Consider the following 71,291-nt stretch of genomic DNA (forward strand, 5'->3'; position numbering starts at 1 on the left):
GCGAATGAAGCACAACAGGCAGGTTAAAACAAGCTCCCGTGTGTGTGTTACAGTGCTTGAAGTGGGCAGGAAGGCGTCAGTGGTCGTTCAGGATTTTGAAAGAGTTCGTGCAATATGAAAGACAAGATTAGTAGCGGCTACAAGAGGAGCATAGCGATGAATTACTGGTATGGGTTGACTTTCCCCGCAAGTAGCTCATGTCGCCGGGGTTAACTCTCCCACCGAGTAGTTCGCAGAATCTCACCAGGAATAACAGTCAACCAGGCCTGCTACCTTGGCCTAATTCATTTAAGTAATTGAAATTATTCATTTCCAGTCAGAATCGCGAACACAGGTTAATCAGCTAACGACGCTTCATAGTAGTTGGATTGGAATGGTGCGATTGTGAGCTCGGGGTCTTTATGTGTGAAAGGCACGTTATTGTGTCTGTGGAACAAAGACAGAGCAAGTGAAAACAGAGAGTTCGACTCATTTTCGACCCATCGGCGATTTTTAAATATTATGTCAGTATGGTCGTTGCTGCTTCGTTTATTTCAAATCCACAAAGAAAGCCAGCTTGGCATGTTCTTTTCAATCTGAGTAGCATGAGGATGGCTGGTGCTTTACTTTCTGGTACCCTAGGCACGCAGCAAACTTAATGCATTGAACGGAATGGCAGTAACTTCACCTCCTAACCAACCATCATCCCGAATGACACCTTTTTTCAACACGCCCCTGTTTTCAACAAGCCGGGGGAGAGAACGACACCACGCAAGATTGTGGGTGGTGAGGAGGTGAACTTACCGGCATTCCGTTTCATTAAGTTTGTAGTGTGGCTAGCGTACAAGGGGCTTATGTAAGTTCACACACGCACACGTTGGGAATTATGCTGCAGCGCTGTACACACGGATGCGTGCCAGAGCTGAGCTCAGGTAGTTTGCATTCGCAATGCATTACACATAACAGAACAGAAGAAGAAAAAGAAAGACGAAGAAGAGAAAATTCGAAAGACCGAAGGTCGCAGACGACGACATATGCATTGGTTGATCTGCGTATTAGCATTTATATATATGATGCCCACGGTTCACCTTCAGAAATGATCTATAACACAAACACATAGCGCTGCAAAAGAAAAAAAAACTGACAGCTCTCCTATGATGCTACATCTTACAATGAAGCACTGTTTGTAACACGAACGTCGTAGGAAAGAGAGTGTCAGTTTCTCTTTGACAGAGCTGTATCTCAGTGATCATTCCAGCAGCTAAGGTGGTCACCGTGGGCCATTTGAGCAGCAAGGTGGCTGATTAGTATATTATTATGAAACTGTAACTTCATGTATGCCGAACATGTAACTTCATGAATGCTACCCAAAACTGTCGTTGATGCCTAATTCTTATATATATTCATGTGGATGTCTTATACATTAGTAGCATGGGCGTTCCCATGATTTTTTCAAGGGGGGGGGGACAATGCGCTTCTACGGGGGCAAGAATGCAACCCCCCACCCCCTAGCACATCATTTTCTGGAAGCGGACGCTGTGCACTGTGTGGGTGTTCAGAGGTCCCTATTAAGACAACTGAGAATAATCATTACGACCTATGACTAAAGAGTGCACTATTTTCGCAGCGACCTCGGAGTTCCAGGGCTCCCTCCCCTCGTGCCCCCCTCTCAGTACGCCCATGATTAGTAGTCATAACAGTTTTCAGTTACCACCTTTGTCGTTGTTATTTGCGATTCTGAGCCCCGGGGTCTTCATGTAAAAGGCGCGTTATCCTATCATCACTGAGCGTCGCAGTGCTTCCATGTCGGTATATATTAGCATGTTCTTGGTATATATTGGTATGTTCTAGCCATATTGGTATGCTCTTTTCATTCTAACCCGCATGAGGATGCCTGGCCCTTTACTTTGTAAGGGGCTTCAGTAAGTTCACACACATACGTTTGGAATTATCCTGCAGCATCGTACACACGGGCGCATGCTTTAGCTGAGTTCAGGTAGTTCGCTTTTGCATAGCACTGCACAAAAGAAAACACAGAAGAAGACAAAACAAAAAGTAAAAGCAAACGAACAAGAGAAAATTTGAAAGACCGAAAGGGTACGGTTGCACAGCCAACGACATATCCGTCACTTGGTCCGCGTGTTCGCATTTATATACAGGATGCCTGCGATAACGGTATAGATGATCTCGAAGACATGGCGCTGTTTAAAGAAAAAAACTGACAGGTTTGTGTTACAAACGGACTGACATGACAATACTGCGCCTGTTTGTGACAAACTTCATAGGACAGTGTCAGTTACCTATTGACGGTGCAATGTGCCAGCGATCATTTCTGCTGCCAGGGTGGACGCCCGGTGTATAGCTGAGTCTGATTAGTATATTATAATATATGTCACTTATTGACTACTACCCAAAACTGTCATTGATCCCTAAGTCTTATACATATTCATGTGTATGTCGTAGACGTAGTCCTATAACAGTTTTCAGTTACTGTCTGTTGCTATTTCGTGACTCGAGAAAATCCAGATCATTGTTGCAGCGCACGACTTGTTCGGGGGGGGGGGGTTGATGTAGGGGGAAGGTGCGGTCAGCCTGCTCTGAAGTGGCGTATCGGTGCACCCAGGGGAGGGAAAAGAGGGGAGGGCGAAAGAGGGAGGGGGAGATGATGGTGGCACAGGAGAGGGATAGGGCGTGCTAACCCTCTTGCTCTAAGATTTGGGTAGTCCAAGGGGACTACCCACCACAGAAAACATGCGAGCATCCCTCAGTAGTCTTCATTGGGAAGCTCCCTGTACCACGGTAACCGCCAGGATTATTGGATTAAGTTACCCCATCCGACTTTTTCGGCAAGCAAGAGGAAGTCTACGAAGCTAGTAAATGAAGAAAAAATACAAAAAATAGTTTTTGTTCTTCATGCACAACATCCTAAGTTTCTTACTTAATTCCGTGTGAACCGTTATTTGAACCGCTAATCGGTATTTTTTTACCGGTTTAGTTCCGGTTCAGCTCCAAGATGGCGTCGACTCTTTCGGTTCGGTTCAGTTCCGGTTCGGCCGAAAATAATGGTTAATAACGGTTTTCGGTTCGGGTTCGGGTTCGGTTCGACTCTCTGGTACTGGCTATGACTTATTTCCAGGTCGTGAGACGTGAATGGTAGTCTTGCATGTTCGCCGGTATCTCTGTACCGTCACTTTGTTAAGTTTATCCGAACTACACAAAACAGGCCTTTTCAATTATCCGAAGATTTTCATCATCGCATATGTAGGAAACCAACCAAAGGTGACTTCATCGTTCTATTTATCCGTGATTTCTGCTTAACCGCGTTCCGTCTAGTGAGAGTTGTGGGAACCTTGGTTCCCACAACTCTCACTAGACGGATCCTAGCTCCTAGCAGCTCCTACACGCTCAGAGAGCGGACGACCTTTGTAAGCGGGTGTCTCAAATGGTTAGCTGAGCAGGCTCGGCAGGCACCGGAACAACTGACGGACGGCACGACTCCTATCTGCTGAGCGAGGATGGCATCCTGTTCAGACACATACCCGAGGCGGATGACGATGACGGCTGATCCCCATTCAGACGGACCTCAAACGGTCGGATCCTCGGAAGGGGCGAGCTTGGGCGGCCCACCGGCTGTGCGAAGCCCAGAGAACTGGTCGTCCGTTGTGGACGACCGTCCACGTTGCTGCCGATCGTTACTGCGGGGGGGGGGGGGAGACGTTCTCTCCGCGGGCGACCTGGCTCGGGAGCGTCCTCCATTCTCTTGGCGGCTCCGTCGGGGCTCGCCCGTCCTCTGTCGGCGTGGTCTCGGCATGGTATCTGCCGAGAGGAGAAAAAGGGAATACGGTGAGAGGTTATCTCCACATCGTGAGAGCTCGAAAGGGATCTTCCCCAAAATGGCTTTGTGGAAAACTGCTGAACAGAAATCACACTAATATCACATAAATCGTGAGCACTAGGTCCTAGTGACCGAGATAGTGGCTACTACGTGCGCCGCCTGCGGGGACGCAAGTTGTAGCGACTGGAAGCTGGTCCGGTAGCGGGATCCGGGTCCAGGTGTTGAGGAGGCGGAAAGTCAGAGTCTCCGCTCTCGGGGTCTTGGAGGTGGTAAGGTTTCAGGTCCGAGATATGCACTGGCCCAGTTTCTTCGCCAGTGTCATAGCGACGAAGCCTGTAAGTGAGGCCGGAGGAGCACGCACTTACCTCGAAGGGGCCATCCCACCTATCTGCAAGTGAAGCTGCAAAGCCGCGTGCCGCATCACTTAGCGGGTGAGTTCGTGGAAGGACGAGGTCACCGACGCTGTAGGTGAGGTTCCGTCGTCCTTGGTTGTACTGGCGAGCCTGGTCCAACCGTGCGACGTCCAGGTTCTCCCGAGCCGTCCGGGCTGCATCGTCCAGTTGACTCCGAAGGTTCTCAGCAAACCCTGAATAAGGAGGCCGAGTACTGCCATCCCGGAGGCCCAGAGCATTCTCCACTGGAAAAGGTGCCTCTCGCCCCAAGTTCAGGAACGCCGGGGTGAAGCCTGTAGATCTGTTTACAGTTCAGCCAGGCGAAGATCCCAATCACGGTGGTGCTGACTAGTAAAAGCAACCAACATCATTTTCAGGTTCCCATTAACACGTTCGGTAATGTTAGCCTGAGGGTGATATGGGGAAGTCTTCTTGTGCTGAATGCCTAAGACAGCGCAAGAATCTGAGAACACCTTTCTTGTAAAGTAGGTAGCGTTATCTGTGATGAGCTGAGCAGGAAACTCGAACCGGCAAAAGGTGTCGAGTAGTCTTTCCCACACTCTCTGGGAAGTCAGCGTCCTGAGAGGAAACAGCTCAACCCATTTCGTGAAGTGATCAGTAACCACAAACAAATACTGGTTACCTCTAGGACTACGTGGAAACGGTCCCATCACATCACAAGCGACTATCAGCCAGGGCTTATTGCTCTGAATAGGCTGTAAGCGCCCAGGGGGGTAAACCACCACGAGGTTTTGTTCTCCCGCATACGGGACAAGTGCGAACATATTTAGTTACATCCTGCCTCATTCCTGGCCATGTCGCAACACGACAACTTTTTTTTTTCAGAGTTCATTATGTTCCGATGATCCAGAGTTTCGTCTTTTATTTGGCATATCTCTATTAATGCCCGAAGTTTTAACTCTGTTCAGCATATCCGAGAATTCGGGGTAAGGGAGTTCGGCTCAGCGGGAGTCTACTGTACATCTATGAAAGTGTCCCAATCCATTTAGTATGCAAGTTGCTTTTGAAAGAGAATCTTGGCCAAGTAGGCTGGTGAAGTGGAGCCAGATATTACTGTATGTGTTTCATACGCATGTTTCTGTACGCATTAGTACTTACGTACTTATTAGTACTTCTGTACGCATTAGTACATTAGTAGGGGAGGAGCAGAAATTCAGTGACGATTTAGTTAACAGTAAATGCGAGAGAAATGCGTTATCATTGGGCATTTTTTTCAGTCCATACTTTACTTCCGGGTATCCACATTCGGTCTAAACCACGACCTACTTTATACAAACACGACCATGACACTCGCCGATTCCCCTATGGGTCCGCTGTCCGCGGCCCGAAGCGGGGAAAACCGGTTTTGCGTTCAACATGCTCGCTAGGGGCACCACGTGCACACCCCACAAGCGAAGGGGAGACGGCTGCTGTAATATCGGCAATGTTTATTAGGATTGTTTTGTGCGTGTGTCTACGCGTTGTTTTCGTGTATCCTGATGCGAAAAACGTGTAATGTGTGCTTAACGCAAGTTAGTTCTACTTTACGCAAAATACATGAATTTTCGCGTCTAGAGCCGCCTTGCTTGGGACAGTGCTTGTACAGGATGTGTGGTATACCATGGGCCCCCATTTGACGAATATACTTGGATCCTTGGTAAAACATTCATCGCTTCACACTGTGCTTCAACCGATGATAATACGAAGTTGAATTCCAGATGAGTGCTTGTGCGCTTTGTGGCGGGAAAGCGCCACAAAGCACAAAAGCGGCACAAAAAAGCGCCGCAAAAGCGGCCATAAAGCGCCACAAACGATGTAGCAATTGATGTACGTGGATATTGCCATGCGCGATCGTGCTCCAAAATTTATGCGTGGACCCGTAGTTACTTGACTCTGCGAATGAGTATGTTAGCTGTCATTTCATTGTCACTACTGGACAGCGTGCAGTTTTAGTTGGTTTTAATTCAAACTTTTAATAAGAACACAGCACACATAACTGAACAGACACTTCATTTTATTCCATTTAATTTTGTCTGCTGACTATTTGGCAGAAATATCACCACATCTACTTTGCTTTTTCATTACAATCACGTTGCACATACACTCGACACCTTCAGGGCCTTTCGCGGTACGAAATACTCGGGTCCGACACTCCTTGCTTCGACTTGCAGAGTGGGACGGTGCAGTACACCATCACAAACCACTCAATGGACGACGTGCGACTAACCAGAACTTCACACGGTAGAAAACGGCATCCAAGTCAGGAACGAAAACTACCGTATCAACACGTGGAGCGCATCTGCTGTGGGGGTTACTTGTGGCGCCACGGCCTTGCTGCGGCCACTAACAGAAACATTTTCTCCGGCGCTGGAGAGAGGCGCAAGTGTCATGGTCATGTTTTTATAGAGTAGGTCGTGGTCTAAACCCAACTTCCGGTTCACTTCGAAAAAAAACGTGACTTCTGGTTGTCCACTTACCGTCTATACATGACTTCTAGTATCCACTTGTCTAACCTGACTTCCGGTTGTCCACCTCCAGTGTACACTTGACTTCCGGTTCAACACTTTCAGTTACTATATCTAAGTCCATTTAATTAGCCTTTAATGAACCTCAGTTACTTTCAGTTACCCTGTAATTACTCTTTAATTACCAAAGGTAACCAGGCTACCTAAGGTAATCTTTAATTCCGTTTACTTGCTTTAATTACTCTCAATTACAATTTAATTACATTTACTAATTACTCTCAATTATCCATTAATTGATTTCATATATTATTATTATCCAATAATTAATTTCATTTAATCCTTCTCTTAATTACGTATATCTTACATTCATTACCTATTCTTGCTTTAATTACCGTTCGTTACCTTAAATTACTCTTCCCTCTTAATTACCTTCGATTACTTAAATTTCCAAAAACTTACCTCTATTTACATTTACCCTCTTATATGTCCTTTACATGTTCACTTATTCTTCTGCCTCAGTGAGGCGTCACCATCTCGCACGCGGGCACACACACACAGCTTTTACCATTTTGACGCTCCTAATGCTGACGCATTAATAAATCAAATTCATGAGAATCGGGGGCCTGCCTGTATTTGACTATATAGCATTATTCAAGTTGATTTGAGGTTTTGGTCAGTTGAAAGTTTTGCGTACACATTCAGCTTATCTCTCGTGTCTTACTTTAATTTCTATGTCGCTTCAGATCTTCGAAGAGTTTGCTCGAATCACCAGTGTCGACCCTCAACAAAAGCTCTATGAAATAGTGGACCAGTACTGTGATTCCGTTGTGCAACTCTCAGTCGGCAACAGGGCTCCACCGTTAGTTGGTCAGCATAGTTGTTCTGCATGCTGCAAATTTCTGCTCCGGTGATGCCAAGAGAGGTATGTACTCCGTCACCCATGTCACTGTGCGGTCTGTTTATTTTATCTTCATCGACCACTTAAGCAGTGTTGACTAAAGGGGCACTAAAATGCAAAAACAAGTTCACTTCAAATTACGTTACACGTTACGTTAATTTCGTACTTCCTGTCATCATTCGAAACTTGCGTTATGAACTTAGTCAAAAGTATACCGCATTCTTCCTTGCTTCGGCACTAAGCAGTAAGCGACGCTTCAGCTTGTGCAGCAGTGATTTTAGCTCATACTGCGCGTGCGACGCAATGGAGCAGTCCCGGTGACGGACTTTCATTTCAGAGCAGGATGTTTTTGCATTTTAGTGCCCCTTTAATAAATGAGGAAACCAGTGACTTTTTGTGGGAAGAATGACACGTTTGCATCTAGCATCTGGCAGCACTGTCCTTTCTGTTGAAGAAATGGGCTATTGCCAAGGCCATCATCTTTAGGACAAAAACAAACCTGGCAACATAGCTGCCACCCTGAAATTGGGACCCCTATCTGCTGGGATTCTTGTAATAATTAATAATTGGGTGTTTACGTCGCGATACAGCTGAGATCATAAGCGACGGGAGTCGGTCTGTGGATTGCTTTTGCCCACCTGAGGGTTCTTTAACGTGCGATGAGAGCTAATCACACGGCACCCCATATTGAACGACCCTCGCAGAAGACAGCGGTGGGATTCTTGGTGCCGATCGATAGTGTCTTGCACCTGCCACGTGATGCCACAGCCAACTGGAGTTACTGGCTCTCACACAAACCCTAAAGCACCGAAAGATTCCACATGAAACCCAGCTGAAACATGGAACAAAAAACAGTACAAGAAAGAAGACGTTTCCTCCTTGCACAGGACGATGAGGCAGGCTTGCCATTGGCTGTGCTGACGCAATGTGGGCCGTCCTTGGCCCGCGTCTCTTTCTCGTATACATTCACGACTTCCAAATGATCTCACATCATCGTAAGTATGTCTCTGTGCTGATGATTGTGTCATCTATCGTCTGATTACTAACGATTGTTGGAGCTGCATTAAGTAAACTAAAGGACACCCAGGTAAATTCAAAAAGACCGAATGGGGTAGTAATTGCTGTTTTAGGTACATCCTCGGGAGGCACGGGTGGGTATCTGGTAATTGGCTTTAGTAAGGTCAACCTTGCTGAAGTGGGCGGGGCCAGAGAAGGTTGGCAAAGGAGTCCTGAATATAGGTAATAGGTATAGGAATATAGGGATACCAATCTGGTATGGTGGCACTATCATCGTCACTGAGCAGGGTACGCTACAGTAGTATTAGAGTGCCTACAGTATACTGTCAGTATTTCTAGGCACTATAGTAGTACAGTTAAACTCCTCAATAACGAAAGCCCGCAAGAACGAAATTCTCCTAGCAACGAAGTAATCCGGCGCCCCCGGCAAATACCCATAGAGTCCAATGCATTTGCCCACTCTTAACAGCGAACAGTTTTTAAAATGCAGTCCCGCATTAACGAAAGTTTCAGGTAGTGCCCAGTAGAGCCCTGCGCATCGAAAAATGGCCCGGCCCGACCCGGGTCCAGACCTTCATATTTTTATGCGTCCCGACCCGTCCCGGCCCGGTGACCCAGTGACTAGAGCCTGGCCCGGTCTGGTAACCCAGCGAGTAGATCCCGGCATAGTATCTCCAGCCGCGCCGTACGCGTTTCTGCCGAATATCAAACAAATTTATCAGTAAATTTATAAGGAGAGAAGACAAACATACAAGTGATGGCGGTTTAACATCATAACCGCACCAGACCAAATTAAATCCAGAATGTACGCGGGCACGGCCGTTATCGTTACACTGTCAAGATTTTGCGGAGCTAGAGGATGCTGTTGACAAACTCCTTCTCCCAGCAAGCGGGTTGTAGCGGGGTAGTTGGTTGTAGAACATATCTGATACAAATGCAGCAAGAGACGCGGACAAGTAGGTTAAACAATGAAGACAGAAGACCTGCAGACTCGCAACTAGTAGAAGTTTAATGGAAGTAGAACATTATATACAGAAAAAAGGGTGCTGCATAAGTGTGCCTTCCATTGCCCTAACTCAACCGGAAAGAGATTACCTTGTCTGTTAATGTTGCACGTGTTATGCGGTGTGTTGGGTCACACGTGCAGATGCCTTTGTTATCAATCCATGTCCCCCTCTTTGTTGCAAGCCATTCAGGTTTCTTCTGCGTTGCGATTGGTTGTATCCCCCTTTTTTCTGTATATAATGTTCTACTTCCATTAAACTTCTACTAGTTGCGAGTCTGCAGGTCTTCTGTCTTCATTGTTTAACCTACTTGTCCGCGTCTCTTGCTGCATTTGTATCAGATATGTCCTTCTCCCAGTCCATACCCCTCTCACCAATCTTTGGCAAGTGATTGTGAAATACGTGAGGAGTGAGGAGCAATGTAAAGTGGCTTTCAGAATGTTCTAGAGGGTCGAATCACATGCCTAATGCTTGTCTTTGCAAAATATGCACAGGAATAACGCAAGCGCATGATGATATGAACTAATGCATCTCCATTGTGTGGAATTAGCTGCGTGGCCCGGTCGAGCCTGACTCCCGGAAACATATTTGTCGGCCCGGCCCGGCCCGCGGTGCTAGCGTATTTTGTCGGCCCGGGCTCGGCCCGGCCCGGAGCACACAGCCAACAACAAGCCCGGCTTGGCCCCCGGGCTGAGACAGGGGCCCGAGCCCGTGCACGGCTCTAGTGCCCAGCAAACAATATACATCCTGGGGAGATCTCGCCAATATCTTGTTGTGGAGATTTTGATGTCCCATGGACTTTCGTACATAGCCTGTTGACGTCTTTTTTTTACGTTGAGGGAACTACGCTTTCAGAAACTTTTGTTCGCCCAAGGTACGTCCTCGCAGTGTCACCTCTCAGACATCTGGATATTGATGGGACGTGTATATTTTCGTGCACATCCGCATTATATTGTATATTCCCTTGTATTTTTTTTGTCCTACTTCATGCAGAGGCATTAAATACACAGATTGCACGTTAAAGCTCTCATCAGTAGACAAGATACGTCCCATCTCCATACAGTGTATCCAAGTATGAAATCCCAGTCAAGAGGCCCCACTGATGTAGATACTGCAGTGATAATACTACGTTCCAGCCATAATTTGGCGCAATGTGTCACTGGCACCAGTCATGAGCTCGGCAACTCCGTGTAACGAGCGTCAGTACTGTACCGCACCTCTGTCAGTACTGGATGGAGCATATACTAAAATACAAGTATCCGGGACACGTTCATTAAAGGAGCGTGGAAATCATTTGGAACATATATTTTTCACCGCTTGATAATACTACCTTCATAAGCTGTCACGCAAAATATTTCCTTCGAAAACCGCGAATTTCCTGGGAAAATTAGTTTGCAGGAATGGGCTCCGTGGCGACAGTCTCCCCCAAGCCGAGTGTGGCGTGTGGTGATGTCACGTGGCCGAGCACTTCACGTTGTTGAACTGGATGACCTTTTGTGGACGGACGCAGACTTCATTGTGCACGAGGAGTGCAGCGACGACACCATTATCGATGGTGTGTGCGCAAAGGAAATGAGGAGAGTGGTGATGAGAATGGTGAAAACAAAGCACAAGAAAGGCAAGCAAGCTCGCGTGACGTGATCGACGCTTTCGACGTTATCCAGACTTTCCTTGACGTCCACGACAACAAAGCTACAGATAGCTTATCCGGCTGCCATGTCCGTATTGTGCAGGCGAAGTGGAGGAAAATAAGCGACTATTTTCATTAATTTTGTTCTGGAAAGTAATGGGCGTGCTTATTTTGTTCATTTTTGTCCACTTATTTTTGCTGCAATGCATGCTATTCTAACTGTTGGATATGTTTTTCCTTTTTTCTCTAACAGCTATGTAACTGATGCCATTATTTGTGTTTAAGGTTAGTTTATGTAGTATAAGCATTCATTAGTTTTATTTAGCGCATTAGTTTATTTAGCACATGTGCTCAATATGTGTTATTTGGATGCATTATTAATTCTAGAGATTTAGTTTATTTTTACGTTGTACCGATTGTATGCTGTACGGGGGCTGGGCCCTTGTCAAGCTGTACTTTACAGCTTTTTTGTCTATTACTCCACACCTGATTGGTGAGAATAAAATGAATTGCATGCAAATGAATTTTTGCAATAGCAAAGTTCTCACGAGAAGTAAAAAAACTTCCTTCCCCGGCAGTTTCGTTATTGTGGGGCTGTATATCATTCCCAGCACATCCCCCTTGCCAGGAATGCCTCGATGGTATGTCATTGTCGCCCCTGGGAGTGCACCGTACTGGAAGGAGTATGTTTCAGGAAGGTCGCTCACCACTAACAATGCTTTCAAGAAACCCTGAAGAAGCAACAAAATACTTCAGATTTTTCTTTTTGTGCGTGTATTGCCTTGGAGTTAATACACTCTAAGTCTTTTCACACCTTTAAAGGTGTAACAACGTGCATGGCGCACGCCTTTTTAGGTGTAATTTTGGTAACATCATAATGGAGCACGGTTTCGCACAAATTTTCTTTACTCGAGTGTTGTCTGTCCTCCAAAAATTCAGTCTTGCGACATCTCAACGTTGTTCAACAGTATTGTAGACACTTGCGCGTGCTCGATTATCGTTAGCGATGCATATATGCATTAGCTCGTACCTACGATATCCAAGACATAATGAAAGCAAGATTTGCACTGACACTTGATCTTTAGTAATGCTTTCCAAATTTTGTAAAATATCACCCTGGAGATGCAATGTTACGCAACCAGGTTGAATGTTCATAGCGCACACCTTTGAAGGTGTGAAAAAGTTAACAGTGTATGGGGGGAATAACGTTTTGATGAACGGCAAAAGGGGTGCACGGTGCAAAAAAGTTTGCTATTGACTATTAACTATTGCTCTAAACCAGAACAAATGCTTGCCACAAAGTTTCAGATGTAGTGTCGGATTGCATTGGATTTATCCCAGTGACCGATATATTGGAACCGAAAATCTGCCAGATTAAGCCAGTAGAAGCCGTAACTGCCAGATGTGCATGTCGTTACGGTGCGTGGTCGACGACTCAAGTATATTCGTCGTGTTTGACAAAATACTATTTGAATTTAGTGTCAAATATGTAATTGCTGTATTTTGCCCGAATATCAAATATTCGCTTAGCCTTAATAAATCTGTGGTCGCTTGGGTCGCCGGTTTGTGCTAGCAAGAGTCAACTGTAACTGTGGTACACTTGTTACCCTCCAGTCTGTTCAGCACTGTATAGTTGAAATGGATTTTCGATGTCACTCACTCTTAACTCTCTTTCAGATCTCACCTGTCTAGCTTTCTTCGTAGCTCTGCCGAGCCTTTTAAAGGAAACCCACACTTCATTCATAAAATCAAATGTAAGTGAGTATTGATTGGGGCATTGGCACTTATAACATTGCAGTTGCTGTCAGTGTCCGACAAGTTAATGAAAATTGTATTGTAAACCTCCTTCCCTGATACAATGCCCACATGCAGCGCCACCTAGGACTGCTTAAATGCTGCTCTGACTGACTGCTCTTAGCTGCTGCTGAAGTTACTGCTCTGACTGACTTAAATCCTGCTCTGACGCTGAGCCCCTAAATGGGCCACAGTTAACGCCTAGCAAAGCCTTCCTTTGTTTTTGAAACGCTGACTACGCCGTAACTGGATTCCACGTCAAGAGATCCACCGATGGGCCTCTCGACTCGGAGGATCTCTTAACCAATGTTGGATCTCTTGACTCGTCTGAAGGTACGCCAGGGTGCGTGGTTAAGAGGGCATACCAGCTCTCTGTCCCAATGTATTTCCTATGGAACAGTCTTTATGCTTTTTCTCGGTAACCACCGCGCAGATTTTGACGCGGGTGGTTTCACTATAAAGAGGAAGACGAGATGAAGATATTTGGCTACAGGATTTCTCATACATATCGTATGTATTTTACGGCGACGTCACGAATGCGAAAAAATACACAATTTTTCTCCTCCCTCTTTGAACAGGTTTTATTAAACTTCTATATAAATTTCGAAAAGCTTTCCATTTACTTTCTCTGTAAATATTTCAGGAATCGATAGACATCAAATTTATATGTCTACCACTTTCAGTTTTTATAAAAAAGCATGAAACGTGAGTACGGATAAATACCGTCTCAAAGCCCGTAAACCGCGTCATTCTGTGTCGCCCTCTAGCCGTAGCACAGGAAAAACCTCGCGGAACATTTTGACCGTATCCATCCGCCGACCATGCGGCGCGCACGCGCACTGTAGTGTTCCCTCTCTCCTCTTTACTTTCATGGACAGCGGACTTAAGGCATGGCCTTGGAGACCAGAACAAAAGCTTACTTAGCTGCTCGTAAAGGGATTATCGTCAGTCAGCATTGTCGGGGGGGGGGGACGTTGGGTAGACGAGCCAGCATTGTCGCGGCCCGTGTAAGAGACCGCCGAGACCAATAAACCTCTTCTTTTTTCGGTGCGCTTATAGAGAAGTGAGATGAGTTTATTAGCTTGACATGAAACGTCAATTTCCTCGATTTTGCCATTTCGGGTTTGTGCTACTCAGTCAACTGTCTCATATAGCTAACGAGAATCTCTCGTATTTACGTTAGTGCAAGGCCGACTTCACAAACATTCCAGTAACGTTCAACAGGACTGCCCTCTAATGTCCGTAATGTTGAAACAGCCAGCAAGCGGATTACAAGCAAATGTTTCTTAGGATAACGGTACTTAGAACTGCAGCTTTATTTGTTGTTTCTCTTTCTTTTGTTTTATTGATCGATTTATTTTTATTTTTATAGTTATTATTTTCTTTATTTTGTTTTTCATGAACGCTCCACGTGAACCAATAAGAAAAATCGATCAAGCGGCCGCTGCACAATTATTTCCGCCCGCGCAATGAGCAACAGTCTTTCCCGGAACCTAAATTCACGTTCGCGAAGCAAGGAAAACCAACGACAACCAACGACAGCATTGGGGGAGGGGGATATATTTATTAGACGAAAAAAAAAAGCAGGCTAAAGGTCAGCCAAACGGGACGTCGACTTGCCATCCTGGACGGTTCGGTTCGGCCGGTACGGTTTCCTTGGAAGTCGGCCTAGGACGCGCGCTGTTGCGTTGGTCGTGACGAGCGGCCCGCCCTCAGCGAGGCCAACGACGTACGACAAGCAGAACATGACACACACGACCAGCAGCTTTTTTACCTAATGCGCTTTTACCTTTTTTACCTAATACTATATTATTTCGTGAATGTTTTGAAATTTGAGGATTTCAACTTGTGGACCAACCTCGTAATTTAGAACCTGACCTAATTTATTCTCTCACGACAGCAACTCTGTCTGTAACTTGTGAACATATCAAATCATAAAACATCGTAATTTGACGGACTCTCACGAAAACAAAAATCATCATCTCTATTTTTCATCATCTCATCATGTGTTTGTGTAAGAGTACTGGGGTAGCCAGTTCGACGTCGTCGAAACTCGCATCCCCATTTTTTTTTCTTTGTCACATCACATGACATCATGAAAATAAACAAACAAAAACATTCCGAGGATACGCCGCGAAATATGTGTTATGCAGTGGCTGATTCCAAAACTATATCAATGCCATATTAGTTCACGACCGACATATCCTGAAGCCGCTTATCCATCGAGCATTTACATCCAAAAGACCGTGCGGTTGCATCCAACGTGTCGGTACATCGATACCGTGCCATTATAGCCAATGAGCCGTTGCATCCAATGCGCCGTTACGTCCACCGATGGATGTAACGTCTTGTTGGACGTAGCGTCCCCAGACCGGTTAGAACCGGGTCCTAGGTTAGTTTAGGCTTGTTTTTGACAGTTCACCGTTCACAGTCCATCTCATCTTCCTCATCACATTATAACTGGATATTCTGTTTGGAGAAGGACCGAAGACCGCTTGGTCGAAAGCCGTTCGATCGAAAGCCGGTTGATCGACGCCGTTTATTTGAAATACGTTTTTTCGAAGGGAGTTCGAAGGTCGCAGCGTGTCCTTAGCACCTCTTTTTCTGTAATTTTTTACTCGAGCATATGGAGCATGAGGCAATCAGTGTCCTCTCCTTTTTTGTTTGTTTGTTTGTACTTGCTTTTTTTCAGCTAAAGAGGGGAGACCACTGCTTATTTACAGACCTTTGTCATTCACGAACATCACAGCCATTTCGGGTTTGTGCTTACTCAGTCAACTGTCTCATAAGGCTAACGAGAATCTCTCGTATTTACGGTTAGTGGAAGGCCGACTTCACAAACATTCCAGTAACGTTCAACAGGACAGCCCTGTAATGTTCGTAATGTTGAAACAGCCAGCAAGCGGATTACACATATATAAATGTTTCTTAGGATAACGGCGCCTTAAACTGCAGCTTTCACTCACACTCTCTCTCACATCATCTTTCCCATAATCATCTCCGACACACTCACCATGGTTTTGGCGCTTATGGCCTTTGTTGCCTTTGTGCCATTAAACACATAATCAATCAATCAATCAATCAATCAATTTCTTTTATTGATCGATTTATTTTTATTTTCATCTTTATTATTTTATTTATTTGTGGCAATGAGCAACAGTAACCATGAGCAACAGTCTTTTCCGGAACCCAAATTCACGTTCGCGTAGCGAGGAAAACCAACGACAATCAACGACAGCGACGGGGGAGGGGGATATATTTATTAGACGAAAAGGAAAAAAAAACGGGCTAAAGGTCAGCCAAACGGGTCGTCGGCTTGCTACTCCAAAAATACATAAATAAATAAATAAATAAATAAGATTAAGAAATAGGAGATAAATGAAACGGACGCGACGGAACAGCACGTTAGTTAGTTGATTATTAGGTTAGTAAAAGTTCGGTGTTTGCATCTTCATGTTCAGGTTAGTCTAAGTGGGCTTTGGCAGTTTCCGTGCAGCCAGATAACATTTATTTACAGTAGTTTATTTTTCAACGCGGACTTCGATCACGTTATTTTGAGATACGGCCAATTTGTCGAGACCGGTTCTCTGGATTTTCCTTCTCTCGACAATCCTTGCTAGTTGCACGTTGGATGACCCAAAACCTGTACCCGTCTGTCTTTGCACGGCGAACAAAGGGAGGCCTTCTGAGGAAGATAAGGAAAAGCTCCGGTCACTGGGGATTCTCCGCTGAACTAGTGTCTACGCTGAACGAAAGGTCTGGTGTAATGTGAACTACCCTGTGAAAACCAAGGAGTGTCTAAAAATATAGTACTGAAGTTTCCGGGTAATAATCAGAGCGTTATGAGACGGAAATCGTGCTCCGAGACCTCGTCGCCCGTCAAGTTCCTTTCATTTTATCTTGTCCATTTATACAAAAAGATTGAGTTCAAGGAGTTATTCCAAATCCTAAGCTGTTTGGAGAAGGCGTTCGATCGAAGACCGCTTCGTCGCAAGCCGTTCGATCGAAAGCCGGTTGATCGACGCCGTTTGTTCGAAAGACGTTTTTTCGAAGGCAGTTCGAAGCTCCCAGCGTGTCCTTAGCACCTCTTTTTCTGTAACTTTTGATTCGAACATATGGAGCATGAGGCAATCAGTGTCCTGTCCTTTTTGTTTGTTTCTTGCTATTTTTTCAGTTTAAGAGGGAAGACCACTGGTCATTTGCAGAAAGGTTTTATTGGTCATTCACGAACAGCACAGCTTTCTGGCTTTACTCTGTCCCATCCGAAAGGAAATAAAATTGAATAAAACTGAATTGAATTGAATAGAACAATGCGGAAGCATCCCCCGTAGCTGTAGGATACATACCGAAGAAAATGTCTTCAAGTTGGGAGCAGCCAATACTCTGTGCTTCTTCTGGGCACCCTTTTCGTTGCTGGGATCCGAAATGGGATAGTGATATGTGCACGAAAGGCACTCGAAGTCTGAATGCTAAGAAGGAATAGCCATAGTATAAAATACAGATATTGTATTAACAGCCATATAAAACTTTAGTTCCATCCTGTTTATAGTATGCATCTGCTCCAAACGAAGCAATAAAAAACTCAATCAAACGACCGCTGCCGCGACCGCTGCCTCAATCAAAAATTTACGCTTAAGAAATTCTTCTAAAAAAAGAAAACAAGACACATATTATCCTGTCGCACATAATAAGGAGGCCGAACTGTACTTTTTTGCCACACTCAAACAAGAACTTCTTGTTGTCAGGTGACCACAGTTATTATTTTTCTACGATGTGTCCTTTCATTTTTTGTCGAATCGTTCCTCTTGGCGTTCAGGAAAAAAAATGCTGCTGCTGCGCGAATGCTGCGGCAACCTAATCATAGGTGGTGGTGCTGCTGCTGCTGCTGGCTGCTGGCTGGCTGCTGGCTGCTGCTGGCCGCTGCTTGCTGCTGACTGGCTGCTGCTGGCTGCTGCTGGCCGCTGCTGGCTGCTGCTGGCCGCTGCTGGCTGCTGCTGGCCGCTGCTTGCTGGCTGCGGCTTGCTGCTGGCTGCGGCTTGCTGGTGCTTGCTGCTGCTGGCTGCGGCTGGCTGCGGCTTGCTGGTGCTTGCTGCTGCTGGCTGCTGCTTGCTGCTGCTTGCTGCTTGCTGCTGCTTGCTGCTGCTTGCTGCTGCTGGCTGCTTGCTGCTGCTTGCTGCTGCTGCTGCTTGCTGCTGCTGCTGCTGCTGCTTGCTGCTGGCTGCTGCTGGCTGCTGCTTGCTGCTGGCTGCTGCTGCTTGCTGCTGCTGGCTGCTGGCTGCTTGCTGCTGCTTGCTGCTGCTGCTGCTGCTTGCTGCTGGCTGCTGGCTGCTTGCTGCTGCTGGCTGCTGGCTGCTGCTAGCTGCTGCTGGCTGCTGGCTGCTGCTGGCTGCTGGCTGCTTGCTGCTGCTGGAACCTGCTTGCTGCTGCTGGTATGCAGCTGCAAGCAGCTGCTTGCTGCTTGCTTGCTTGCTGCTGGCTGCTTGCTGGCTGCTGCTTGCTGCTGCTTGCTGCTGACTGCTGCTGACTGCTGCTGCGTGCTGCTGCGTGCTGCTGCGTGCTGGCTGCGTGCTGCTTGCTGCTGCTTGCTGCTGCTTGCTGCTTGCTGCTGCTGGCTGCTGCTTGTTGCTTGCTGCTTTCTGCTGGCTGCTGCTTGCTGCTGCTTGCTGCTGCTGAAATTGAGGGCAATTAGTCCACTGTTGTCACTGCGGAGGGAATCTCTGGGTTCCTGCTCCTCTCACCAGTAGGAAATTTAGGGCAATTAGTCCACTGTTGTCACTGCGGAGGGAATCTCTGGGTTCCTGCTCCTCTCAACAGTGGGAAATCTAGGGCAAATTAGTCCACTGTTGTCACTGCGGAGGGAATCTCTGGGTTCCTGCTCCTCTCAACAGTGGGAAATTTAGGGCAATTAGTCCACTATTGTCACTGCGGAGGGTATCTCTGGGTTCCTGCTCCTCTCAAAAGTGGGAAATTTAGGGCAATTAGTCCACTGTTGTCACTGCGGAGGGAATCTCTGGGTTCCTGCTCCTCTCAACAGTGGGAAATCTAGGGCAAATTAGTTATAGAGATGTTAGTGGCAGACTGGCATAGTAAGGACATAGAGGATTACAGTAAGGACATGAAGACTTACAATGAGGACGTGGGGACTTACAAATAAGGACATGACGACTTACAATGAGGACATGGAGACTTACTGCCTTAAAAAAGGTCTTACAGCTACATGCCTCACAGCGGCATGCCTTACTGCCACACGTCTCACAGCTACATGCCTTACTGTATATGCCTTACCAGCTGCATGCCATACCGCTATGCTACTGCGCTTGTAGCGGGCCGTGGACAACGACGAAGATGGCCACGCGCCTGGAGCACCTGCCTCAGTTCCACCGGCGCGGGCATGGAGATAGGCCACCGTCATCGCCTCTCCGTGGCATACCATCATCGCCGGTCGGGGCTCATGTAGAGGAACTCCACCTCCTCTACATTTGGTGACCCGGACGTGATTCTTCCATCTTTCTTATCGCCGCTCCGCGTCTGAGGGGGGAGCCCTGTAGCGGGCCGTGGACAACGACGAAGATGGCCACGCGCCTGGAGCACCTGCCTCAGTTCCACCGGCGCGGCCATGGAGATAGGCCACCGTCATCGCCTCTCCGTGGCATACCATCATCGCCGGTCGGGGCTCATGTGGAGGAACTCCACCTCCTCTACACGCTCTTGCGACTGCGGAGGGAATCTCTGGGTTCCTGCTCCTCTCAACAACGGGAAATTTAGGGCAATTAGTCCACTGTTGTCACTGCGGAGGGAATCTCTGGGTTCCTGCTCCTCTCAGCAGTGGAAAATCTAGGGCAAATTAGTCCACTGTTGTCACTGCGGAGGGAATCTCTGCGTTCCTGCTCCTCTCAACAGTGGGAAATTTAGGGCAATTAGTCCACTGTTGTCACTGCGGAGGGAATCTCTGGGTTCCTGCACCTCTCAACAGTGGGAAATCTGGGGCAAATTAGTTATGGAGATGTTAGTGGCAGACTGGCATAGTAAGGACATAGAGGATTACAGTAAGGACATGGAGACTTACAATGAGGACATGGGGACTTACTGCCTTAAGAAAGGTCTTACAGCTACATGCCTCACAGCGGCAGTATTTATGCCCATCTCTGCCAGAAATATACATATCAAAATGTCATTTTTGCATGAATAATAGAGTTATTATCAAGGTAACTTGCATATTGTAAAAACATTTTTGGGACCCCTCATATAGGGCCCCGGTTAGCGAATGCTGCGGCAACCTAATCATAGGTGGTTGTGGTGGTGGTGCTCCTGCTGGCTGCTGCTTGCTGCTGGCTGGTGGCTGCTGCTGGCTGGTGGCTGCTGCTGGCTGCTGCTTGCTGCTGGCTGCTGCTTGCTGGCTGCTGGCTGCTGCTGCTGCTGGCTGCTGGCTGCTTGCTGCTGACTGCTGGCTGCTTGCTGCTGCTGCTGGCTGCTTGCTGCTGCTGGCTGCTTGCTGCTTGCTGTCTGCTGGGGCTGCTGGCTGCTGCTTGCTGCTCCTTGCTGCTGCTTGCTGCTGCTGGCTGCTGCTTGATGCTGCTGGCTGCTGCTTGCTGCTGCTTGCTGGCTGCTGCTGGCTGCTGCTGCTGGCTGCTGCTGCTTGCTGCTTGCTGCTGCTTGCTGCTGCTGGCTGCTGCTTGCTTGCTGCTGGCTGCTGCTTGCTTGCTGCTGCTTGCTGCTGCTGGCTGCTGCTGGTTGCTGCTGCTTGCTGCTGGCTGCTGCTTGATGGTGCTGGCTGCTGCTGGCTGCTGCTTGCTGCTGCTTGCTGCTGCTGGCTGCTGCTTGCTGCTGCTTGCTGCTGCTGCATGCTGCTGCTTTCTGCTGCGTGCTGGCTGCTGCTGCTTGCTGCTTGCTGCTGCTGGCTGCTTTCTGCTGGCTGCTGCTTGCTGCTGCTGGCTGCTGCTTGCTGCTGCTGGCTGCTGCTTGCTGCTGCTGGCTGCTGCTTGCTTGCTGCTGCTTGCTGCTGCTGGCTGCTGCTGGCTGCTGCTGCTTGCTGCTGGCTGCTGCTGCTTGCTGCTGCTGGCTGCTGCTGGCTGCTGCGTGCTGGCTGCTGCTGCTGGCTGCTGCTGGCTGCTGTTGGCTGCTGCTTGCTGCTGCTTGCTGCTGGCTGCTGCTGGCTGCTGCTGAAATTGAGGGCAATTAGTCCACTGTTGTCACTGCGGAGGGAATCTCTGGGTTCCTGCTCCTCTCATTAGTGGGAAATTTAGGGCAATTAGTCCACTGTTGTCACTGCGGAGGGAATCTCTGGGTTCCTGCTCCTCTCAACAGTGGGAAATTTAGGGCAATTAGTCCACTGTTGTCACTGCAGAGGGAATCTCTGGGTTCCTGCTCCTCTCAACAGTGGGAAATCTGGGGCAAATTAGTCCACTGTTGTCACTGCGGAGGGAATCTCTGGGTTCCTGCTCCTCTCAACAGTGGGAAATTTAGGGCAATTAGTCCACTATTGTCACTGCGGAGGGAATCTCTGGGTTCCTGCTCCTCTCAAAGGTGGGAAATTTAGGGCAATTAGTCCACTGTTGTCACTGCGGGGGGAATCTCTGGGTTCCTGCTCCTCTCAACAGTGGGAAATTTAGGGCAATTAGTCCACTGTTGTCACTGCGGAGGGAATCTCTGGGTTCCTGCTTCTCTCAACAGTGGGAAATCTAGGGCAAATTAGTTATGGAGATGTTGGTGGCAGACTGGCATAGTAAGGACATAGAGGATTACAGTAAGGACATGGAGACTTACAATGAGGACATGGAGACTTACTGCCTTAAGAAAGGTCTTACAGCTACGTGCCTCACAGCGGCAGTATTTATGCCCATCTCTGCCAGAAATATACATATCAAAATGTCATTTTTGCATGAATAATAGAGTTATTATCAAGGTAACTTGCATATTGTAAAAATATTTTTGGGACCCCTCATATAGGGCCCCGGTTAGCGAATGCTGCGGCAACCTAATCATAGGTGGTTGTGGTGGTGGTGCTGCTGCTGGCTGCTGCTTGCTGCTGGCTGGTGGCTGCTGCTCGCTGCTGACTGGCTGCTGGCTGCTGGCTGCTGCTGCTTGCTGCTGCTGGCTGCTTCCTGCTGCTGGCTGGTGGCTGCTGCTCGCTGCTGACTGGCTGCTGGCTGCTGGCTGCTGCTGCTTGCTGCTGCTGGCTGCTTCCTGCTGCTGGCTGCTTGCTACTGCTTGCTGCTGCTGCTGCTGGCTGCTGCTGGCTGCTTGCTGCTTGCTGGCTGCTTGCTGGCTGTTGGGGCTGCTGGCTGCTGCTTGCTGCTCCTTGCTGCTGCTGGCTGCTGCTGGCTGCTTGCTGCTGTTGGCTGCTGCTTGATGCTGGTGGCTGCTGCTTGCTGCTGCTTGCTGCTGCCGGCCACTGCTGGCTGGTGCTGGCTGCTGCTTGCTGGCTGCTGGCTGCTGCTGCTTGCTGCTGCTTGCTGCTGGCTGCTGCTTGCTGGCTGCTGCTTGCTGCTGCTTGCTGCTGCTGGCTGCTGCTTGCTGCTGGCTGCTGCTTGCTGCTTGCTGCTGGCTGCTGCTGGCTGCTGGCTGCTGCTGGCTGCTGGCTGCTGCTGAAATTGAGGGCAATTAGTCCACTGTTGTCACTGCGGAGGGAATCTCTGGGTTCCTGCTCCTCTCAACAGTGGGAAATTTAGGGCAATTAGTCCACTGTTGTCACTGCGGAGGGAATCTCTGGGTTCCTGCTCCTCTCAACAGTGGGAAATCTGGGGCAAATTAGTCCACTGTTGTCACTGCGGAGGGAATCTCTGGGTTCCTGCTCCTCTCAACAGTGGGAAATTTAGGGCAATTAGTCCACTATTGTCACTGCGGAGGGAATCTCTGGGTTCCTGCTCCTCTCAAAAGTGGGAAATTTAGTGCAATTAGTCCACTGTTGTCACTGCGGAGGGAATCTCTGGGTTCCTGCTCCTCTCAACAGTGGGAAATCTAGGGCAATTAGTCCACTGTTGTCACTGCGGAGGGAATCTCTGGGTTCCTGCTCCTCTCAACAGTGGGAAATCTAGGGCAAATTAGTTATGGAGATGTTAGTGGCAGACTGGCATAGTAAGGACATAGAGGTTAACAGTAAGGACATGGAGACTTACAATGAGGACGTGGGGACTTACGATAAGGACATGACGACTTACAATGAGGACATGGAGACTTACTGCCTTAAGAAAGGTCTTACAGCTACATGCCTCACAGCGGCATGCCTTACTGCCACACGTCTCACAGCTACATGCCTTACTGTATATGCCTTACCAGCTGCATGCCATACCGCTATGCTACTGCGCTCTTGCGACTGCGGAGGGAATCTCTGGGTTCCTGCTCCTCTCAACAGTGGAAAATCTAGGGCAAATTAGTCCACTGTTGTCACTGCGGAGGGAATCTCTGGGTTCCTGCTCCTCTCAACAGTGGGAAATTTAGGGCAATTAGTCCACTGTTGTCACTGCGGAGGGAATCTCTGGGTTCCTGCTCCTCTCAACAGTGGGAAATTTAGGGCAATTAGTCCACTGTTGTCACTGCGGAGGGAATCTCTGGGTTCCTGCTCCTCTCAACAGTGGGAAATCTAGGGCAAATTAGTCCACTGTTGTCACTGCGGAGGGAATCTCTGGGTTCCTGCTCCTCTCAAAAGTGGGAAATTTAGGGCAGTTAGTCCACTATTGTCACTGCGGAGGGAATCTCTGGGTTCCCGCTCCTCTCAAAAGTGGGAAATTTAGGGCAATTAGTCCACTATTGTCACTGCGGAGGGAATCTCTGGGTTCCTGCTCCTCTCAAAAGTGGGAAATTTAGGGCAATTAGTCCACTGTTGTCACTGCGGAGGGAATCTCTGGGTTCCTGCTCCTCTCAACAGTGGGAAATCTAGGGCAAATTAGTTATGGAGATGTTAGTCGCACACTGGCATAGTAAGGACATAGAGGATTACAGTAAGGACATGGAGACTTACAATGAGGACGTGGGGACTTACGATAAGGACATGACGACTTACAATGAGGACATGGAGACTTACTGCCTTAAGAAAGGTCTTACAGCTACATGCCTCACAGCGGCATGCCTTACTGCCACACGTCTCACAGCTACATGCCTAACTGTAAATGCCTTACCAGCTGCATGCCATACCGCTATGCTACTGCGCTCTTGCGACTGCGGAGGGAATCTCTGGGTTCCTGCTCCTCTCAACAACGGGAAATTTAGGGCAATTAGTCCACTGTTGTCACTGCGGAGGGAATCTCTGGGTTCCTGCTCCTCTCAACAGTGGGAAATCTAGGGCAAATTAGTTATGCAGATGTTAGTGACAGACTGGCATAGTAAGGACATAGAGGATTACAGTAAGGACATGGAGACTTACAATGAGGACGTGGGGACTTACGATAAGGACATGACGACCTACAATGAGGACGTGGGGACTTACGATAAGGACATGACGACTTACAATGAGGACATGGAGACTTACTGCCTTAAGAAAGGTCTTACAGCTACATGCCTCACAGCGGCAGTATTTATGCCCACCTCTGCCAGAAATATACATATCAAAATGTCATTTTTGCATGAATAATAGAGTTATTATCAAGGTAACTTGCATATTGTAAAAACTTTTTTGGGACCCCTCATATAGGGTTAGCGAATGCTGCGGCAACCTAATCATAGGTGGTTGTGGTGGTGGTGCTGCTGCTGGCTGCTGCTTTCTGGCTGCTGCTGCCTGCTGACTGGCTGCTGGCTGCTGCTGCTGCTTGCTGCTGCTGGCTGCTGCTGGCTGCTTCCTGCTGCTGGCTGCTGGCTGCTTGCTACTGCTTGCTGCTGGCTGCTTTCTGCTGCTTGCTGCTGCTTGCTGCTGCTTGCTGCTGCTGGCTGCTGCTGCTTGCTGCTGGCTGCTGCTGGCTGCTGCTGCTTGCTGCTGGCTGCTGCTTGCTGGCTGCTGCTGGCTGCTGCTTGCTGCTGCTGGCTGCTGCTTGCTGCTGCTGGCTGCTGCTTGCTGCTGTTTGCTGGTGCTGCCTGGTGCTGGCTGCTGCGTGCTGGCTGCTGCTTGCTGCTGGCTGCTGCTGAAATTGAGGGCAATTAGTCCACTGTTGTCACTGCGGAGGGAATCTCTGGGTTCCTGCTCCTCTCACCAGTGGGAAATTTAGGGCAATTAGTCCACTGTTGTCACTGCGGAGGGAATCTCTGGGTTCCTGCTCCTCTCAACAGTGGGAAATTTAGGGCAATTAGTCCACTGTTGTCACTGCGGAGGGAATCTCTGGGTTCCTGCTCCTCTCACCAGTGGGAAATTTAGTGCAATTAGTCCACTGTTGTCACTGCGGAGGGAATCTCTGGGTTCCTGCTCCTCTCAAAAGTGGGAAATTTAGGGCAATTAGTCCACTGTTGTCACTGCGGAGGGAATCTCTGGGTTCCTGCTCCTCTCAACACTGGGAAATTTAGAGCAAATTAGTTATGGAGATGTTAGTCGCACACTGGCATAGTAAGGACATAGAGGATTACAGTAAGGACATGGAGACTTACAATGAGGACGTGGGGACTTACGATAAGGACATGACGACTTACAATGAGGACATGGAGACTTACTGCCTTAAGAAAGGTCTTACAGCTACATGCCTCACAGCGGCATGCCTTACTGCCACACGTCTCACAGCTACATGCCTTACTGTATATGCCTTACCAGCTGCATGCCATACCGCTATGCTACTGCGCTCTTGAGACTGCGGAGGGAATCTCTGGGTTCCTGCTCCTCTCAACAACGGGAAATTTAGGGCAATTAGTCCACTGTTGTCACTGCGGAGGGAATCTCTGGGTTCCTGCTCCTCTCAACAGTGGAAAATCTAGGGCAAATCAGTCCACTGTTGTCACTGCGGAGGGAATCTCTGGGTTCCTGCTCCTCTCAACAGTGGGAAATTTAGGGCAATTAGTCCACTGTTGTCACTGCGGAGGGAATCTCTGGGTTCCTGCTCCTCTCAACAGTGGAAAATCTAGGGCAAATCAGTCCACTGTTGTCACTGCGGAGGGAATCTCTGGGTTCCTGCTCCTCTCAACAGTGGGAAATTTAGGGCAATTAGTCCACTGTTGTCACTGCGGAGGGAATCTCTGGGTCCCTGCTCCTCTCAACAGTGGGAAATTTAGGGCAATTAGTCCACTATTGTCACTGCGGAGGGAAACTCTGGGTTCCTGCTCCTCTCAAAAGTGGGAAATTTAGGGCAATTAGTCCACTGTTGTCACTGCGGAGGGAATCTCTGGGTTCCTGCTCCTCTCAACACTGGGAAATTTAGGGCAAATTAGTTATGGAGATGTTAGTCGCACACTGGCATAGTAAGGACATAGAGGATTACAGTAAGGACATGGAGACTTACAATGAGGACGTGGGGACTTACGATAAGGACATGACGACTTACAATGAGGACATGGAGACTTACTGCCTTAAGAAAGGTCTTACAGCTACATGCCTCACAGCGGCATGCCTTACTGCCACACGTCTCACAGCTACATGCCTTACTGTATATGCCTTACCAGCTGCATGCCATACCGCTATGCTACTGCGCTCTTGAGACTGCGGAGGGAATCTCTGGGTTCCTGCTCCTCTCAACAACGGGAAATTTAGGGCAATTAGTCCACTGTTGTCACTGCGGAGGGAATCTCTGGGTTCCTGCTCCTCTCAACAGTGGAAAATCTAGGGCAAATCAGTCCACTGTTGTCACTGCGGAGGGAATCTCTGGGTTCCTGCTCCTCTCAACAGTGGGAAATTTAGGGCAATTAGTCCACTGTTGTCACTGCGGAGGGAATCTCTGGGTCCCTGCTCCTCTCAACAGTGGAAAATTTAGGGCAATTAGTCCACTGTTGTCACTGCGGAGGGAATCTCTGGGTTCCTGCTCCTCTCAACAGTGGGAAATCTAGGGCAAATTAGTGCACTGTTGTCACTGCGGAGGGAATCTCTGGGTTCCTGCTCCTCTCACCAGTGGGAAATTTAGGGCAATTAGTCCACTATTGTCACTGCGGAGGGAAACTCTGGGTTCCTGCTCCTCTCAAAAGTGGGAAATTTAGGGCAATTAGTCCACTGTTGTCACTGCGGAGGGAATCTCTGGGTTCCTGCTCCTCTCAACACTGGGAAATTTAGGGCAAATTAGTTATGGAGATGTTAGTCGCACACTGGCATAGTAAGGACATAGAGGATTACAGTAAGGACATGGAGACTTACAATGAGGACGTGGGGACTTACGATAAGGACATGACGACTTACAATGAGGACATGGAGACTTACTGCCTTAAGAAAGGTCTTACAGCTACATGCCTCACAGCGGCATGCCTTACTGCCACACGTCTCACAGCTACATGCCTAACTGTAAATGCCTTACCAGCTGCATGCCATACCGCTATGCTACTGCGCTCTTGCGACTGCGGAGGGAATCTCTGGGTTCCTGCTCCTCTCAACAACGGGAAATTTAGGGCAATTAGTCCACTGTTGTCACTGCGGAGGAAATCTCTGGGTTCCTGCTCCTCTCAACAGTGGGAAATTTAGGGCAATTAGTCCACTGTTGTCACTGCGGAGGGAATCTCTGGGTTCCTGCTCCTCTCAACAGTGGGAAATCTAGGGCAAATTAGTTATGGAGATGTTAGTGACAGACTGGCATAGTAAGGACATAGAGGATTACAGTAAGGACATGGAGACTTACAATGAGGACGTGGGGACTTACGATAAGGACATGACGACTTACAATGAGGACGTGGGGACTTACGATAAGGACATGACGACTTACAATGAGGACATGGAGACTTACTGCCTTAAGAAAGGTCTTACAGCTACATGCCTCACAGCGGCATGCCTTACTGCCACACGTCTCACAGCTACATGCCTTACTGTATATGCCTTACCAGCTGCATGCCATACCGCTATGCTACTGCGCTCTTGCGACTGCGGAGGGAATCTCTGGGTTCCTGCTCCTCTCAACAGTGGAAAATCTAGGGCAAATTAGTCCACTGTTGTCACTGCGGAGGGAATCTCTGGGTTCCTGCTCCTCTCAACAGTGGGAAATTTAGGGCAATTAGTCCACTGTTGTCACTGCGGAGGGAATCTCTGGGTTCCTGCTCCTCTCAACAGTGGGAAATTTAGGGCAATTAGTCCACTGTTGTCACTGCGGAGGGAATCTCTGGGTTCCTGCTCCTCTCAACAGTGGGAAATCTAGGGCAAATTAGTCCACTGTTGTCACTGCGGAGGGAATCTCTGGGTTCCTGCTCCTCTCAAAAGTGGGAAATTTAGGGCAGTTAGTCCACTATTGTCACTGCGGAGGGAATCTCTGGGTTCCTGCTCCTCTCAAAAGTGGGAAATTTAGGGCAATTAGTCCACTATTGTCACTGCGGAGGGAATCTCTGGGTTCCTGCTCCTCTCAAAAGTGGGAAATTTAGGGCAATTAGTCCACTGTTGTCACTGCGGAGGGAATCTCTGGGTTCCTGCTCCTCTCAACAGTGGGAAATCTAGGGCAAATTAGTTATGGAGATGTTAGTCGCACACTGGCATAGTAAGGACATAGAGGATTACAGTAAGGACATGGAGACTTACAATGAGGACGTGGGGACTTACGATAAGGACATGACGACTTACAATGAGGACATGGAGACTTACTGCCTTAAGAAAGGTCTTACAGCTACATGCCTCACAGCGGCATGCCTTACTGCCACACGTCTCACAGCTACATGCCTAACTGTAAATGCCTTACCAGCTGCATGCCATACCGCTATGCTACTGCGCTCTTGCGACTGCGGAGGGAATCTCTGGGTTCCTGCTCCTCTCAACAACGGTAAATTTAGGGCAATTAGTCCACTGTTGTCACTGCGGAGGGAATCTCTGGGTTCCTGCTCCTCTCAACAGCGGGAAATTTAGGGCAATTAGTCCACTGTTGTCACTGCGGAGGGAATCTCTGGGTTCCTGCTCCTCTCAACAGTGGGAAATCTAGGGCAAATTAGTTATGGAGATGTTAGTGACAGACTGGCATAGTAAGGACATAGAGGATTACAGTAAGGACATGGAGACTTACAATGAGGACGTGGGGACTTACGATAAGGACATGACGACCTACAATGAGGACGTGGGGACTTACGATAAGGACATGACGACTTACAATGAGGACATGGAGACTTACTGCCTTAAGAAAGGTCTTACAGCTACATGCCTCACAGCGGCAGTATTTATGCCCACCTCTGCCAGAAATATACATATCAAAATGTCATTTTTGCATGAATAATAGAGTTATTATCAAGGTAACTTGCATATCGTAAAAACTTTTTTGGGACCCCTCATATAGGGTTGGCGAATGCTGCGGCAACGAAATCATAGGTGGTTGTGGTGGTGGTGCTGCTGCTGGCTGCTGCTTTCTGGCTGCTGCTGCCTGCTGACTGGCTGCTGGCTGCTGCTGCTGCTTGCTGCTGCTGGCTGCTGCTGGCTGCTTCCTGCTGCTGGCTGCTGGCTGCTTGCTACTGCTTGCTGCTGGCTGCTTTCTGCTGCTTGCTGCTGCTTGCTGCTGCTTGCTGCTGCTGGCTGCGGCTGCTTGCTGCTGGCTGCTGCTGGCTGCTGCTGCTTGCTGCTGGCTGCTGCTTGCTGGCTGCTGCTGGCTGCTGCTTGCTGCTGCTGGCTGCTGCTTGCTGCTGCTGGCTGCTGCTTGCTGCTGTTTGCTGGTGCTGCCTGGTGCTGGCTGCTGCGTGCTGGCTGCTGCTTGCTGCTGCTTGCTGCTGGCTGCTGCCGAAATTGAGGGCAATTAGTCCACTGTTGTCACTGCGGAGGGAATCTCTGGGTTCCTGCTCCTCTCACCAGTGGGAAATTTAGGGCAATTAGTCCACTGTTGTCACTGCGGAGGGAATCTCTGGGTTCCTGCTCCTCTCAAAAGTGGGAAATTTAGGGCAGTTAGTCCACTATTGTCACTGCGGAGGGAATCTCTGGGTTCCTGCTCCTCTCAAAAGTGGGAAATTTAGGGCAATTAGTCCACTATTGTCACTGCGGAGGGAATCTCTGGGTTCCTGCTCCTCTCAAAAGTGGGAAATTTAGGGCAATTAGTCCACTGTTGTCACTGCGGAGGGAATCTCTGGGTTCCTGCTCCTCTCAACAGTGGGAAATCTAGGGCAAATTAGTTATGGAGATGTTAGTCGCACACTGGCATAGTAAGGACATAGAGGATTACAGTAAGGACATGGAGACTTACAATGAGGACGTGGGGACTTACGATAAGGACATGACGACTTACAATGAGGACATGGAGACTTACTGCCTTAAGAAAGGTCTTACAGCTACATGCCTCACAGCGGCATGCCTTACTGCCACACGTCTCACAGCTACATGCCTAACTGTAAATGCCTTACCAGCTGCATGCCATACCGCTATGCTACTGCGCTCTTGCGACTGCGGAGGGAATCTCTGGGTTCCTGCTCCTCTCAACAACGGTAAATTTAGGGCAATTAGTCCACTGTTGTCACTGCGGAGGGAATCTCTGGGTTCCTGCTCCTCTCAACAGCGGGAAATTTAGGGCAATTAGTCCACTGTTGTCACTGCGGAGGGAATCTCTGGGTTCCTGCTCCTCTCAACAGTGGGAAATCTAGGGCAAATTAGTTATGGAGATGTTAGTGACAGACTGGCATAGTAAGGACATAGAGGATTACAGTAAGGACATGGAGACTTACAATGAGGACGTGGGGACTTACGATAAGGACATGACGACCTACAATGAGGACGTGGGGACTTACGATAAGGACATGACGACTTACAATGAGGACATGGAGACTTACTGCCTTAAGAAAGGTCTTACAGCTACATGCCTCACAGCGGCAGTATTTATGCCCACCTCTGCCAGAAATATACATATCAAAATGTCATTTTTGCATGAATAATAGAGTTATTATCAAGGTAACTTGCATATCGTAAAAACTTTTTTGGGACCCCTCATATAGGGTTGGCGAATGCTGCGGCAACGAAATCATAGGTGGTTGTGGTGGTGGTGCTGCTGCTGGCTGCTGCTTTCTGGCTGCTGCTGCCTGCTGACTGGCTGCTGGCTGCTGCTGCTGCTTGCTGCTGCTGGCTGCTGCTGGCTGCTTCCTGCTGCTGGCTGCTGGCTGCTTGCTACTGCTTGCTGCTGGCTGCTTTCTGCTGCTTGCTGCTGCTTGCTGCTGCTTGCTGCTGCTGGCTGCGGCTGCTTGCTGCTGGCTGCTGCTGGCTGCTGCTGCTTGCTGCTGGCTGCTGCTTGCTGGCTGCTGCTGGCTGCTGCTTGCTGCTGCTGGCTGCTGCTTGCTGCTGCTGGCTGCTGCTTGCTGCTGTTTGCTGGTGCTGCCTGGTGCTGGCTGCTGCGTGCTGGCTGCTGCTTGCTGCTGCTTGCTGCTGGCTGCTGCCGAAATTGAGGGCAATTAGTCCACTGTTGTCACTGCGGAGGGAATCTCTGGGTTCCTGCTCCTCTCACCAGTGGGAAATTTAGGGCAATTAGTCCACTGTTGTCACTGCGGAGGGAATCTCTGGGTTCCTGCTCCTCTCAACAGTGGGAAATTTAGGGCAATTAGTCCACTGTTGTCACTGCGGAGGGAATCTCTGGGTTCCTGCTCCTCTCAAAAGTGGGAAATTTAGTGCAATTAGTCCACTGTTGTCACTGCGGAGGGAATCTCTGGGTTCCTGCTCCTCTCAACAGTGGGAAATTTAGGGCAATTAGTCCACTGTTGTCACTGCGGAGGGAATCTCTGGGTTCCTGCTCCTCTCAACAGTGGGAAATCTAGGGCAAATTAGTTATGGAGATGTTAGTGGCAGACTGGCATAGTAAGGACATAGAGGATTACAGTAAGGACATGAAGACTTACAATGAGGATGTGGGGACTTACGATAAGGACATGACGACTTACAATGAGGACATGGAGACTTACTGCCTTAAGAAAGGTCTTACAGCTACATGCCTCACAGCAGCATGCCTTACTGCCACACGTCTCACAGCTACATGCCTTACTGTATATGCCTTACCAGCTGCATGCCATACCGCTATGCTACTGCGCTCTTGAGACTGCGGAGGGAATCTCTGGGTTCCTGCTCCTCTCAACAACGGGAAATTTAGGGCAATTAGTCCACTGTTGTCACTGCGGAGGGAATCTCTGGGTTCCTGCTCCTCTCAACAGTGGAAAATCTAGGGCAAATCAGTCCACTGTTGTCACTGCGGAGGGAATCTCTGGGTTCCTGCTCCTCTCAACAGTGGGAAATTTAGGGCAATTAGTCCACTGTTGTCACTGCGGAGGGAATCTCTGGGTTCCTGCTCCTCTCAACAGTGGAAAATTTAGGGCAATTAGTCCACTGTTGTCACTGCGGAGGGAATCTCTGGGTTCCTGCTCCTCTCAACAGTGGGAAATCTAGGGCAAATTAGTGCACTGTTGTCACTGCGGAGGGAATCTCTGGGTTCCTGCTCCTCTCACCAGTGGGAAATTTAGGGCAATTAGTCCACTATTGTCACTGCGGAGGGAAACTCTGGGTTCCTGCTCCTCTCAAAAGTGGGAAATTTAGGGCAATTAGTCCACTGTTGTCACTGCGGAGGGAATCTCTGGGTTCCTGCTCCTCTCAACACTGGGAAATTTAGGGCAAATTAGTTATGGAGATGTTAGTCGCACACTGGCATAGTAAGGACATAGAGGATTACAGTAAGGACATGGAGACTTACAATGAGGACGTGGGGACTTACGATAAGGACATGACGACTTACAATGAGGACATGGAGACTTACTGCCTTAAGAAAGGTCTTACAGCTACATGCCTCACAGCGGCATGCCTTACTGCCACACGTCTCACAGCTACATGCCTAACTGTAAATGCCTTACCAGCTGCATGCCATACCGCTATGCTACTGCGCTCTTGCGACCGCGGAGGGAATCTCTGGGTTCCTGCTCCTCTCAACAACGGGAAATTTAGGGCAATTAGTCCACTGTTGTCACTGCGGAGGGAATCTCTGGGTTCCTGCTCCTCTCAACAGTGGGAAATTTAGGGCAATTAGTCCACTGTTGTCACTGCGGAGGGAATCTCTGGGTTCCTGCTCCTCTCAACAGTGGGAAATCTAGGGCAAATTAGTTATGGAGATGTTAGTGACAGACTGGCATAGTAAGGACATAGAGGATTACAGTAAGGACATGGAGACTTACAATGAGGACGTGTGGACTTAGGATAAGGACATGACGACTTACAATGAGGACGTGGGGACTTACGATAAGGACATGACGACTTACAATGAGGACATGGAGACTTACTGCCTTAAGAAAGGTCTTACAGCTACATGCCTCACAGCGCCAGTATTTATGCCCACCTCTGCCAGAAATATACATATCAAAATGTCATTTTTGCATTAATAATAGAGTTATTATCAAGGTAACTTGCATATTGTAAAAACTTTTTTGGGACCCCTCATATAGGGTTAGCGAATGCTGCGGCAACCTAATCATAGGTGGTTGTGGTGGTGGTGCTGCTGCTGGCTGCTGCTGGCTGGTGGCTGCTGCTTGCTGGCTGCTGCTGCCTGCTGACTGGCTGCTGGCTGCTGCTGCTTGCTGCTGCTGGCTGCTGCTTGCTGCTGGCTGCTTGCTACTGCTTGCTGCTGGCTGCTTGCTGCTGCTTGCTGCTGCTTGCTGCTGCTGGCTGCTGCTGCTTGCTGCTGGCTGCTGCTTGCTGGCTGCTGCTGGCTGCTGCTTGCTGCTGCTTGCTGCTGCTGGCTGCTGCTTGCTGCTGCTGGCTGCTGCTTGCTGCTGCTGGCTGCTGCTTGCTGCTGTTTGCTGGTGCTGGCTGGTGCTGGCTGCTGCGTGCTGGCTGCTGCTTGCTGCTGCTTGCTGCTTGCTGCTGGCTGCTGCTGAAATTGAGGGCAATTAGTCCACTGTTGTCACTGCGGAGGGAATCTCTGGGTTCCTGCTCCTCTCAACAGTGGGAAATTTAGGGCAATTAGTCCACTATTGTCACTGCGGAGGGAATCTCTGGGTTCCTGCTCCTCTCAAAGGTGGGAAATTTAGGGCAATTAGTCCACTGTTGTCACTGCGGGGGGAATCTCTGGGTTCCTGCTCCTCTCAACAGTGGGAAATTTAGGGCAATTAGTCCACTGTTGTCACTGCGGAGGGAATCTCTGGGTTCCTGCTTCTCTCAACAGTGGGAAATCTAGGGCAAATTAGTTATGGAGATGTTGGTGGCAGACTGGCATAGTAAGGACATAGAGGATTACAGTAAGGACATGGAGACTTACAATGAGGACATGGAGACTTACTGCCTTAAGAAAGGTCTTACAGCTACGTGCCTCACAGCGGCAGTATTTATGCCCATCTCTGCCAGAAATATACATATCAAAATGTCATTTTTGCATGAATAATAGAGTTATTATCAAGGTAACTTGCATATTGTAAAAATATTTTTGGGACCCCTCATATAGGGCCCCGGTTAGCGAATGCTGCGGCAACCTAATCATAGGTGGTTGTGGTGGTGGTGCTGCTGCTGGCTGGTGGCTGCTGCTCGCTGCTGACTGGCTGCTGGCTGCTGGCTGCTTGCTGCTGCTGGCTGCTTCCTGCTGCTGGCTGCTTGCTACTGCTTGCTGCTGCTGCTGCTGGCTGCTGCTGGCTGCTTGCTGCTTGCTGGCTGCTTGCTGGGTGTTGGGGCTGCTGGCTGCTGCTTGCTGTTCCTTGCTGCTGCTGGCTGCTGCTGGCTGCTTGCTGCTGCTTGATGCTGGTGGCTGCTGCCGGTCACTGCTGGCTGCTGCTGGCTGCTGGCTGCTGCTGCTGGCTGCTGGCTGCTGCTGCTTGCTGCTGCTTGCTGCTGGCAGCTGCTTGCTGGCTGCTGCTTGCTGCTGCTTGCTGCTGCTTGCTGCTTGCTGCTGGCTGCTGCTGGCTGCTGGCTGCTGCTGAAATTGAGGGCAATTAGTCCACTGTTGTCACTGCGGAGGGAATCTCTGGGTTCCTGCTCCTCTCAACAGTGGGAAATTTAGGGCAATTAGTCCACCGTGGTCACTGCGGAGGGTATCTCTGGGTTCCTGCTCCTCTCAACAGTGGGAAATCTGGGGCATTTTAGTCCACTGTTGTCACTGCGGAGGGAATCTCTGGGTTCCTGCTCCTCTCAACAGTGGGAAATTTAGGGCAATTAGTCCACTATTGTCACAGCGGAGGGAATCTCTGGGTTCCTGCTCCTCTCAAAAGTGGGAAATTTAGTGCAATTAGTCCACTGTTGTCACTGCGGAGGGAATCTCTGGGTTCCTGCTCCTCTCAACAGTGGGAAATCTAGGGCAATTAGTCCACTGTTGTCACTGCGGAGGGAATCTCTGGGTTCCTGCTCCTCTCAACAGTGGGAAATCTAGGGCAAATTAGTTATGGAGATGTTAGTGGCAGACTGGCATAGTAAGGACATAGAGGTTAACAGTAAGGACATGGAGACTTACAATGAGGACGTGGGGACTTACGATAAGGACATGACGACTTACAATGAGGACATGGAGACTTACTGCCTTAAGAAAGGTCTTACAGCTACATGCCTCACAGCGGCATGCCTTACTGCCACACGTCTCACAGCTACATGCCTTACTGTATATGCCTTACCAGCTGCATGCCATACCACTATGCTACTGCGCTCTTGCGACTGCGGAGGGAATCTCTGGGTTCCTGCTCCTCTCAACAGTGGAAAATCTAGGGCAAATTAGTCCACTGTTGTCACTGCGGAGGGAATCTCTGGGTTCCTGCTCCTCTCAACAGTGGGAAATTTAGGGCAATTAGTCCACTGTTGTCACTGCGGAGGGAATCTCTGGGTTCCTGCTCCTCTCAACAGTGGGAAATTTAGGGCAATTAGTCCACTGTTGTCACTGCGGAGGGAATCTCTGGGTTCCTGCTCCTCTCAACAGTGGGAAATCTAGGGCAAATTAGTCCACTGTTGTCACTGCGGAGGGAATCTCTGGGTTCCTGCTCCTCTCAAAAGTGGGAAATTTAGGGCAATTAGTCCACTATTGTCACTGCGGAGGGAATCTCTGGGTTCCTGCTCCTCTCGAAAGTGGGAAATTTAGGGCAATTAGTCCACTATTGTCACTGCGGAGGGAATCTCTGGGTTCCTGCTCCTCTCAAAAGTGGGAAATTTAGGGCAATTAGTCCACTGTTGTCACTGCGGAGGGAATCTCTGGGTTCCTGCTCCTCTCAACAGTGGGAAATCTAGGGCAAATTAGTCCACTGTTTTCACTGCGGAGGGAATCTCTGGGTTCCTGCTCCTCTCAAGAGTGGGAAATCTAGGGCAAATTAGTTATGGAGATGTTAGTCGCACACTGGCTTAGTAAGGACATAGAGGATTACAGTAAGGACATGGAGACTTACAATGAGGACGTGGGGACTTACGATAAGGACATGACGACTTACAATGAGGACATGGAGACTTACTGCCTTAAGAAAGGTCTTACAGCTACATGCCTCACAGCGGCATGCCTTACTGCCACACGTCTCACAGCTACATGCCTAACTGTAAATGCCTTACCAGCTGCATGCCATACCGCTATGCTACTGCGCTCTTGCGACTGCGGAGGGAATCTCTGGGTTCCTGCTCCTCACAACAACGGGAAATTTAGGGCAATTAGTCCACTGTTGTCACTGCGGAGGGAATCTCTGGGTTCCTGCTCCTCTCAACAGTGGGAAATTTAGGGCAATTAGTCCACTGTTGTCACTGCGGAGGGAATCTCTGGGTTCCTGCTCCTCTCAACAGTGGGAAATCTAGGGCAAATTAGTTATGGAGATGTTAGTGACAGACTGGCATAGTAAGGACATAGAGGATTACAGTAAGGACATGGAGACTTACAATGAGGACGTGGGGACTTACGATAAGGACATGACGACTTACAATGAGGACATGGAGACTTACTGCCTTAAGAAAGGTCTTACAGCTACATGCCTCACAGCGGCAGTATTTATGCCCACCTCTGCCAGAAATATACATATCAAAATGTCATTTTTGCATGAATAATAGAGTTATTATCAAGGTAACTTGCATATTGTAAAAACTTTTTTGGGACCCCTCATATAGGGTTAGCGAATGCTGCGGCAACCTAATCATAGGTGGTTGTGGTGCTGCTGCTGGCTGCTGCTTGCTGGCTGCTGCTGCCTGCTGACTGGCTGCTGGCTGCTGGCTGCTGCTGCTTGCTGCTGCTGGCTGCTGCTGGCTGCTTCCTGCTGCTGGCTGCTGGCTGCTTGCTACTGCTTGCTGCTGGCTGCTTGCTGCTGCTTGCTGCTGCTTGCTGCTGCTGGCTGCTGCTGCTTGCTGCTGGCTGCTGCTGGCTGCTGCTGCTGGCTGCTGCTTGCTGGCTGCTGCTGGCTGCTGCTTGCTGCTGCTTGCTGCTTGCTGCTGGCTGCTGCTGGCTGCTGGCTGCTGCTGAAATTGAGGGCAATTAGTCCACTGTTGTCACTGCGGAGGGAATCTCTGGGTTCCTGCTCCTCTCAACAGTGGGAAATTTAGGGCAATTAGTCCACCGTTGTCACTGCGGAGGGCATCTCTGGGTTCCTGCTCCTCTCAACAGTGGGAAATCTGGGGCATTTTAGTCCACTGTTGTCACTGCGGAGGGAATCTCTGGGTTCCTGCTCCTCTCAACAGTGGGAAATTTAGGGCAATTAGTCCACTATTGTCACAGCGGAGGGAATCTCTGGGTTCCTGCTCCTCTCAAAAGTGGGAAATTTAGTGCAATTAGTCCACTGTTGTCACTGCGGAGGGAATCTCTGGGTTCCTGCTCCTCCCAACAGTGGGAAATCTAGGGCAATTAGTCCACTGTTGTCACTGCGGAGGGAATCTCTGGGTTCCTGCTCCTCTCAACAGTGGGAAATCTAGGGCAAATTAGTTATGGAGATGTTAGTGGCAGACTGGCATAGTAAGGACATAGAGGTTAACAGTAAGGACATGGAGACTTACAATGAGGACGTGGGGACTTACGATAAGGACATGACGACTTACAATGAGGACATGGAGACTTACTGCCTTAAGAAAGGTCTTACAGCTACATGCCTCACAGCGGCATGCCTTACTGCCACACGTCTCACAGCTACATGCCTTACTGTATATGCCTTACCAGCTGCATGCCATACCACTATGCTACTGCGCTCTTGCGACTGCGGAGGGAATCTCTGGGTTCCTGCTCCTCTCAACAGTGGAAAATCTAGGGCAAATTAGTCCACTGTTGTCACTGCGGAGGGAATCTCTGGGTTCCTGCTCCTCTCAACAGTGGGAAATTTAGGGCAATTAGTCCACTGTTGTCACTGCGGAGGGAATCTCTGGGTTCCTGCTCCTCTCAACAGTGGGAAATTTAGGGCAATTAGTCCACTGTTGTCACTGCGGAGGGAATCTCTGGGTTCCTGCTCCTCTCAACAGTGGGAAATCTAGGGCAAATTAGTCCACTGTTGTCACTGCGGAGGGAATCTCTGGGTTCCTGCTCCTCTCAAAAGTGGGAAATTTAGGGCAATTAGTCCACTATTGTCACTGCGGAGGGAATCTCTGGGTTCCTGCTCCTCTCGAAAGTGGGAAATTTAGGGCAATTAGTCCACTATTGTCACTGCGGAGGGAATCTCTGGGTTCCTGCTCCTCTCAAAAGTGGAAAATTTAGGGCAATTAGTCCACTGTTGTCACTGCGGAGGGAATCTCTGGGTTCCTGCTCCTCTCAACAGTGGGAAATCTAGGGCAAATTAGTCCACTGTTTTCACTGCGGAGGGAATCTCTGGGTTCCTGCTCCTCTCAACAGTGGGAAATCTAGGGCAAATTAGTTATGGAGATGTTAGTCGCACACTGGCTTAGTAAGGACATAGAGGATTACAGTAAGGACATGGAGACTTACAATGAGGACGTGGGGACTTACGATAAGGACATGACGACTTACAATGAGGACATGGAGACTTACTGCCTTAAGAAAGGTCTTACAGCTACATGCCTCACAGTGGCATGCCTTACTGCCACACGTCTCACAGCTACATGCCTAACTGTAAATGCCTTACCAGCTGCATGCGATACCGCTATGCTACTGCGCTCTTGCGACTGCGGAGGGAATCTCTGGGTTCCTGCTCCTCACAACAACGGGAAATTTAGGGCAATTAGTCCACTGTTGTCACTGCGGAGGGAATCTCTGGGTTCCTGCTCCTCTCAACAGTGGGAAATTTAGGGCAATTAGTCCACTGTTGTCACTGCGGAGGGAATCTCTGGGTTCCTGCTCCTCTCAACAGTGGGAAATCTAGGGCAAATTAGTTATGGAGATGTTAGTGACAGACTGGCATAGTAAGGACATAGAGGATTACAGTAAGGACATGGAGACTTACAATGAGGACGTGGGGACTTACGATAAGGACATGACGACTTACAATGAGGACGTGGGGACTTACGATAAGGACATGACGACTTACAATGAGGACATGGAGACTTACTGCCTTAAGAAAGGTCTTACAGCTACGTGCCTCACAGCGGCAGTATTTATGCCCACCTCTGCCAGAAATATACATATCAAAATGTCATTTTTGCATGAATAATAGAGTTATTATCAAGGTAACTTGCATATTGTAAAAACTTTTTTGGGACCCCTCATATAGGGTTAGCGAATGCTGCGGCAACCTAATCATAGGTGGTTGTGGTGGTGGTGCTGCTGCTGGCTGCTGCTTGCTGGCTGCTGCTGCCTGCTGACTGGCTGCTGGCTGCTGGCTGCTGCTGCTTGCTGCTGCTGGCTGCTGCTGGCTGCTTCCTGCTGCTGGCTGCTGGCTGCTTGCTACTGCTTGCTGCTGGCTGCTTGCTGCTGCTTGCTGCTGCTTGCTGCTGCTGGCTGCTGCTGCTTGCTGCTGGCTGCTGCTGGCTGCTGCTGCTGGCTGCTGCTTGCTGGCTGCTGCTGGCTGCTGCTTGCTGCTGCTTGCTGCTGCTGGCTGCTGCTTGCTGCTGCTGGCTGCTGCTTGCTGCTGTTTGCTGGTGCTGGCTGGTGCTGGCTGCTGCGTGCTGGCTGCTGCTTGCTGCTGCTTGCTGCTTGCTGCTGGCTGCTGCTGAAATTGAGGGCAATTAGTCCACTGTTGTCACTGCGGAGGGAATCTCTGGGTTCCTGCTCCTCTCACCAGTGGGAAATTTAGGGCAATTAGTCCACTGTTGTCACTGCGGAGGGAATCTCTGGGTTCCTGCTCCTCTCAACAGTGGGAAATTTAGGGCAATTAGTCCACTGTTGTCACTGCGGAGGGAATCTCTGGGTTCCTGCTCCTCTCAAAAGTGGGAAATTTAGTGCAATTAGTCCACTGTTGTCACTGCGGAGGGAATCTCTGGGTTCCTGCTTCTCTCAACAGTGGGAAATTTAGGGCAATTAGTCCACTGTTGTCACTGCGGAGGGAATCTCTGCGTTCCTGCTCCTCTCAACAGTGGAAAATTTAGGGCAATTAGTCGACTGTTGTCACTGCGGAGGGAATCTCTGGGTTCCTGCTCCTCTCAACAGTGGGAAATCTAGGGCAAATGAGTGCACTGTTGTCACTGCGGAGGGAATCTCTGGGTTCCTGCTCCTCTCACCAGTGGGAAATTTAGGACAATTAGTCCACTATTGTCACTGCGGAGGGAATCTCTGGGTTCCTGCTCCTCTCAAAAGTGAGAAATTTAGTGCAATTAGTCCACTGTTGTCACTGCGGAGGGAATCTCTGGGTTCCTGCTCCTCTCAACAGTGGGAAATTTAGGGCAATTAGTCCACTGTTGTCACTGCGGAGGGAATCTCTGGGTTCCTGCTCCTCTCAACAGTGGGAAATCTAGGGCAAATTAGTCCACTGTTGTCACTGCGGAGGGAATCTCTGGGTTCCCGCTCCTCTCAACAGTGGGAAATTTAGAGCAATTAGTCCACTATTGTCACTGCGGAGGGAATCTCTGGGTTCCTGCTCCTCTCAAAAGTGGGAAATTTAGGGCAATTAGTCCACTGTTGTCACTGCGGAGGGAATCTCTGGGTTCCTGCTCCTCTCAACAGTGGGAAATCTAGGGCAAATTAGTTATGGAGATGTTAGTGGCAGACTGGCATAGTAAGGACATAGAGGATTACAGTAAGGACATGGAGACTTACAATGAGGACGTGGGGACTTACGATAAGGACATGACGACTTACAATGAGGACATGGAGACTTACTGCCTTAAGAAAGGTCTTACAGCTACATGCCTCACAGCGGCATGCCTTACTGCCACACGTCTCACAGCTACATGCCTAACTGTAAATGCCTTACCAGCTGCATGCCATACCGCTATGCTACTGCGCTCTTGCGACCGCGGAGGGAATCTCTGGGTTCCTGCTCCTCTCAACAACGGGAAATTTAGGGCAATTAGTCCACTGTTGTCACTGCGGAGGGAATCTCTGGGTTCCTGCTCCTCTCAACAGTGGGAAATTTAGGGCAATTAGTCCACTGTTGTCACTGCGGAGGGAATCTCTGGGTTCCTGCTCCTCTCAACAGTGGGAAATCTAGGGCAAATTAGTTATGGAGATGTTAGTGACAGACTGGCATAGTAAGGACATAGAGGATTACAGTAAGGACATGGAGACTTACAATGAGGACGTGTGGACTTAGGATAAGGACATGACGACTTACAATGAGGACGTGGGGACTTACGATAAGGACATGACGACTTACAATGAGGACATGGAGACTTACTGCCTTAAGAAAGGTCTTACAGCTACATGCCTCACAGCGCCAGTATTTATGCCCACCTCTGCCAGAAATATACATATCAAAATGTCATTTTTGCATTAATAATAGAGTTATTATCAAGGTAACTTGCATATTGTAAAAACTTTTTTGGGACCCCTCATATAGGATTAGCGAATGCTGCGGCAACCTAATCATAGGTGGTTGTGGTGGTGGTGCTGCTGCTGGCTGCTGCTGGCTGCTGCTGCCTGCTGACTGGCTGCTGGCTGCTGCTGCTTGCTGCTGCTGGCTGCTGCTTGCTGCTGGCTGCTTGCTACTGCTTGCTGCTGGCTGCTTGCTGCTGCTTGCTGCTGCTGGCTGCTGCTGCTTGCTGCTGGCTGCTGCTTGCTGGCTGCTGCTGGCTGCTGCTTGCTGCTGCTTGCTGCTGCTGGCTGCTGCTTGCTGCTGCTGGCTGCTGCTTGCTGCTGCTGGCTGCTGCTTGCTGCTGTTTGCTGGTGCTGGCTGGTGCTGGCTGCTGCGTGCTGGCTGCTGCTTGCTGCTGCTTGCTGCTTGCTGCTGGCTGCTGCTGAAATTGAGGGCAATTAGTCCACTGTTGTCACTGCGGAGGGAATCTCTGGGTTCCTGCTCCTCTCAACAGTGGGAAATTTAGGGCAATTAGTCCACTATTGTCACTGCGGAGGGAATCTCTGGGTTCCTGCTCCTCTCAAAGGTGGGAAATTTAGGGCAATTAGTCCACTGTTGTCACTGCGGGGGGAATCTCTGGGTTCCTGCTCCTCTCAACAGTGGGAAATTTAGGGCAATTAGTCCACTGTTGTCACTGCGGAGGGAATCTCTGGGTTCCTGCTTCTCTCAACAGTCGGAAATCTAGGGCAAATTAGTTATGGAGATGTTGGTGGCAGACTGGCATAGTAAGGACATAGAGGATTACAGTAAGGACATGGAGACTTACAATGAGGACATGGAGACTTACTGCCTTAAGAAAGGTCTTACAGCTACGTGCCTCACAGCGGCAGTATTTATGCCCATCTCTGCCAGAAATATACATATCAAAATGTCATTTTTGCATGAATAATAGAGTTATTATCAAGGTAACTTGCATATTGTAAAAATATTTTTGGGACCCCTCATATAGGGCCCCGGTTAGCGAATGCTGCGGCAACCTAATCATAGGTGGTTGTGGTGGTGGTGCTGCTGCTGGCTGGTGGCTGCTGCTCGCTGCTGACTGGCTGCTGGCTGCTGGCTGCTTGCTGCTGCTGGCTGCTTCCTGCTGCTGGCTGCTTGCTACTGCTTGCTGCTGCTGCTGCTGGCTGCTGCTGGCTGCTTGCTGCTTGCTGGCTGCTTGCTGGGTGTTGGGGCTGCTGGCTGCTGCTTGCTGTTCCTTGCTGCTGCTGGCTGCTGCTGGCTGCTTGCTGCTGCTTGATGCTGGTGGCTGCTGCCGGTCACTGCTGGCTGCTGCTGGCTGCTGGCTGCTGCTGCTGGCTGCTGGCTGCTGCTGCTTGCTGCTGCTTGCTGCTGGCAGCTGCTTGCTGGCTGCTGCTTGCTGCTGCTTGCTGCTGCTGGCTGCTGCTTGCTGCTGCTTGCTGCTTGCTGCTGGCTGCTGCTGGCTGCTGGCTGCTGCTGAAATTGAGGGCAATTAGTCCACTGTTGTCACTGCGGAGGGAATCTCTGGGTTCCTGCTCCTCTCAACAGTGGGAAATTTAGGGCAATTAGTCCACCGTGGGCACTGCGGAGGGTATCTCTGGGTTCCTGCTCCTCTCAACAGTGGAAAATTTAGGGCAAATTAGTCCACTGTTGTCACTGCGGAGGGAATCTCTGGGTTCCTGCTCCTCTCAACAGTGGGAAATTTAGGGCAATTAGTCCACTGTTGTCACTGCGGAGGGAATCTCTGGGTTCCTGCTCCTCTCAACAGTGGGAAATTTAGGGCAATTAGTCCACTGTTGTCACTGCGGAGGGAATCTCTGGGTTCCTGCTCCTCTCAACAGTGGGAAATCTAGGGCAAATTAGTCCACTGTTGTCACTGCGGAGGGAATCTCTGGGTTCCTGCTCCTCTCAAAAGTGGGAAATTTAGGGCAATTAGTCCACTATTGTCACTGCGGAGGGAATCTCTGGGTTCCTGCTCCTCTCGAAAGTGGGAAATTTAGGGCAATTAGTCCACTATTGTCACTGCGGAGGGAATCTCTGGGTTCCTGCTCCTCTCAAAAGTGGGAAATTTAGGGCAATTAGTCCACTGTTGTCACTGCGGAGGGAATCTCTGGGTTCCTGCTCCTCTCAACAGTGGGAAATCTAGGGCAAATTAGTCCACTGTTTTCACTGCGGAGGGAATCTCTGGGTTCCTGCTCCTCTCAAGAGTGGGAAATCTAGGGCAAATTAGTTATGGAGATGTTAGTCGCACACTGGCTTAGTAAGGACATAGAGGATTACAGTAAGGACATGGAGACTTACAATGAGGACGTGGGGACTTACGATAAGGACATGACGACTTACAATGAGGACATAGAGACTTACTGCCTTAAGAAAGGTCTTACAGCTACATGCCTCACAGCGGCATGCCTTACTGCCACACGTCTCACAGCTACATGCCTAACTGTAAATGCCTTACCAGCTGCATGCCATACCGCTATGCTACTGCGCTCTTGCGACTGCGGAGGGAATCTCTGGGTTCCTGCTCCTCACAACAACGGGAAATTTAGGGCAATTAGTCCACTGTTGTCACTGCGGAGGGAATCTCTGGGTTCCTGCTCCTCTCAACAGTGGGAAATTTAGGGCAATTAGTCCACTGTTGTCACTGCGGAGGGAATCTCTGGGTTCCTGCTCCTCTCAACAGTGGGAAATCTAGGGCAAATTAGTTATGGAGATGTTAGTGACAGACTGGCATAGTAAGGACATAGAGGATTACAGTAAGGACATGGAGACTTACAATGAGGACGTGGGGACTTACGATAAGGACATGACGACTTACAATGAGGACATGGAGACTTACTGCCTTAAGAAAGGTCTTACAGCTACATGCCTCACAGCGGCAGTATTTATGCCCACCTCTGCCAGAAATATACATATCAAAATGTCATTTTTGCATGAATAATAGAGTTATTATCAAGGTAACTTGCATATTGTAAAACTTTTTTGGGACCCCTCATATAGGGTTAGCGAATGCTGCGGCAACCTAATCATAGGTGGTTGTGGTGCTGCTGCTGGCTGCTGCTTGCTGGCTGCTGCTGCCTGCTGACTGGCTGCTGGCTGCTGGCTGCTGCTGCTTGCTGCTGCTGGCTGCTGCTGGCTGCTTCCTGCTGCTGGCTGCTGGCTGCTTGCTACTGCTTGCTGCTGGCTGCTTGCTGCTGCTTGCTGCTGCTGGCTGCTGCTGCTTGCTGCTGGCTGCTGCTGGCTGCTGCTGCTGGCTGCTGCTTGCTGGCTGCTGCTGGCTGCTGCTGGCTGCTGCTTGTTGCTGCTTGCTGCTTGCTGCTGGCTGCTGCTGGCTGCTGGCTGCTGCTGAAATTGAGGGCAATTAGTCCACTGTTGTCACTGCGGAGGGAATCTCAGGGTTCCTGCTCCTCTCAACAGTGGGAAATTTAGGGCAATTAGTCCACCGTTGTCACTGCGGAGGGCATCTCTGGGTTCCTGCTCCTCTCAACAGTGGGAAATCTGGGGCATTTTAGTCCACTGTTGTCACTGCGGAGGGAATCTCTGGGTTCCTGCTCCTCTCAACAGTGGGAAATTTAGGGCAATTAGTCCACTATTGTCACAGCGGAGGGAATCTCTGGGTTCCTGCTCCTCTCAAAAGTGGGAAATTTAGTGCAATTAGTCCACTGTTGTCACTGCGGAGGGAATCTCTGGGTTCCTGCTCCTCTCAACAGTGGGAAATCTAGGGCAATTAGTCCACTGTTGTCACTGCGGAGGGAATCTCTGGGTTCCTGCTCCTCTCAACAGTGGGAAATCTAGGGCAAATTAGTTATGGAGATGTTAGTGGCAGACTGGCATAGTAAGGACATAGAGGTTAACAGTAAGGACATGGAGACTTACAATGAGGACGTGGGGACTTACGATAAGGACATGACGACTTACAATGAGGACATGGAGACTTACTGCCTTAAGAAAGGTCTTACAGCTACATGCCTCACAGCGGCATGCCTTACTGCCACACGTCTCACAGCTACATGCCTTACTGTATATGCCTTACCAGCTGCATGCCATACCACTATGCTACTGCGCTCTTGCGACTGCGGAGGGAATCTCTGGGTTCCTGCTCCTCTCAACAGTGGAAAATCTAGGGCAAATTAGTCCACTGTTGTCACTGCGGAGGGAATCTCTGGGTTCCTGCTCCTCTCAACAGTGGGAAATTTAGGGCAATTAGTCCACTGTTGTCACTGCGGAGGGAATCTCTGGGTTCCTGCTCCTCTCAACAGTGGGAAATTTAGGGCAATTAGTCCACTGTTGTCACTGCGGAGGGAATCTCTGGGTTCCTGCTCCTCTCAACAGTGGGAAATCTAGGGCAAATTAGTCCACTGTTGTCACTGCGGAGGGAATCTCTGGGTTCCTGCTCCTCTCAAAAGTGGGAAATTTAGGGCAATTAGTCCACTATTGTCACTGCGGAGGGAATCTCTGGGTTCCTGCTCCTCTCGAAAGTGGGAAATTTAGGGCAATTAGTCCACTATTGTCACTGCGGAGGGAATCTCTGGGTTCCTGCTCCTCTCAAAAGTGGAAAATTTAGGGCAATTAGTCCACTGTTGTCACTGCGGAGGGAATCTCTGGGTTCCTGCTCCTCACAACAACGGGAAATTTAGGGCAATTAGTCCACTGTTGTCACTGCGGAGGGAATCTCTGGGTTCCTGCTCCTCTCAACAGTGGGAAATTTAGGGCAATTAGTCCACTGTTGTCACTGCGGAGGGAATCTCTGGGTTCCTGCTCCTCTCAACAGTGGGAAATCTAGGGCAAATTAGTTATGGAGATGTTAGTGACAGACTGGCATAGTAAGGACATAGAGGATTACAGTAAGGACATGGAGACTTACAATGAGGACGTGGGGACTTACGATAAGGACATGACGACTTACAATGAGGACGTGGGGACTTACGATAAGGACATGACGACTTACAATGAGGACATGGAGACTTACTGCCTTAAGAAAGGTCTTACAGCTACATGCCTCACAGCGGCAGTATTTATGCCCACCTCTGCCAGAAATATACATATCAAAATGTCATTTTTGCATGAATAATAGAGTTATTATCAAGGTAACTTGCATATTGTAAAAACTTTTTTGGGACCCCTCATATAGGGTTAGCGAATGCTGCGGCAACCTAATCATAGGTGGTTGTGGTGGTGGTGCTGCTGCTGGCTGCTGCTTGCTGGCTGCTGCTGCCTGCTGACTGGCTGCTGGCTGCTGGCTGCTGCTGCTTGCTGCTGCTGGCTGCTGGCTGCTTGCTACTGCTTGCTGCTGGCTGCTTGCTGCTGCTTGCTGTTGCTTGCTGCTGCTGGCTGCTGCTGCTTGCTGCTGGCTGCTGCTGGCTGCTGCTGCTGCTGGCTGCTGCTTGCTGGCTGCTGCTGGCTGCTGCTTGCTGCTGCTTGCTGCTGCTGGCTGCTGCTTGCTGCTGCTGGCTGCTGCTTGCTGCTGCTGGCTGCTGCTTGCTGCTGTTTGCTGGTGCTGGCTCGTGCTGGCTGCTGCGTGCTGGCTGCTGCTTGCTGCTGCTTGCTGCTTGCTGCTGGCTGCTGCTGAAATTGAGGGCAATTAGTCCACTGTTGTCACTGCGGAGGGAATCTCTGGGTTCCTGCTCCTCTCACCAGTGGGAAATTTAGGGCAATTAGTCCACTGTTGTCACTGCGGAGGGAATCTCTGGGTTCCTGCTCCTCTCAACAGTGGGAAATTTAGGGCAATTAGTCCACTGTTGTCACTGCGGAGGGAATCTCTGGGTTCCTGCTCCTCTCAAAAGTGGGAAATTTAGTGCAATTAGTCCACTGTTGTCACTGCGGAGGGAATCTCTGGGTTCCTGCTCCTCTCAACAGTGGGAAATTTAGGGCAATTAGTCCACTGTTGTCACTGCGGAGGGAATCTCTGCGTTCCTGCTCCTCTCAACAGTGGAAAATTTAGGGCAATTAGTCCACTGTTGTCACTGCGGAGGGAATCTCTGGGTTCCTGCTCCTCTCAACAGTGGGAAATCTAGGGCAAATGAGTGCACTGTTGTCACTGCGGAGGGAATCTCTGGGTTCCTGCTCCTCTCACCAGTGGGAAATTTAGGACAATTAGTCCACTATTGTCACTGCGGAGGGAATCTCTGGGTTCCTGCTCCTCTCAAAAGTGAGAAATTTAGTGCAATTAGTCCACTGTTGTCACTGCGGAGGGAATCTCTGGGTTCCTGCTCCTCTCAACAGTGGGAAATTTAGGGCAATTAGTCCACTGTTGTCACTGCGGAGGGAATCTCTGGGTTCCTGCTCCTCTCAACAGTGGGAAATCTAGGGCAAATTAGTCCACTGTTGTCACTGCGGAGGGAATCTCTGGGTTCCTGCTCCTCTCAACAGTGGGAAATTTAGAGCAATTAGTCCACTATTGTCACTGCGGAGGGAATCTCTGGGTTCCTGCTCCTCTCAAAAGTGGGAAATTTAGGGCAATTAGTCCACTGTTGTCACTGCGGAGGGAATCTCTGGGTTCCTGCTCCTCTCAACAGTGGGAAATCTAGGGCAAATTAGTTATGGAGATGTTAGTGGCAGACTGGCATAGTAAGGACATAGAGGATTACAGTAAGGACATGGAGACTTACAATGAGGACGTGGGGACTTACGATAAGGACATGACGACTTACAATGAGGACATGGAGACTTACTGCCTTAAGAAAGGTCTTACAGCTACATGCCTCACAGCGGCATGCCTTACTGCCACATGTCTCACAGCTACATGCCTTACTGTATATGCCTTACCAGCTGCATGCCATACCGCTATGCTACTGCGCTCTTGTGACTGCGGAGGGAATCTCTGGGTTCCTGCTCCTCTCAACAGAGGGAAATTTAGGGCAATTAGTCCACTATTGTCACTGCGGAGGGAATCTCTGGGTTCCTACTCCTCTCAAAAGTGGGAAATTTAGGGCAATTAGTCCACTGTTTTCACTGCGGAGGGAATCTCTGGGTTCCTGCTCATCTCAACACTGGGAAATTTAGGGCAATTAGTCCACTGTTGTCACTGCGGAGAGAATCTCTGGGTTCCTGCTCCTCTCAACAGTGGGAAATCTAGGGCAAATTAGTTATGGAGATGTTAGTGGCAGACTGGCATAGTAAGAACATAGAGGATTACAGTAAGGACATGGAGACATACAATGAGGACGTGGGGACTTACGATAAGGACATGACGACTTACAATGAGGACATGGAGACTTACTGCCTTAAGAAAGGTCTTACAGCTACATGCCTCACAGCGGCAGTATTTATGCCCATCTCTGCCAGAAATATACATATCAAAATGTCATTTTTGCATGAATAATAGAGTTATTATCAAGGTAACTTGCATATTGTAAAAACATTTTTGGGCCCCTCATATAGGGCCCCGGTTAGCGAATGCTGCGGCAACCTAATCATAGGTGGTTGTGGTGGTGGTGCTGCTGCTGGCTGCTGCTTGCTGCTGGCTGGTGGCTGCTGCTGGCTGCTGCTTGCTGTCTGCTGCTGACTGGCTGCTGGCTGCTGCTGCTTGCTGCTGCAGGCTGCTTGCTGCTTGCTGGCTGCTGGGGCTGCTGGCTGCTGCTTGCTGCTCCTTGCTGCTGCTGGCTGCTGCTGGCTGCTTGCTGCTGTTGGCTGCTGCTTGATGCTGCTGGCTGCTGCTGGCTAGTGCTTGCTGCTGCTTGCTGGTGCTTGCTGCTGCTGGCTGCTGCTTGCTGCTGCTGGCTGCTGCTTGCTGCTGCTTGCTGCTGGCTGCTTGCTGCTGCTGGCTGCTGCTGGCTGCTTGCTGCTGCAGGCTGCTGGCTGCTTTCTTGGTGCTGTTACCTGCTGCTTGCTGGCTGCTGCTGGCTGCTTGCTGGCTGCTGCTTGCTGCTGCTGGCTGCTGCTTGCTGCTGCTTGCTGCTGCTTGCTTCTGGCTGCTGCTGGCTGCTGGCTGCTGCTGAAATTGAGGGGAATTAGTCCACTGTTGTCACTGCGGAGGGAATCTCTGGGTTCCTGCTCCTCTCACCAGTGGGAAATTTAGGGCAGTTAGTCCACTGTTGTCACTGCGGAGGGAATCTCTGGGTTCCTGCTCCTCTCACCAGTGGGAAATTTAGGGCAGTTAGTCCACTGTTGTCACTGCGGAGGGAATCTCTGGGTTCCTGCTCCTCTCAACAGTGGAACATTTAGGGCAATTAGTCCACTGTTGTCACTGCGGAGGGAATCTCTGGGTTCCTGCTCCTCTCACCAGTGGGAAATTTAGGGCAATTAGTCCACTGTTGTCACTGCGGAGGGAATCTCTGGGTTCCTGCTCCTCTCAACAGTGGAAAATCTAGGGCAAATCAGTCCACTGTTGTCACTGCGGAGGGAATCTCTGGGTTCCTGCTCCTCTCAACAGTGGGAAATTTAGGGCAATTAGTCCACTGTTGTCACTGCGGAGGGAATCTCTGGGTTCCTGCTCCTCTCAACAGTGGAAAATTTAGGGCAATTAGTCCACTGTTGTCACTGCGGAGGGAATCTCTGGGTTCCTGCTCCTCTCAACAGTGGGAAATCTAGGGCAAATTAGTGCACTGTTGTCACTGCGGAGGGAATCTCTGGGTTCCTGCTCCTCTCACCAGTGGGAAATTTAGGGCAATTAGTCCACTGTTGTCACTGCGGAGGGAATCTCTGGGTTCCTGCTCCTCTCAACACTGGGAAATTTAGGGCAATTAGTCCACTATTGTCACTGCGGAGGGAATCTCTGGGTTCCTGCTCCTCTCAAAAGTGGGAAATTTAGTGCAATTAGTCCACTGTTGTCACTGCGGAGGGAATCTCTGGGTTCCTGCTCCTCTCAACAGTGGGAAATCTAGGGCAAATTAGTTATGGAGATGTTAGTGGCAGACTGGCATAGTAAGGACATAGAGGATTACAGTAAGGACATGAAGACTTACAATGAGGACGTGGGGACTTACAATAAGGGCATGACGACTTACAATGAGGACATGGAGACTTACTGCCTTAAGAAAGGTCTTACAGCTACATGCCTCACAGCGGCATGCCTTACTGCCACACGTCCCACAGCTACATGCCTTACTGTATATGCCTTACCAGCTGCATGCCATACCGCTATGCTACTGCGCTCTTGCGACTGCGGAGGGAATCTCTGGGTTCCTGCTCCTCTCAACAACGGGAAATTTAGGGCAATTAGTCCACTGTTGTCACTGCGGAGGGAATCTCTGGGTTCCTGCTCCTCTCAACAGTGGAAAATCTAGGGCAAATCAGTCCACTGTTGTCACTGCGGAGGGAATCTCTGGGTTCCTGCTCCTTACAACAGTGGGAAATTTAGGGCAATTAGTCCACTGTTGTCACTGCGGAGGGAATCTCTGGGTTCCTGCTCCTCTCAACAGTGGAAAATCTAGGGCAATTAGTCCACTGTTGTCACTGCGGAGCGAATCTCTGGGTTCCTGCTCCTCTCAACAGTGGAAAATCTAGGGCAAATTAGTACACTGTTGTCACTGCGGAGGGAATCGCTGGGTTCCTGCTCCTCTCAACAGTGGGAAATTTAGGGCAATTAGTCCACTGTTGTCACTGCGGAGGGAATCTCTGGATTCCTGCTCCTCTCAACAGTGGGAAATCTAGGGCAAATTAGTCCACTGTTGTCACTGCGGAGGGAATCTCTGGGTTCCTGCTCCTCTCAACAGTGGGAAATTTAGAGCAATTAGTCCACTATTGTCACTGCGGAGGGAATCTCTGGGTTCCTGCTCCTCTCAAAAGTGGGAAATTTAGGGCAATTAGTCCACTGTTGTCACTGCGGAGGGAATCTCTGGGTTCCTGCTCCTCTCAACAGTGGGAAATCTAGGGCAAATTAGTTATGGAGATGTTAGTGGCAGACTGGCATAGTAAGGACATAGAGGATTACAGTAAGGACATGGAGACTTACAATGAGGACGTGGGGACTTACGATAAGGACATGACGACTTACAATGAGGACATGGAGACTTACTGCCTTAAGAAAGGTCTTACAGCTACATGCCTCACAGCGGCATGCCTTACTGCCACACGTCTCACAGCTACATGCCTTACTGTATATGCCTTACCAGCTGCATGCCATACCGCTATGCTACTGCGCTCTTGCGACTGCGGAGGGAATCTCTGGGTTCCTGCTCCTCTCAACAGTGGAAAATTTAGGGCAATTAGTCCACTGTTGTCACTGCGGAGGGAATCTCTGGGTTCCTGCTCCTCTCAACAGTGGGAAATCTAGGGCAAATTAGTCCACTGTTGTCACTGCGGAGGGAATCTCTGGGTTCCTGCTCCTCTCAACAGTGGGAAATTTAGGGCAATTAGTCCACTATTGTCACTGCGGAGGGAATCTCTGGGTTCCTACTCCTCTCAAAAGTGGGAAATTTAGGGCAATTAGTCCACTGTTTTCACTGCGGAGGGAATCTCTGGGTTCCTGCTCCTCTCAACACTGGGAAATTTAGGGCAATTAGTCCACTGTTGTCACTGCGGAGAGAATCTCTGGGTTCCTGCTCCTCTCAAGAGTGGGAAATCTAGGGCAAATTAGTTATGGAGATGTTAGTGGCAGACTGGCATAGTAAGAACATAGAGGATTACAGTAAGGACATGGAGACATACAATGAGGACGTGGGGACTTACGATAAGGACATGACGACTTACAATGAGGACATGGAGACTTACTGCCTTAAGAAAGGTCTTACAGCTACATGCCTCACAGCGGCAGTATTTATGCCCATCTCTGCCAGAAATATACATATCAAAATGTCATTTTTGCATGAATAATAGAGTTATTATCAAGGTAACTTGCATATTGTAAAAACATTGTTGGGCCCCTCATATAGGGCCCCGGTTAGCGAATGCTGCGGCAACCTAATCATAGGTGGTTGTGGTGGTGGTGCTGCTGCTGGCTGCTGCTTGCTGCTGGCTGGTGGCTGCTGCTGGCTGGTGGCTGCTGCTGGCTGGTGGCTGCTGCTGGCTGCTGCTTGCTGTCTGCTGCTGACTGGCTGCTGGCTGCTGCTGCTTGCTGCTGCAGGCTGCTTGCTGCTTGCTGGCTGCTGGGGCTGCTGGCTGCTGCTTGCTGCTCCTTGCTGCTGCTGGCTGCTGCTGGCTGCTTGCTGCTGTTGGCTGCTGCTTGATGCTGCTGGCTGCTGCTTGCTGCTGCTTGCTGGCTGCTGCTGGCTAGTGCTTGCTGCTGCTTGCTGGTGCTTGCTGCTGCTGGCTGCTGCTTGCTGCTGCTGGCTGCTTGCTGCTGCTGGCTGCTTGCTGCTGCAGGCTGCTGGCTGCTTTCTTGGTGCTGTTACCTGCTGCTTGCTGGCTGCTGCTGGCTGCTTGCTGGCTGCTGCTTGCTGCTGCTTGCTGCTGCTTGCTGCTGCTTGCTTCTGGCTGCTGCTGGCTGCTGGCTGCTGCTGAAATTGAGGGGAATTAGTCCACTGTTGTCACTGCGGAGGGAATCTCTGGGTTCCTGCTCCTCTCACCAGTGGGAAATTTAGGGCAGTTAGTCCACTGTTGTCACTGCGGAGGGAATCTCTGGGTTCCTGCTCCTCTCAACAGTGGAACATTTAGGGCAATTAGTCCACTGTTGTCACTGCGGAGGGAATCTCTGGGTTCCTGCTCCTCTCACCAGTGGGAAATTTAGGGCAATTAGTCCACTGTTGTCACTGCGGAGGGAATCTCTGGGTTCCTGCTCCTCTCAACAGTGGAAAATCTAGGGCAAATCAGTCCACTGTTGTCACTGCGAGGGAATCTCTGGGTTCCTGCTCCTCTCAACAGTGGGAAATTTAGGGCAATTAGTCCACTGTTGTCACTGCGGAGGGAATCTCTGGGTTCCTGCTCCTCTCAACAGTGGAAAATTTAGGGCAATTAGTCCACTGTTGTCACTGCGGAGGGAATCTCTGGGTTCCTGCTCCTCTCAACAGTGGGAAATCTAGGGCAAATTAGTGCACTGTTGTCACTGCGGAGGGAATCTCTGGGTTCCTGCTCCTCTCACCAGTGGGAAATTTAGGGCAATTAGTCCACTGTTGTCACTGCGGAGGGAATCTCTGGGTTCCTGCTCCTCTCAACACTGGGAAATTTAGGGCAATTAGTCCACTATTGTCACTGCGGAGGGAATCTCTGGGTTCCTGCTCCTCTCAAAAGTGGGAAATTTAGTGCAATTAGTCCACTGTTGTCACTGCGGAGGGAATCTCTGGGTTCCTGCTCCTCTCAACAGTGGGAAATCTAGGGCAAATTAGTTATGGAGATGTTAGTGGCAGACTGGCATAGTAAGGACATAGAGGATTACAGTAAGGACATGAAGACTTACAATGAGGACGTGGGGACTTACGATAAGGGCATGACGACTTACAATGAGGACATGGAGACTTACTGCCTTAAGAAAGGTCTTACAGCTACATGCCTCACAGCGGCATGCCTTACTGCCACACGTCTCACAGCTACATGCCTTACTGTATATGCCTTACCAGCTGCATGCCATACCGCTATGCTACTGCGCTCTTGCGACTGCGGAGGGAATCTCTGGGTTCCTGCTCCTCTCAACAACGGGAAATTTAGGGCAATTAGTCCACTGTTGTCACTGCGGAGGGAATCTCTGGGTTCCTGCTCCTCTCAACAGTGGAAAATCTAGGGCAAATCAGTCCACTGTTGTCACTGCGGAGGGAATCTCTGGGTTCCTGCTCCTTACAACAGTGGGAAATTTAGGGCAATTAGTCCACTGTTGTCACTGCGGAGCGAATCTCTGGGTTCCTGCTCCTCTCAACAGTGGAAAATCTAGGGCAAATTAGTCCACTGTTGTCACTGCGGAGGGAATCTCTGGGTTCCTGCTCCTCTCAACAGTGGGAAATTTAGGGCAATTAGTCCACTGTTGTCACTGCGGAGGGAATCTCTGGATTCCTGCTCCTCTCAACAGTGGGAAATCTAGGGCAAATTAGTCCACTGTTGTCACTGCGGAGGGAATCTCTGGGTTCCTGCTCCTCTCAACAGTGGGAAATTTAGAGCAATTAGTCCACTATTGTCACTGCGGAGGGAATCTCTGGGTTCCTGCTCCTCTCAAAAGTGGGAAATTTAGGGCAATTAGTCCACTGTTGTCACTGCGGAGGGAATCTCTGGGTTCCTGCTCCTCTCAACAGTGGGAAATCTAGGGCAAATTAGTTATGGAGATGTTAGTGGCAGACTGGCATAGTAAGGACATAGAGGATTACAGTAAGGACATGGAGACTTACAATGAGGACGTGGGGACTTACGATAAGGACATGACGACTTACAATGAGGACATGGAGACTTACTGCCTTAAGAAAGGTCTTACAGCTACATGCCTCACAGCGGCATGCCTTACTGCCACAGGTCTCACAGCTACATGCCTTACTGTATATGCCTTACCAGCTGCATGCCATACCGCTATGCTACTGCGCTCTTGCGACTGCGGAGGGAATCTCTGGGTTCCTGCTCCTCTCAACAGTGGAAAATTTAGGGCAATTAGTCCACTGTTGTCACTGCGGAGGGAATCTCTGGGTTCCTGCTCCTCTCAACAGTGGGAAATCTAGGGCAAATTAGTCCACTGTTGTCACTGCGGAGGGAATCTCTGGGTTCCTGCTCCTCTCAACAGTGGGAAATTTAGGGCAATTAGTCCACTATTGTCACTGCGGAGGGAATCTCTGGGTTCCTACTCCTCTCAAAAGTGGAAAATTTAGGGCAATTAGTCCACTGTTTTCACTGCGGAGGGAATCTCTGGGTTCCTGCTCCTCTCAACACTGGGAAATTTAGGGCAATTAGTCCACTGTTGTCACTGCGGAGAGAATCTCTGGGTTCCTGCTCCTCTCAACAGTGGGAAATCTAGGGCAAATTAGTTATGGAGATGTTAGTGGCAGACTGGCATAGTAAGAACATAGAGGATTACAGTAAGGACATGGAGACATACAATGAGGACGTGGGGACTTACGATAAGGACATGACGACTTACAATGAGGACATAGAGACTTACTGCCTTAAGAAAGGTCTTACAGCTACATGCCTCACAGCGGCAGTATTTATGCCCATCTCTGCCAGAAATATACATATCAAAATGTCATTTTTGCATGAATAATAGAGTTATTATCGAGGTAACTTGCATATTGTAAAAACATTTTTGGGCCCCTCATATAGGGCCCCGGTTAGCGAATGCTGCGGCAACCTAATCATAGGTGGTTGTGGTGGTGGTGCTGCTGCTGGCTGCTGCTTGCTGCTGGCTGGTGGCTGCTGCTGGCTGGTGGCTGCTGCTGGCTGCTGCTTGCTGTCTGCTGCTGACTGGCTGCTGGCTGCTGCTGCTTGCTGCTGCAGGCTGCTTGCTGCTTGCTGGCTGCTGGGGCTGCTGGCTGCTGCTTGCTGCTCCTTGCTGCTGCTGGCTGCTGCTGGCTGCTTGCTGCTGTTGGCTGCTGCTTGATGCTGCTGGCTGCTGCTGGCTACTGCTGGCTGCTGCTGGCTGCTGCTTGCTGCTGCTTGCTGGCTGCTGCTGGCTAGTGCTTGCTGCTGCTTGCTGGTGCTTGCTGCTGCTGGCTGCTGCTTGCTGCTGCTTGCTGCTGGCTGCTTGCTGCTGCTGGCTGCTTGCTGCTGCTGGCTGCTGCTGGCTGCTTGCTGCTGCAGGCTGCTGGCTGCTTCCTTGCTGCTGTTACCTGCTGCTTGCTGGCTGCTGCTGGCTGCTGCTTGCTGGCTGCTGCTTGCTTCTGGTTGCTGGCTGCTGCTGGCTGCTGCTTGCTGCTGCTTGCTGCTGCTTGCTGCTGCTTGCTGCTGCTTGCTTCTGGCTGCTGCTGGCTGCTGGCTGCTGCTGAATTTGAGGGCAATTAGTCCACTGTTGTCACTGCGGAGGGAATCTCTGGGTTCCTGCTCCTCTCACCAGTGGGAAATTTAGGGCAATTAGTCCACTGTTGTCACTGCGGAGGGAATCTCTGGGTTCCTGCTCCTCTCAACAGTGGGAAATTTAGGGCAATTAGTCCACTGTTGTCACTGCGGAGGGAATCTCTGGGTTCCTGCTCCTCTCAACAGTGGGAAACCTGGGGCAAATTAGAGTCTGTTGTCACTGCGGAGGGAATCTCTGGGTTCCTGCTCCTCTCAACAGTGGGAAATTTAGGGCAATTAGTCCACTATTGTCACTGCGGAGGGAATCTCTGGGTTCCTGCTCCTCTCAAAAGTGGGAAACTTAGGGCAATTAGTCCACTGTTGTCACTGCGGAGGGAATCTCTGGGTTCCTGCTCCTCTCAACACTGGGAAATTTAGGGCAATTAGTCCACTGTTGTCACTGCGGAGGGAATCTCTGGGTTCCTGCTCCTCTCAACAGTGGGAAATCTAGGGCAAATTAGTTATGGAGATGTTAGTGGCAGACTGGCATAGTAAGGACATAGAGGATTACAGTAAGGACATGGAGACTTACAATGAGGACGTGGGGACTTACGATAAGGACATGACGACTTACAATGAGGACATGGAGACTTACTGCCTTAAGAAAGGTCTTACAGCTACATGCCTCACAGCGGCATGCCTTACTGCCACACGTCTCACAGCTACATGCCTTACTGTATATGCCTTACCAGCTGCATGCCATACCGCTATGCTACTGCGCTCTTGCGACTGCGGAGGGAATCTCTGGGTTCCTGCTCCTCTCAACAACGGGAAATTTAGGGCAATTAGTCCACTGTTGTCACTGCGGAGGGAATCTCTGGGTTCCTGCTCCTCTCAACAGTGAAAAATCTAGGGCAAATTAGTCCACTGTTGTCACTGCGGAGGGAATCTCTGGGTTCCTGCTCCTCTCAACAGTGGGAAATTTAGGGCAATTAGTCCACTGTTGTCACTGGGGAGGGAATCTCTGGGTTCCTGCTCCTCTCGACAGTGGGAAATTTAGGGCAATTAGTCCACTCTGGTCACTGCGGAGGGAATCTCTGGGTTCCTGCTCCTCTCAACAGTGGGAAATTTAGAGCAATTAGTCCACTATTGTCACTGCGGAGGGAATCTCTGGGTTCCTGCTCCTCTCAAAAGTGGGAAATTTAGGGCAATTAGTCCACTGTTGTCACTGCGGAGGGAATCTCTGGGTTCCTGCTCCTCTCAACAGTGGGAAATTTAGGGCAATTAGTCCACTGTTGTCACTGCGGAGGGAATCTCTGGGTTCCTGCTCCTCTCAACAGTGGGAAATCTAGGGCAAATTAGTTATGGAGATGTTAGTGGCAGACTGGCATAGTAAGGACATAGAGGATTACAGTAAGGACATGGAGACTTACAATGAGGACGTGGGGACTTACGATAAGGACATGACGACTTACAATGAGGACATGGAGACTTACTGCCTTAAGAAAGGTCTTACAGCTACATGCCTCACAGCGGCATGCCTTACTGCCACACGTCTCACAGCTACATGCCTTACTGTATATGCCTTACCAGCTGCATGCCATACCGCTATGCTACTGCGCTCTTGCGACTGCGGAGGGAATCTCTGGGTTCCTGCTCCTCTCAACAGTGGAAAATTTAGGGCAATTAGTCCACTGTTGTCACTGCGGAGGGAATCTCTAGGTTCCTGCTCCTCTCAACAGTGGGAAATCTAGGGCAAATTAGTCCACTGTTGTCACTGCGGAGGGAATCTCTGGGTTCCTGCTCCTCTCAAAAGTGGGAAATTTAGGGCAATTAGTCCACTGTTTTCACTGCGGAGGGAATCTCTGGGTTCCTGCTCCTCTCAACACTGGGAAATTTAGGGCAATTAGTCCACTGTTGTCACTGCGGAGAGAATCTCTGGGTTCCTGCACCTCTCAACAGTGGGAAATCTAGGGCAAATTAGTTATGGAGATGTTAGTGGCAGACTGGCATAGTAAGAACATAGAGGATTACAGTAAAGACATGTAGACATACAATGAGGACGTGGGGACTTACGATAAGGACATGACGACTTACAATGAGGACATGGAGACTTACTGTCTTAAGAAAGGTCTTACAGCTACATGCCTCACAGCGGCAGTATTTATGCCCATCTCTGCCAGAAATATACATATCAAAATGTCATTTTTGCATGAATAATAGAGTTATTATCAAGGTAACTTGCATATTGTAAAAACATTTTTGGGCCCCTCATATAGGGCCCCGGTTAGCGAATGCTGCGGCAACCTAATCATAGGTGGTTGTGGTGGTGGTGCTGCTGCTGGCTGCTGCTTGCTGCTGGCTGGTGGCTGCTGCTGGCTGGTGGCTGCTGCTGGCTGCTGCTTGCTGTCTGCTGCTGACTGGCTGCTGGCTGCTGCTGCTTGCTGCTGCTTGCTGCTTGCTGGCTGCTGGGGCTGCTGGCTGCTGCTTGCTGCTCCTTGCTGCTGCTGGCTGCTGCTTGCTGCTGCTGGCTGCTTGCTGCTGTTGGCTGCTGCTTGATGCTGCTGGCTGCTGCTTGCTGCTGCTGGCTGCTGCTTGCTGCTGCTGGCTACTGCTGGCTGCTGCTTGCTGCTGCTTGCTGGCTGCTGCTGGCTGGTGCTTGCTGCTGCTTGCTGGTGCTTGCTGCTGCTGGCTTCTTGCTGCTGTTGGCTGCTGCTTGATGCTGCTGGCTGCTGCTTGCTGCTGCTGGCTACTGCTGGCTGCTGCTGGCTGCTGCTTGCTGCTGCTTGCTGGCTGCTGCTGGCTAGTGCTTGCTGCTGCTTGCTGGTGCTTGCTGCTGCTGGCTGCTGCTTGCTGCTGCTGGCTGCTTGCTGCTGCTGGCTGCTTGCTGCTGCTGGCTGCTTGCTGCTGCTGGCTGCTGCTGGCTGCTTGCTGCTGCAGGCTGCTGGCTGCTTTCTTGCTGCTGTTACCTGCTGCTTGCTGGCTGCTGCTGGCTGCTGCTTGCTGCTGCTTGCTGGCTGCTGCTTGCTGCTGCTGGCTGCTGCTTGCTGCTGCTGGCTGCTGCTTGCTGCTGCTGGCTGCTGCTTGCTGCTGCTTGCTTCTGGCTGCTGCTGGCTGCTGGCTGCTGCTGAAATTGAGGGCAATTAGTCCACTGTTGTCACTGCGGAGGGAATCTCTGGGTTCCTGCTCCTCTCACCAGTGGGAAATTTAGGGCAGTTAGTCCACTGTTGTCACTGCGGAGGGAATCTCTGTGTTCCTGCTCCTCTCAACAGTGGAAAATTTAGGGCAATTAGTCCACTGTTGTCACTGCGGAGGGAATCTCTGGGTTCCTGCTCCTCTCAACAGTGGGAAATCTGGGGCAAATTAGTCCACTGTTGTCACTGCGGAGGGAATCTCTGGGTTCCTGCTCCTCTCAACAGTGGGAAATTTAGGGCAATTAGTCCACTATTGTCACTGCGGAGGGAATCTCTGGGTTCCTGCTCCTCTCAAAAGTGGGAAATTTAGGGCAATTAGTCCACTGTTGTCACTGCGGAGGGAATCTCTGGGTTCCTGCTCCTCTCAACAGTGGGAAATTTAGGGCAATTAGTCCACTGTTGTCACTACGGAGGGAATCTCTGGGTTCCTGCTCCTCTCAACAGTGGGAAATCTAGGGCAAATTAGTTATGGAGATGTTAGTGGCAGACTGGCATAGTAAGGACATAGAGGATTACAGTAAGGACATGGAGACTTACAATGAGGACGTGGGGACTTACGATAAGGACATGACGACTTACAATGAGGACATGGAGACTTACTGCCTTAAGAAAGGTCTTACAGCTACATGCCTCACAGCGGCATGCCTTACTGCCACACGTCTCACAGCTACATGCCTTACTGTATATGCCTTACCAGCTGCATGCCATACCGCTATGCTACTGCGCTCTTGCGACTGCGGAGGGAATCTCTGGGTTCCTGCTCCTCTCAACAACGGGAAATTTAGGGCAATTAGTCCACTGTTGTCACTGCGGAGGGAATCTCTGGGTTCCTGCTCCTCTCAACAGTGGAAAATCTAGGGCAAATTAGTCCACTGTTGTCACTGCGGAGGGAATCTCTGGGTTCCTGCTCCTCTCAACAGTGGAAAATTTAGGGCAATTAGTCCACTGTTGTCACTGGGGAGGGAATCTCTGGGTTCCTGCTCCTCTCAACAGTGGGAAATTTAGGGCAATTAGTCCACTGTTGTCACTGCGGAGGGAATCTCTGGGTTCCTGCTCCTCTCAACAGTGGGAAACTAGGGCAAATTAGTCCACTGTTGTCACTGCGGAGGGAATCGCTGGGTTCCTGCTCCTCTCAACAGTGGGAAATTTAGAGCAATTAGTCCACTATTGTCACTGCGGAGGGAATCTCTGGGTTCCTGCTCCTCTCAAAAGTGGGAAATTTAGGGCAATTAGTCCACTGTTGTCACTGCGGAGGGAATCTCTGGGTTCCTGCTCCTCTCAACAGTGGGAAATCTAGGGCAAATTAGTTATGGAGATGTTAGTGGCAGACTGGCATAGTAAGGACATAGAGGATTACAGTAAGGACATGGAGACTTACAATGAGGACGTGGAGACTTACGATAAGGACATGACGACTTACAATGAGGACATGGAGACTTACTGCCTTAAGAAAGGTCTTACAGCTACATGCCTCACAGCGGCATGCCTTACTGCCACACGTCTCACAGCTACATGCCTTACTGTATATGCCTTACCAGCTGCATGCCATACCGCTATGCTACTGCGCTCTTGCGACTGCGGAGGGAATCTCTGGGTTCCTGCTCCTCTCAACAATGGGAAATCTAGGGCAATTAGTCCACTGTTGTCACTGGGGAGGGAATCTCTGGGTTCCTGCTCCTCTCAACAGTGGGAAATCTAGGGCAAATTAGGCCACTGTTGTCACTGCGGAGGGAATCTCTGGGTTCCTGCTCCTCTCAACAGTGGGAAATTTAACGCCTGTGTTCCTGTCAAGGCTGGGAAATGCAGATGGAATGAGTTAGGACCTTCTGCTCCTCCATCTCCTGCAACAGTAGAACATTGAAGAATAGGTTACATTAACAACGTACAGAAGTTAAAGGACAAAGGCAGAAGTTTTCAACAAATCAGGGCAGCTAATCCAAGCAACTTACATCTAATAAAAATATGGGAACATGGCAGTCGTAAAAAACCAACAGTCTAAGACTGGTGAACGTTAGAAACGCAAAGAACATAAATATCGACATCAAATTGGATATCAAGTCACACAGAGCGAATTTCTGGAACAGAAATGCACAAGGCTGCAAACGGGGTAAGCAGGCAACTTTGGATGGCATGGCATATATAAGCCAGTAGCTGTCGAAAAAGGCAAGTAGGATACCAGGCTGCATAGGCATCGAGGCGGCACCAAGCTCCAAGTGTACATCCAAGGCTGCAAGCTGCAAGAATAAACAGAGGTATATTGGATCGCAATCGCTTATAAGCTCCTTTTTGTCTTTGGTGAAACGCTAGTTCTGCAATTCACCATAACGGAATGAGCTACCATTCGAAACAAGTTGCACCATTGGATAGAGGCGGAACGTATTTTAATTTTTATTAGCCTCGATCGTGATATGAACATAATACTACCATAAATTATATGAGTAGGAGAGTGGATACAGGTGAGGCGATCCCTCTAATAGCGAATATCATTGGGGATAAATTTTGCCTAACGCTGGGTGGCGTTTACATCGTCAATGGATAGCTCCCGTGGCTCAGTGCGTAGCGTGCTGGCCATGTCAGATCCAGACTGGGAGGTACCTGGGTTCGAATCCCGCAGCGCTGTCTGGGATTTTGCTTAGATGCTTTCAGAGATACGTCGCTACAGTTCCTTTAGGGGTCAGCCCAGGACGCACATTCTCGCGGGGCGTGAGTCGCGACGTTGCCCACCTCTGTGAGGCCGACAGCGGTGACCACCCTTTCACCACCACCACCACCAATGGATAGGTTCAAGGTGTGACATGTGCTCGCGCGTAACCCGCGTGCTCTCTTATGTTTGTTTTGGCAACGTAGGATTATCACTGATCCATATCGCATCGTTGTGGACATACACTCCATCAGCCATCATTAGTGCAGCCACTTCTGTATTGATATATAGCAACCCTCAAACATAAGGTAAGCCCTTAGCTGAACAAGAACTGATAATACGCAAATGTCAGCTGTACAACGACAAATGTCGACAATTTGACCTATGAACTCCATGGGAGAATAAGTAAAAAAATTGATAACACATTTGGTAAGGCAGAAATCGCCCTGCCTCATGTGTGAATCAGAGAGTGAGAAGGAAAGATGTAGGAGAGAAAGGGAATGGCGCTGTTGGTTGTGCATGGGCTGTCCGTCCCACCTGTACCGGCAGAACTTGTTTTCCCTGAGTTGTTGTGTTTAGTAACGCCAATAAGATATCTGGAATACATATTAGTACAATACTACTGTACCCTACAATACAATATATCCATGCTGTTAACAGGGCAGACCAGCTCTCCGTCCCAATGTATTTCCTATGGAACAGTTTTTATGCTTTTTCTCGGTACCATCACGCAGATTTTGACGCAGGTGGTTTCATCATAAAGAGGAAGACGAGTTGAAGAGAATTATGCTACTAGATTTCTCATACATGTCGTATGTATTTTACGGCGACGTCACGAATGCGAAAATAATACACAATTTTTCTCCTCCCTGTATGAACAGGTTTTTATTAAACTTCTATAGCAATTTCGAAAAAAAAAACTTTCTATTTACTTTATCTGGAAATATTTCAGGAATTGATAGACATCAAATTTATATGTCTACACTTTCCATTTTTATAAGAAAGTATGAAATGTGAGTACGGATAAATACCGTCTCAAAGCCCCGTGAACCGCGTCATTCTGTGTCGCCTTCTAGCCGTAGCACAGGAAAAAATGCGCGGAACGTTTTGACCGTATCCATCCGCCGACCATGGGGCGTGAACGCGCACCGTAGAGCTCCCTCTCACCTCTTTACTTTCATGAACAGCTGACTTAGGGCATGGTCTTGTAGACCAGAACAAAAGCTTACTTAGCTGCTCGTAAAGGGAGTATCGTCAGCCAGCATTGTCGTGGCCCGTGTAGGAGACCACCGAGACCTCTTCTTTTTTCGGTGGGCTTATAGAGAACTGAGATGAGTTTATTTGCTTCACATGAAACATCAATTTACTCAGTCAACTGTCTCATCAGGCTAACTAGGATCTCTCGTATTTACGGTTAGTGAAAGGCCGACTTCACAAACATTCCAATAACGTTCAACAGGACTGCCCTTTAAAGGGACTATGAAACGATTTTTTTCTTCGTTTCGTTCGAAAGAAGACATTTTTCTGGGTCGAGAACCGAAACTTTACTTTCGTCGCGCGAGCGGATTTCTCGGCAGCGAATTTAAACGGAGCGGCGAAGGGAGGACAGCTGGCGCTGCACCGTGACGAGCTGCCGAGCGGAGACACAACGGGTAACTTGACGCGACCACGGCCGGCTCAGCAACACGTCATCGTGACGTGTTGCCGAGCCGAGGAATCCCGCCAGGAGCATGCGCCGTAGGATCCCGCGTATGCGTTCATCGGGAGTGGAAATCTCCATGACAGCAGCTTTCGCGCGATCGGCAGATTTCGGCAGTGGCGGCAGCCACAGCGCGAGCTCCCGGCATTACTTGCTATTGTGCAACACCGGTGACGTAACGGGGAACCGAAGAGCGGTCCGTACAGTTACACCAACGGCAGGGAAATATGTGCGGGAGAGGAGGAACGCGGAAGAGACATTTCCAGCGCGCGCTCCTCGCAGAGTGGAGCGATTTCGTCCGGAAAAATTTGTGGCATATTAGTTTCTCTGCGGGAAGAACAGCTTCCATCGAAAAAAAGTATGGGGGTTCGGGAAATTTCATAGTCCCTTTAATGTTCGTAATGTTGAAACAGCCGGCAAGCGGATTACGCACAGATAAATGTTTCTGAGGATAACGGCACTTAAAACTGCCAGCTTTATTTTTCTTTCTCTTTCTTTCTTTTATTGATTGATTTATTTTAAATTTTATCTTGATTATTTTTTTGAGCGCTCCACGTGAACCAATAAGAAAAATCGATCAAGCGGCCGCTGCACAATTATTTCCGCCCACGCAATGAGTAACAGTATTTTCCGGAACCCAAATTCACGTTCGCGAAGCAAGGAAAACCAACGACAGCGACGGGGGAGGGGGATATATTTATTAGACGAAAAGAAATAAAACGGGCTAAAGGTCAGCCAAACGGGACGCCGGCTTTGTATTCCGGAAATACATAAATAAAATTAGGAAATAAGAGATAAATGAAACGGACGCGACGGAACAGCACGTTAGTTAGTTGATTATTATGTTAGTAAAAGTTCGGCGTTTGCATTTTCATGTTCAGGTTAGTCCTTAGACTTTGCGTCTGGGCTTTGGCAGTTTCCGCGCAGAAATAGCCAGATAACATTTATTTACAGTAGTTTATTTTTCAACGGGGACTTCGATCACGTTATTTTGAGATACGGCCAATTTTTCGATACCGGTTCCCTGGATTTTCCATTTCTCGACAATCCTTGCCAGTTGCACGTTGGCTGGCCCAAAACCTGTACCCGTCTGTCTTTGCACGGCGAACAAAGGGAGGCCTTCTGAGGAAGATAAGGAGAAGCTCCGGATCACTGGGGATTCTCCGCCGAACTAGCGTCTACGCTGAAAGAAAAGTCTGGTGTAATGTGAAGTACCCTGTGAAAACCAAGGAGTGTTTAAATATATAGTACTGAAGTTTCCGGGTAATAATCAGCGCAATTATGAGACGGAAATCGTCCTCCGAGATCTCGCCGCGCGTCCAGTTCCTTTCATTTTATCTTGTGCATTTATACATAAAGATGGAGTTCAAGGAGTTATTCCGAAATCCTAAGCTGTTTGGAGAAGGCGTTTGATCGAAGACGGCTGGGTCGCTCCCAAGCCGTTCGATCAAAAGCCGGATGATCGACGCTGTTTGTTCGAAAGACGTTTTTTCGAAGGGAGTTCGAAGCTCGCAGCGTGTCCTTAGCACCTCTCTTTCTGTAACTTTGACTTGAACATTTATGAGCATGAGGCAATCAGTGTCCTCTCGTTTTTGTTTGTTTGTTTCTTGTTTTTTTTCAGCTAAAGAGGGGAGACCACTGGTTATTCGCAGACCTTTGCCATTCACGAACAGCACAGCCTTCTGGCTTTTTACTCTCTCCTATCCGAAAGGAAATAAAATTGAATAAAATTGAATTGGATTGAATAGAACAATGCGGAAGTATGCGCAGTATCCGTAGCAGTAGGACACATACCGTCCATAATACACATAACGACCCGCGTTCGATCAAACGGCTTTCATTCTTGCGGAGTACGATTTCTCCGGGGGACTTTTTTTCCTGGGGACGGTTCTTCCTGGGGAAATTTTTTTTTCGGGGAGGAAAATCCGGCATCTCCGGCGAGCTTTGATTATATGAAACGACATCTCCGTGATCATTCCTTCAGTTGGCAACTAGCGCTGATATTCATCTCTGGAAACCCCAGTTTTGTAATTGCATCTGTGTTGCCCTTCAAGAATAGTGATTTTCCTAAAATACGCATAAATTTGGCTCACATGGTGTCCAGTTCTTCAGCTTTTCCACGACCGAATTTCACGTTTTCAAGTTTGGATTGAATTAACTGAGACCTCAGCATCCAACACAACGAAATCTGAAGTAAAAATTTACACTTCAGAAGTTCTTCTAAGAAAAGAAAAGAAGGTCCTGTACCACATAATAAGGAGGCCGAACTGCACTTTTTTGCAACACTAAAAAAAGAACCCGTTAGGTGACTATTGTTATTATTTTTCTCCTCTGTGTCTTTCTATTTTTGGTCGAATCGTTCCTCTTGGCGTCCAGTAAAAAAAAAGACGCGAAGGATATCGCGACCCCCGCTGCGAGGCCTTGCCGCTCGACCTTTCCATATGTTCTTTGGTTGGTTTCCATGTGTCGACCCGAAGCCTTTATCGCCCTTCAACTGTTATGTACGATTTTGCAAACTGGCACACCAGAAGGAAGGGAGTCCCCTGTCACTGGGGTTGTCGACTGACATCATTTTTCTGAGCGGGTGTAATGTGAAAGAAAAAGAAGGAAGAACATGGGGGAAATGGGCCTTTCAAATACGTTACTGAAGTTTCCGGGTAATAATAAGTAGTCTGTTCTACGAGGGAAATTTTGAAAAGTCTTGCACCAACGCCTTGTAAATGAATTCAGATATTTGATAATGCTTACTTACCCGAAATATACACATCAAAATGTCATTTTTGCATGAATAATAGAGTTATTATCAATGTAAATTGCATGTAAGCGAGTGCAGAAAAAAAAAGGAATACCGTTTCGAGCACTAGATTTTCCAGACTGCCATTGTAAGCGCTGTGTGTAGGCAATGTTTATAGCCTAATTTACAGCCGCTGGTAGATCCAGTTGAGAGCCTCGGAGATACCGGCATCCGTACTATCCGATCACACTTGTACGTCGGCATACAGTAAGTATGCACTAGTAAAACAATACGAAGAGCAACTGAAAATTCCATAATCAGTCAGTATAGGCGCCAGTGACTTGTGAAAACAATTGTAGGATAAATATATGACAACAAAATAAAAATAAAGTACTCATATAGCGATAGGAGACAAGGAAAAATAACGTGAATGTCTCGAATCGAACTGCGGACCTTTCGTGGCAAAGTTCGACACTTTATCTCTCGACAAACAGCGCTGAGGGCGCGGGCCGCCTTAAACTCGCGAGGCCAACCATGCACAATGGGGATTATTTCGATAGTCGGAGGCAAACGGCGTGATAAGGACGCCGAGTGTGGCTCCATCTAGAATCTGGAAAATCGTGAATCGGAGTTGCTCCCCGGCTGGTATGGCCTCTTAACTCTAACATCGCTAAGCAGAAATTACTCGTATCGGAATACGAGGGACTCGCTTTACGGGCGGTATAAATAGAATACAAATGCAGGTGGCAAATCAACATCTCATTTTTATTGACGTAGTTACTTACTTTGTAACACATAGCCGACAGTTCTCTTATGTAATTTGCGTTAAAAACAGGTGGTTGCATCGCAAGGTCAACCTGTTTGAAACACAATATTTATAGTAGTGCCCTCACTTTCTTTTTCTTTTTTTTGACAGCGCCTTGTGTTATTATTATTTCTACTCTTCTCTTGTCTTCTTTCTCTTTCTAGTAGATTATTTGTACGGTTAGCGTGGGCTATTTACACTCATGTTGGTGGGCCGGCTGCTGTTTCAAACACGTTGATTACGACGCGTATCACAGCAGGCACTTAATCGAAGAGCCATGTCGCTGTTGCGGACAGACACTGCCGAACATCTGGCCGAACTACATTACATGGCCGAACAGTCTGATCATGGACTCTGTCAGGGCACGAAAGATAGCTTCATTAACCCAAGCATCTGCTTTTTTCTTTTTCTTTTTTTTTGTATCAAGTTTTCGATTAATTTTTCCCGACGTCCACAAAAGGACAAAGACAAAGCTCATTTATGCATTTAGGCGTTATGTCAGAACTGAAGCTTGTTACCAAGATCAGGATCCTGACCAGTATGACGCTTTGACTGGTTGGATCTCTTGACCCGCCTGTCACGTGACCGATTGAATCTCTTGACTCGTTAGATCTCTTGACCGGGTTGGAACTCTTGACACTTTCGATCTTTCGACTCTCGCCTGTCACGCGACCGGTTGGATCTCCTGACCCGATGGATCTCTTTACTCGCTGGATCTCTTGACCGGAAGCGCGCCGAAACTGTCGAGGGGGAACTGACACGGGAGAATTGTCCGCTTGTGGAAGAAAGATCCAACGGGAAAAAAGATCCATCGGGGTCACGTGACAGATGGAAAAAAGATCCATAGGGAAAGAAGATCCACGCGCCTAAAAGGTCAATAGGGAAAGGGAATCCAAGCGAGGAAGCGCGTGAATGTGTATATCGGATTGAAAAGAATGCTTAATAAACTGGCCATCGTATCATACTGTCACGCTTGGGCACCGTGGTCTTCCTATGGCGAGGGGATCAAGCCTCAGAGCATGCATCTGACTCTGAGTGGCATGCTGCGAGGTTCGAAGCCACTGCAACAGCTCTGCCAAACTGGGGTGCGGCCTGTCGATTCGACTTAGTGGGCCGTTGTGTCAGTCTTCTACCATGTTCGTGGTTCGAGGCCCGGTATTCTTGAATTGACCCCATATGTCTTTGATGATAGCATTTTCGATCCAGGAGCTCTCGAAATACCAGGAGAAGTACCGGGTGATCGGAATCGCTTCGACTGAACTGATGGATTGTCATTCGGACAGGGAACCAGCAGACGGCTTTTGGCGGTATTAGCGACATATTTTTTATAATATATTTCTTGCAGTTTACATATTAAGGATATTATTACTTATTATTATTTGCTTATTCTAAAGATATTGATTGTGAAGAATTTATGAAATACAGTAAGCAACAACAATAACAACGAGTGCTTAGGGTACTTCGTGTTCGGGTTAAACCCGATTTTTCACGATAGTTCCGTCCCGAACAAGTTTTCAAGAATTCGGATAAAACCCGATATCTATACAGCCGAAATTCTTGTGGTCCTTGAACTTGTCGTTCTCCGTAAACTGTCGGAAAAGTAAATCATAATACCAGCTAAGAGCTATTTGTGACAACCTATTTGTGTCCTCTATTTATGATCACCTTCTGCATGAGTCAAAGACGAGCTTTTGTGGAGCTCGGGCAAGTGCTTGAATACCACTGTCATTCACTGCCCTACTTCCGGTCGGAAGTATAAACATTCTTGAGTATAAACGTCCCCGTGTCACAGCAGCGGCTTGCTTCATATGCCATTCGTTTCACACGAAACTTCCCTGGTGACATATCAAACGGAGATCATGGCGTCCAATTTGTCCCCGGTTTCTCGGTTGTAAATAGCACGCGATGTTTCCCTCCCGAATTTGAAAAATCATAAAACCGGAAAACGAATAACCCTACTCGGAATGCTTAAGTGACGGCGATGTAGTGGGATGCTTCGTGCTGAGGCGGCAACCTATCGCATTGCTTGAGGGGTGATGGTGAATGATAATGAATGTTCAGAGCTCACGCAGGAGCCCTGTTGCTGTTGAAAAATGTGATGAGGGCTTGAGGAGCTCGTAACTGATTCGCTGGGTTGGCTGGAGGCAGGGGCGAATGCAAACAATGCCGTGGATAGGTACTACATTACTTCTTAGGAGGAAAACATGTACGCAGTGAGCCATGTCGCAATGCAAACTGCAACTGTACAACACAAAGAAGTTCCACGTGGTCACGTGACAGAGGGAATAAAGATCCATACGGAAGAAACATCCATAAGGAAAGAAGATCCAAGCGAGAAAGAAGATCCATGCGGCAAAAAGATCCATAGGGAAAGAAGATCCACTAGTGGATCTTCTTTTCCTATGGATCTTTTTTCCCTTTGGATCTTTTTTGCTGAAATCAGAATTGTCCTAGGGGCAATTGACACAAGGGGGAGACGGCGTGGAGGAAATAAGACGGGGGAGTTGGGTAGAGGGCATCGTGCTACAACACATAACCAACGAGTGATCCTCACTGAAGCCCACAGGTGTGGAAGTGCGAGAGAAAATACAGGGTCTTTGACTTCCTCCCGGGATACGCTGCTAGCCTAATGACACGCACGAGCTGCATATAATAAACCCGGGATGTCGTTCTCCAGATCAGGTGAACACACCTTATAATAACTCGGCGAATCAGCAGAGAACGACAATGACATCCCGTTATCTCATTATCATATAGCGAGTTTAGTTACTCTAGCATATATCCATTGGCAGGCGCCGAGAGAAAACGCACACATCTAAAAAAAATACAGGGTCTTTTTCCAGGAATGCTTTCAAGGTCGATAACACGACCGGAAAGCGTTGAGGCTTTCGTCATGCCGGCAGTGACGTAGAGGGGGGGCTCGACCGCCCCCCCTCTGGCTACGCCACTACCGGCCACTACCGCTACACCTACCTGCCACGAACCGACCGAAGCAAATCGTGCAAATCCGAGGAGAATATAATATATGTGTGTGTGGGGGGGGGACAGTGTGACGATCACGAAAGTTCTTGCTGTTCATGGCGTCTATCTAAGCAGCACTGTTGAATAGTTTGCAAACTATTAGCTTTTCAAAATACTTTCAAAATACATGGTTTGTTACCGAAAATATGATTGTTTCCGGTTCCGTTTCCGGTAACTGAAAAACTCGGCTATTCGTTCCCGTTTCTGTTTCCGTTTCATTTTCGGTAGCGGTTTCTGTTTCTTTTTAAGAATTTCGTTTCCGTTTCCGAGGTAATTTCCGGTACTGGTTTCTGTTCTTCATCCGGAACTCGCACTGTCTGGTTTTGGCTTTTTCATGTAAGATATTCTAGTTACATAATGGATGTAAAAAAACAGCCACACCAAACACAAACACTAAAGACTTTAATGCAAAGTTCGTAACGAATATTATACACCGCAAGTAGATGCCTCTCTAGGTTGCGGAAATACATGCCTTTAAGTTTCAAAAGTACCCGCTCGTGCGCAAAAATAACACGTCATCCAAAACTTTCGCGTCCATGAATGAATGAATGATGACCGGAAGAATAGTGCGGATATATATAATTTTCATATTAAGGCGAAAAGACGGAGGGAAACGTCATGCGAATTTGGTTTCCGTTAACGTTACCACTTTTGAATTTCGTTTCCGTTTC

General features: G+C 49.1%; 1 protein-coding gene and 1 long non-coding RNA gene across 2 annotated transcripts; one reads left to right on the forward strand and one right to left on the reverse strand.

Annotated features, from left to right (window-relative positions):
* The first annotated feature begins 7,386 nt into the window (after positions 1 to 7,386).
* Positions 7,387 to 12,978, forward strand: LOC135368059 (uncharacterized). The gene is made up of 4 exons (XR_010414652.1): positions 7,387 to 7,593; positions 8,274 to 8,564; positions 10,982 to 11,505; positions 12,898 to 12,978. It is a non-coding gene; the product is annotated as an uncharacterized LOC135368059 (long non-coding RNA).
* Positions 12,979 to 18,369: 5,391 nt separating this feature from the next.
* LOC135369134 (paternally-expressed gene 3 protein-like) lies at positions 18,370 to 50,686 on the reverse strand. The gene is made up of 11 exons (XM_064602795.1): positions 50,676 to 50,686; positions 47,174 to 47,316; positions 42,896 to 43,119; positions 42,053 to 42,175; positions 39,861 to 39,993; positions 34,563 to 34,786; positions 33,700 to 33,842; positions 31,234 to 31,370; positions 29,601 to 29,737; positions 24,935 to 25,064; positions 18,370 to 18,683 (listed from the first exon to the last, which is right to left on the reverse strand). Exons 1-11 carry the CDS (start codon positions 50,684 to 50,686, stop codon positions 18,370 to 18,372), a joined length of 1,719 nt encoding a protein of 572 aa, XP_064458865.1.
* Between the last annotated feature and the right edge of the window lie 20,605 nt (positions 50,687 to 71,291).

Source organism: Ornithodoros turicata, chromosome 9 (genome assembly GCF_037126465.1).
Source record: "Ornithodoros turicata isolate Travis chromosome 9, ASM3712646v1, whole genome shotgun sequence".
NCBI classification, from domain to species: Eukaryota; Metazoa; Arthropoda; class Arachnida; order Ixodida; family Argasidae; genus Ornithodoros; species Ornithodoros turicata.

What these genes read in the sequence shown, in the direction of transcription:
- LOC135369134 (XM_064602795.1), bottom strand. An exon ending in GCAAGCAGCAGCCAGCAGCA is followed by an intron (nt 43,120 to 47,173) that starts GCAAGCAGCAGC and finishes AGCTGCCAGCAG; the next exon opens with CAAGCAGCAGCAAGCAGCAG. An exon ending in GCAGCAGCCAGCAGCAGCCA is followed by an intron (nt 18,684 to 24,934) that starts GCAAGCAGCAGC and finishes CCTCAATTTCAG; the next exon opens with CAGCAGCAAGCAGCAGCAAG.